The following is a 72089-nucleotide window of genomic DNA, read 5'->3' as shown; positions in this document are numbered from 1 at the left end:
GCCTCACAGCACAGCAAGTCCGGATGTTCCTCGGCGTGATCTGACCTGAACAAGGCCCCACTGGAAACTATTGACTGCGCTCCAACTCTGTCACGGGCTGAGGCCGGGTCAGGCAAAGCCCAGGGGCAGTCCAAGGTCTGTAGCTGGTGAGCGAAGAGGGTCCAAGGCGCCAAAACAGAATCACAGTCCAGGTATCGCAGGTCAGGTTCAGAAGCCGAAGTCAGGGGGTCCAGAAGTCAAAGCCAAAGTCAGGGAGTCCAGAAGCCGAAGTCAGAAGCCGGAGTGGATGCTAGAACATCAGGTAAGTGACTAGTTGCTTCCACAAAGCCTCCTCCCAAAGCCCACAGTTATATAGCCCTCTGCTGTCTGTTGCTCATTTGGGCTAATTATTGGCTCAGAGAGGCAGCCAGGATCCTGCTGAGATTCAAGCATCCTCACTCTTAGAAGGGCCAGAATCCTTTCAAAACTCAGGGCTCAGGGAGCGTCTTGCTCGTGAGCGTGCCGCCCTCCTCCGATCCCTGAGGTCCTGACGAAGGCGGTCACGCACACGAGCCACCCGAGAGGGCGAGGCAGGGGGGCTGGGATCTTCCCCAGCAGGAGGCAGGGGCACTGGTGCAGGTGGCAGGGGCACAGCTTCTTCTGCAGGCTCAGCTTCTTCTGCAGGGTCCCCAGCACCCATGACAAACTCCAAACCAAATTAATTGTGACATTGGACGGTGGGTGGGAGTTTCTGACGCGATCGTTATTCTGGTGCCTTGCTGTTGGCATTTGATTTTTTGGCAGGCTGCAGCCAGCCAGGAGTAGCAAGGGGAGAGAGCAATTCCGGTTCAGAATAAAGGGATGTGGCAGGGATGCCGTCCAAACCGAAGACTCTCCACCAAGCAGAATTGTGCCGACCGATTCTTCTGTTCGTTATTCCCACCGATCATCCCAGCGTCTCACCGCCTTTGAAATATCTTGATGGTTAACCGAGAGCCCAGATGGGCTGACCTGTTCTGTTGTTTGATGCCAGGCAGGGAGGGGGAAAGCCACAAAAATCCAGAATCTTCTCCAAGAATCAGACCGGGGGTGGCCAAAGTTGCTTACGTAAGAGCCACATAGAATAGATGTCAGATGTTTGAGAGCTGCAAGGCATGAAAAAACGTTACACATGCATCTCTATGAAAAGTCTTAATATTTTCTTTGTGCAGAAGGATAAAATAGATACGTATGCATTTTATAGCACGTGACCATGCTAGAAGGAGGCTTAAAAAAAAAAAAAAAGCTGGGAATAACAATCTCCATAAAACCAGCCTAGGTAAAGATTAGGGGATTTGTTTTATTTTTTTTGCACCAGTGGGAAAAGGAAACACACATGTACCATACAAGCTGCTGACCACCGTTTGCATCATTATGCATCTCTCTTTTCCTTGACACCAAGGTTAGTAAACAAACATGAGGGGGTGAACAAACATGTGGACAAAAGAGACCCGATAGATGTTGTTTACCTTGACTTCCGGAAAGCTTTTGATAAAGTTCCTCATCAAAGGCTCCTTAGAAAGCTTGAGAGTCATGGAGTAAAAGGACAGGTTCTCTTGTGGATCAAAAACTGGCTGAGTAATAGGAAGCAGAGAGTGAGTATAAATGGGCAGTCTTCGCAGTGGAGGACGGTAAGCAGTGGGGTGCCGCAGGGCTCGGTACTGGGTCCCATGCTCTTTAACTTGTTCATAAATGATTTAGAGTTGGGAGTGAGCAGTGAAGTGGCCAAGTTTGCGGATGACACTAAATTGTTCAGGGTGGTGAGAACCAGAGAGGATTGTGAGGAACTCCAAAGGGATCTGTTGAGGCTGGGTGAGTGGGCGTCAACGTGGCAGATGCGGTTCAATGTGGCCAAGTGCAAAGTAATGCACATTGGGGCCAAGAATCCCAGCTACAAATACAAGTTGATGGGGTGTGAACTGGCAGAGACTGACCAAGAGAGAGATCTTGGGGTTGTGGTAGATAACTCACTGAAAATGTCAAGACAGTGTGTGTTTGCAATAAAAAAGGCCAACGCCATGCTGGGAATTATTAGGAAGGGAATTGAAAACAAATCAGCCAGTATCATAATGCCCCTGTATAAATCGATGGTGCGGTCTCATTTGGAGTACTGTGTGCAGTTCTGGTCGCCGCACCTCAAAAAGGATAGTATATCATTGGAGAAAGTCCAGAAAAGGGCAACTAGAATGATTAAAGGGCTGGAACACTTTCCCTATGAAGAAAGGTTGAAACGCTTGGGACTCTTTACCTTGGAGAAACATCGACTGCGGGGTGACATGATAGAGGTTTACAAGATAATGCATGGGATGGAGAAAGTAGAGAAAGAGGTACTTTTCTCCCTTTCTCACAATACAAGAACTCGTGGGAATTCGATGAAATTGCTGAGCAGACAGGTTAAAGGATAAAAGGAAGTACTTCTTCACCCAAGGGGTGATTAACATGTGGAATTCACTGCCACAGGAGGTGGTGGCGGCCACAAGCATGGCCACCTTCAAGAGGGGTTTAGATAAAAATATGGAGCAGAGGTCCATCAGTGGCTACTAGCGACAGTGTGTGTGTATGCATACAATTTTTTGCCACTGTGTGACACAGAGTGTTGGACTGGATGGGCCATTGGCCTGATCTAACATGGCTTCTCTTATGTTCTTATGTTCTTATGTAAATACGTTCCTTCAAGCATGGTGAAATTCCATTGATAATTGATTGTTATAGGGTCCTGCCTAACACTGGTCTGTGAAGTATCAGGGAGGACCAAGCTTTGTTAGCTCTGTTATTCTTTCCCTCCCCCCTTCTTGCTTTATTGCCTGAAAAGTTGAAGTAGTGAGAACTGAAAGTAACTTGAGAAGAAGTAATCAGCACCTTCCCATACATTCCTGGTAGGGAGTGCGACACATCTGGGGAAAGCAAGGACAGAGTCCTGATAACACCATGGGAATGTAGACATTTATGATAGTTTATGTGCGAGAGCCACCCTGCACCCCGATCCTTTGGAATCCGTTTGAAGTAAGCCTTAAAAGTATTGTATCCATGTATTTGCAGCATTACTCTCAAGAACCTGTTACACAGAAAGTATCGCTCTATCAATAAACGTAGTCTTTGTATCAATTTCGACTCGTCATTGAACCCGCATGCTTGACAGTTCCTACAAGAGCTATGAAACTAAGAGGGAGCCCTGCACTGCCCTCTTTAATTCCATCCCTCCTTCCAGTAGCTCCCTCTACTCTTGCACTCTCTTTCCCTGCTCTAGGTCTCCGGGCAGCCTCTAAGCTGCAAGGTCTTGTGAGCAAAAATTCTACTTTGTTGATCAATATAAACAATTTCTATTAGTAACATATGGTAGCAAAACTATATCTACAACTTATAAAAACTTAAAGAAAAAGAAAAAAAATCTACCCCATATCTTACTTTTCCCCCACCCCTCCCCCCGTTACTTGACCCCCGCCAGTGTTATTTACTTAAAGGAAACAAATATTAAAGGTACCCTTAACTGTTAAAAGGTACCCTTAACTGTTAAAAACCCCCCAAAAGTTATATTCTTATTTTTAAAAACTTAATCATTATCAAAGATTGTCCAATGCCCTTCTATTTTCCACTCTTTTTCTACGTATCTTCTGAACTTCTTCCACTCCAACTTAAAAAGTTCCAAATCATAGTCTCTTAATTTTCTTCTTGATTTGTCGATTTCACTCCATGACATAACTTTTGTAACCCAATCCCATTTCTCTGGTATTTTTTTCTTGCTTCCACAGCTGCGCATACAATGTCCTAGCAGCTGAGAGCAAGTACCATATTAAAGTTCTGTCTTCTTTTGGAAATTTTCCCATTTGTAATCCCAGCAGAAAAGTCTCTGCAACTTTATTGAATTCATATCCCAAAATCTTAGAAATCTCTTGCTGGATCATTTGCCAAAACATTTTAGCAGCAAAAATTCTACTTTGTGAGCTCCTGGCGCGAAAGCTGTGAGCGCTTGCATAAATTAGTGTGCTCTGGGGTCATCCTTCCTGAGCTAAGACAAATATGTGTGAGCTGGAGGCTAAAAATCTGTGAGCTAGCTCACGCTAACTCAGCTTAGAGCAGGGGTGCTGAACTCATTCGTTATGAGGGTTGGATCTTTCACAAATGAGACCTTATCAGGCCGGACCATGTGTGTACCTATTTAAGATTAGGTAGCAGAGATATAAACTTTTTAAAGGACACAAACACGACTAAAATAAAGCATGCTTAAAACACGAGCACTTGTCGGTATTAAATGTGCTTTCTTTGTAAAGGAAGCTCTGGCTCTTTCCCTCCCTCCCCAGGGGACCCGGAGAGGGAGGAGCCTCAGCCAATGGAGCAAACAGAGGCTTTGCTCTGCAGCTCCTGTGCGATTGAGCAAGCCTTGCAAGGCAAGTTGAGGTACAGAAGGGAGCAAGAGAGAGGGAGAAGGAAACAGATGACAGCCAGTTGCTTGGGGGCCTGATTCAGCCCCTGGGCCGCATGTTTGACACCCCTGGCTTATAGGGAACACTGGTGATTGCATGAGGCAGTGATATTATGTTTGTTCCTGCCCCCCGCCTCTTTGTGCACACAGATTTCTGAACATGAAGTATTGTCTGCAGAGGGGTTCTGCCTTGATTTCTATCTCTGTGATTATGCTGCCGCGAGAGAGGCTGCTGAACAGAGAATTGGATGCATGCTTGTGGTTTGGATGAGCATCATTTGGCTCGCCGGGATGCGTGATTTGTTTCCTATGTGGGGGGGGGGGGGGGCTGGGCCAGGAAAGATCTTGGTACCCTCCGAAGCCACCTGGCAGGGTTCTAGCATTCCAAGCCACATTCTAAATACCATTTGAGATAGTTGAAGCTGGGCCTTAGATGTGCTGAAATTGGCAGTCAGCCTAGGGTTGCCAACTTCCAGATGGCACCTGAAACTTTCCCACTATTACAACAAGAAGAAGACTGCAGATTTATACCCTGCCCTTCACTCTGAATCAGAGACTCAGAGCGGCTCACAATCTCCTTTACCTTCCTCCCCTCACAAAAGACACCCTGTGAGGAGGGTGGGGCTGAGAGGGCTCTCCCAGAAGCTGCTCTTTCAAGGACAGAGACTCAGAGTGGCTTACAATCTCCTATGTCTTCTCCCCCACAACAGCCACCCTGTGAGGCGGGTGGGGCCGAGAGGGCTCTCACAGCAGCTGCCCTTTCAAGGACAGAGACTCAGAGTGGCTTACAATCTCCTATGTCTTCTCCCCCACAACAGCCACCCTGTGAGGTGGGTGGGGCTGAAAGGGCTCTCACAGCAGCTGCCCTTTCAAGGACAGAGACTCAGAGCGGCTTACAATCTCCTATGTCTTCTCCCCCACAACAGCCACCCTGTGAGGTGGGTGGGGCTGAAAGGGCTCTCACAGCAGCTGCCCTTTCAAGGACAGAGACTCAGAGTGGCTTACAATCTCCTTTACCTTCCTCCCCCAACAACAGACACCCTGTGAGGAGGGTGGGGCTGAGAGGGCTCTCACAGCAGCTGCCCTTTCAAGGACAGAGACTCAGAGTGGCTTACAATCTCCTTTACTTTCCTCCCCCAACAACAGACACCCTGTGAGGAGGCTGGGGCTGAGAGGGCTCTCACAGCAGCTGCCCTTTCAAGGACAACCTCTGTGATAGCTATGGCTGACCCAAAGCCATTCCAGCAGGTGCAAGTGGAGGAGTGGGGAATCAAACCTGGTTCTCCCAGATAAGAGAGCTATGGCTGACCCAAGGCCATTCCAGTAGCTGCAAGAGGAGGAGTGGGGAATCAAACCTGGTTCTCCCGAATAAGAGTCTGCACACTTAACCACTACACCAAACTGGCTCTCTAGGTGACCAAGATCAGATCTGGAGAAAATGGCTGCTTTGGAGGATAGATTCTAGGTCCCTCTCCCAAGGGATCCACACCACCAATTCTCCAGGTATTTAACAACTCAGAGCTAGCAACCCTACTGTTAAACCTGACAAGGGGAGGGACGGTGGCTCAGTGGTAGAGCATCTGCTTGGTAAGCAGAAGGTCCCAGGTTCAATCCCTGGCATCTCCAAAAAAGGGTCCAGGCAAATAGGTGTGAAACCTCAACTAACTTTTTATTGGGGAATATTAATATTTTTTAGCTCAAAATGGTGAGTCTATGAGAGGTGAGGTGAGCGGGGATCTCTGTCAATGTCTACAGAGATAGACCACTGAAAATCCTTTGGTTAATAATGGATTTTATTATAGGTATGGGGTTTCAAATAGTTACATCCCAATCAAACAATTTCAAGCATACAAGAGGAATACAGAGATTAGCTGAATAGGTATGGATGGAGGGGGAGGTTATTACAATACCTAGATCTTGCAGGGTCGGCTCAGTCAGAGGAAATGCGAGGCCTCTGGAAGGAGATTTCTCTTGAGAAGAAGGGGGGTGAGGGTAGGGAGGGATGGAGGGAGGAGAGGATGGAGGAATTCCCTTTTCTTTTCCGACTCCTCCTTTTCTCTCTCTCGACCCCAAACCTGACAAGTGGGATTGCCTGTTTTCTAGGGTAAATAACGTCATATCGAGCGATTCAATTACCCAATGAGGAGGCAGAGTGTCACACCAATGGAAAATCAGAGTGTCATATGTAGAATATCCAATCAGAGATCATTGTGTCATAGATCCATACCCCAACATAGGAATTTTAATTACACTGGCCAAATGACTTTTATGGCTCTGTTTTCCCAAACTGATTCCTTTGAAGCTCCCCTTTCCACATAGGACTTGGTCTCCAGACCCCTCACCATCTTCGTCACCCTCCTCTGGACCCATTCCAGCTTGTCTAGATCCTTCTTCAAATGTGGTGCCCAAAACGGAACACAATACTCCAGGTGAGGTCTTACCAGAGCAGAATAAAGCGATACCATGGCTTCACGTCGTCTGGATGCTAGACTTCTGTTGATACAGCCCAAGACTGCATTTGCCTGCCCATTGCTGAAGACATTTCAATCCAAGTTAGTACATTTGTGGATTGCATTTAACCTGGATGTTTTAAACAGACTGTGGTCTGCCATGCCCTGGAGGCTTTTGGAGGGTACGCGAGAAACCCTTCCCACCCCCAAGCAGATGTCGAGGCTTCATCCTGCCGTCTGAATCCCGCGCGTTCCTCTGAGGCCCGCTTGCAAATTACAGGCCTTGAATCGGACCCCACGGCCATTAGAACACATAAACCGCTGAGGCAATTTCAGGAATATTGTCACAGAGTAAATCTTTTGTGGAGTGGATGGCAACAGGGCTTGCAAATGGGAAGCAAAACAAATCATTTCGGAGCCGAGCCTGAAGAGGGTAATAAAGAGGCCACTTAGCAGGGATTCCATATTGACATGCAGCTGTGCCACTCATCCTCTGTGGCGGCGATTCAGCAAAACAATGCGAGGAGGCCGTGGCCAAGCCCATGCGCGGGAACCCGTGGGCAGAGACTGCTGAAGGAGCTGGGCATGTGTAGCCTGCAAAGGAGGCGGCTGAGAGGGGATACGGTCACCATCTGCAAATACTGGAAGGCAGGCCTTGAATTCAGCAGCAGCTCACAGGAATGCATATTTTAAGAAGGATGTAGACAAGCTGGAAGGGTCCAGAGGAGGGTGACGAAGATGGTGAGGGGTCTGGAGACCCAGTCCCGTGAGGAAAGGTTGAAGGAGCTGGGGATGTTTAGCCTGGAGAGGAGGCGGCTGAGAGGTGATATAATCACCATCTTCAGTTCCTTGAAGGACTGTCCTATAGAGGATGGGGTGGAATTGTTTTCTGTGGCCCCAGAAGGTAGAAGCAGAACCAATGGGTTGAAATTAAATCGAAAGAGTTTCCAGATCAACATTAGGAAGATCTTCCTGACCGTTAGAGCAGTTCCTCAGTGGAACAGGGTTCCTCGAGAGGTGGTGGGCTCTCCTTCTTTGGAGGTTTTTCAACAGAGGCTAGGCCATCTGACAGCATTGAAGATCCTGTGAAATTAGGGGGAGGTGTTTGTGAGTTTCCTGCATTGTGCAGGGGGTTGGACTAGATGACTCTAAATGTCCCTTACAACTTTATGATTCTATGATTCCTGAGCCTTTCTGAGGGTTCCCCCTCTTCCTCCCCACCCACCTTGTCCATTGAACAGTAGGTGCAGCTGCATAACAGTCCCTGGATGAGCTCCACCACCTATTTTTCTACAAAACGACCCCTGCTTGCACGGCTGTCCTATAGAGGAGGCTGCAGAATTATATTCTCTTGCCCCAAAGGTCAAACCAGAACTGACCATTGCTCTCTGAGAACCAGTTTGGTGTAATGGTTCTGCGGACTCTTATCTGGGAGAACCGGGTTTGATTCCCCACTCCTCCCCTTGCAGCTGCTGGAATGGCCTTGGGTCAGCCAGAGCTCTCTTATCTGGGAGAACCGGGTTTGATTCCCCACTCCTCCCCTTGCAGCTGCTGGAATGGCCTTGGGTCAGCCAGAGCTCTCTTATCTGGGAGAACTGGGTTTGATTCCCCACTCCTCCCCTTGCAGCTGCTGGAATGGCCTTGGGTCAGCCAGAGCTCTCTTATCTGGGAGAACCGGGTTTGATTCCCCACTCCTCCACTTGCAGCTGCTGGAATGGTCTTGGGTCAGCCGTAGCTCTCTTATCTGGGAGAACCGGGTTTGATTCCCCACTCCTCCACTTGCAGCTGCTGGAATGGCCTTAGGTCAGCCAGAGCTCTCTTATCTGGGAGAACCGGGTTTGATTCCCCACTCCTCCACTTGCACCTGCTGGAATGGTCTTGGGTCAGCCAGAGCTCTCTTATCTGGGAGAACCGGGTTTGATTCCCCACTCCTCCACTTGCAGCTGCTGGAATGGCCTTAGGTCAGCCAGAGCTCTCTTATCTGGGAGAACCGGGTTTGATTCCCCACTCCTCCACTTGCAGCTGCTGGAATGGCCTTAGGTCAGCCAGAGCTCTCTTATCTGGGAGAACCGGGTTTGATTCCCCACTCCTCCACTTGCAGCTGCTGGAATGGTCTTGGGTCAGCCGTAGCTCTCTTATCTGGGAGAACCGGGTTTGATTCCCCACTCCTCCACTTCAACCTGCTGGAATGGCCTTGGTTCAGCCAGAGCTCTGGCAGAGGTTGTCCTTGAAAGGACTGTGAGAGCCCACTCAGCCCTTCCCACCTCACAGGGTGTCTGTTGTGGGTGGGGGAGAAGATATAGGAGATTGGAAGCTGCTGAGTCTTCTTCTTCGTCTTCTCCAGGCTGTAGAGTCTACTTTGTGAGCTACTGGCATTAAACTTGTGAGCTATTGCATAAATTATTGTGCTTTGGGGCCAACCTTCGTGAGTTAAGACAGAAATATGTGAGCTGGAGGCTAAAAACCATGAGTTAGTTCACACTAACTCAGCTTAGAGGGAACACTGGAACTAATGGGTTGAAATTAGGATCTCCGGGCTACACTGCACAAATAGAAACAGTTTGGAGATTTGTTGTGACAGCAGGAGATCTCCAGGTGCCCCCTGGAGTCTGGCAACCTGAGCAGTGACATTCTATTCCCAGTCTCTTTAAGAATGTTCTTTTGGGACCAGATTGGTCCAGATTACACCCAGTTGTGGACACCTCCCCCTAAATGAGAAAAAGACAAAGGGTAAATAATGGCTAGGGTGATCATTTAGGTCACAGGTATCACACTCATTAGTTATGAGGAAGAAGAAGAAGATATGGGATTTATATCCTGCCCTCCACTCTGAATCTCAGAGTCTCAGAGCAGCTCACAATCTCCTTTATCTTCTTCCCCCTCAACAGACACCCAGTGAGGTGGGTGGGGCTGAGAGGGCTCTCACAGCAGCTGCCCTTTCAAGGACAACCTCTGCCAGAGCTATGGCTGACCCAAGGCCATCCCAGCAGGTGCAAGTGGAGGAGTGGGGAATCAAATCCGATTCTCCCTGTGGCGGAACCGGCCCGATTCTGCCTTCAGACCCGGTCCCGTCAGCTCCCTATCGAGTCGCCAACTCCTGGAGGGAGCTATTTCTCCTCCTGCCCCTTGGGCTCGCTGCCACCACCTGCTCAGTCCCGGGGTTCAGATTGAGAGGAACAGGACTCCCAATCCCCCTCTCCAGCTGTGAGGCCAGGCCTCAAGGTCCTCTGCCACCCTGTACTTGGGTTTCACAGAGACCTCAGCACTTCTTTGGGGCACCCCTGGAGGATTGGCACCTTATCCAACTGCATGCCTTCCTCCTTCCCCGGGGCCCCCTTCTCAAAAACAGCGTGGTCTAAAGCGGTTTGGGGATCTATGTGGTACAGAGTTTGACTGCCAGCATTTTAAACAGAAAAAACATTTATTTAAAAGGGAAAAGGATAGGGGAAGAAAAACAAAACAAAAACAGTTGCATTTAAAAAGTTAGCACAGCACAGCAAAGCACAGCAAACAGCATAACAAAATAAAGGTGGTGACCCCGTAGCAGAATCCAAACAAACAAGGAGAAACCCATTAACCAAAATATTACACAAACATTCAGGTATTTCTCCAATAATACACAAAGTCCAGCACCCTAGGTGCCCATGTCCTTTCTGGACAAAACGTTGCATGGCTGCATGCAGCAGGAATGTCCAGTCCTTAAGATGTACTCCTCCATCTCCCAGGACCACCTCTGGAGTTTGGTGCTCTCCCTCCGTTGCTGCTGTTGCTGGGAGGAGTGGTCCATCACAGGAGGAAATTCCTGGCCCCACATATGAGGTTGGAAACTGCCCAGTTCCCACGCCAGCGCTCGAGCAAGCATGTGGTGAGCAATGGAGGCTCCTGCCTGGGGGGCCCCCAGGCAGGCAGACAAAGTAAGTCATTTTCTTAGGCAGATCAAGTATAGACCAGGGACAATACGATGCGTTTAAAAACCACCTTTATTTTGTTATGCTGTTTGCTGTTCTTTGTTACGCTGTGCTAATTTTGTAAATGCAACTGTTTTGGGGTTGTTTTTCTTTTCCTATATTTTTCTCTTTTAAATAAATGTTTTTTTTTCTGTTTTAAATACTGGCAATCTCTGTACCACATAGATCCCCAAACCGCTTTAGACCACGCTGTGTTGAGAAGGGGGCCCCGGGGAAGGGGGAAGGCATGCAGCTGGATAACGTGCCAATCCTCCAGGGGTGCCCCAAAGAAGCGCTGAGGTCTCTGTGAAACCCAAGTGCAGGGTGGCAGAGGACCTGGAGGCCTAGCCTCATAGACGGAGAGGGGGATTGGGAGTCCTGTTCCTCTCAATCGGAACCCCGGGACTGAGCAGGTGGTGGCAGCGAGCCCAAGGGGCAGGAGGAGGAATAGCTCCCTCCAGGAGTTGGCGACTCCATAGGGAGCTGACGGGACCGGGCCTGAAGGCAGAATCGGGCCGGTTCTGCCACACTCCCAGATAAAAGTCCGCACACTTGACCACTACACCGAACTGGCTGTATCTGACATAAATGAGACCTCGTCAGGACGGACCATGTGAATCATAAAATGTAATGCCAGGTAGCAGAGATGTAAACGTAATAAAGGACACAGACAAACACAACCATTTTTAAAAAAACTTGAAATAAAATATGCTTAAAACAGCACTTGTTAAAGGTGTTTAAAAAAACCAAACATCTCCCATGCAATCCGGGTCCTCTCAGTTGCACAGCAGAGCTACTGAGCCAAGCCCCTTTTCCTTCTACTGGCTGAGGTTCCTCCCTCTCCTGGTTCACTGGAGAATGAATGAAAGAGCCAGAGCCTTTGAAGCAAGCTCTCCTTCCCACCCCCCTTCCTCCCCAAGGGAGGAGCCTCAGCCAATGGAGATAATAGAGGCTTTTCTCTGTAGCTCCTGTGCGATTGAGCAAGCCTTGCAAAGCAAGCTGTGATGCAGAAGGAAGCAAGAGAGAGGGAGAAGGAAGCAGATGGCAGCCAGTTGCTCAGGGGCCTGACAAGAGCCTTCAGGGGGCCTGAGTCAGCCCCTGGGCTGGATGTTTGACACCCCTGATTTAGGTTCTATGTATTATTATGCACCTCCATTTCCAGTGGCAATAAATCACACAGACGTGTTTGGTATAGGGGGGAAATATTTCCTTTTAAACCTGACCCAGCTGTTTTGTGCAGGGCCTCTGCCCTTCCTGCTGCAGCCAATTCATCTTCTATTGTGCAAAGAGGAAACAGCTGCTCCCCATTAGCGTTGTTTAAACTGCTCATTAATTCATTAACCCTCCAACTTAACCCCCCTTTGCAAGTTGGAAACAAGCTGAGAGATGCTGATGTTTCTCATGCTATGCTTTGGGGTGGGGTGGGGTGGAAGGTAGCCTCTTTGCCTGCGAGAAACCTTCCATGTTGGTTAGGAAACTGGGCATCCCTTCCTAGCCCACTATGGGAAGCCAGTTTGGTGTAGTGGTTAAGAGTGCAAACTCTTATCTGGGAGAACCGGGTTTGATTCCCCACTCTTCCACTTGCAGCTGCTGGAATGGCCTTGGGTCAGCTGTAGCCCTTGCAGAGTTTGTCCTTGAAAGGGCAGCTTCTGCGAGAACTCTCAGCCCCACCCACCTCACAGGGTGTCTGTTGTGGGGAAGGGAGGGATAGGAGATTGTAAGCCACTCAGACTTCTTCAGGTAGTGAATAGTGAGGAATAAATCCAATATCTTGCTCCTCCTTCTCCTCCTCTTCCTTCTCCTCCTTCTCCTTTTCCTCCTCCTCCTCCTTCTTTTCCTTCTTCTCCTCCTCCTTCTTCTCCTCTTTCTCCTCTCCTCCTCCTTCTTTTCCTCCTCCTCCTTCTTTTCCTTCTCCTTCTCCTCCTCTTCCTTCATCTCCTCCTCATCCTTCTCCTCCTTCTTTCCCTCCTCCTCCTTCTTTTCCTTCTCCTTCTCCTCCTCTTCCTTCATCTCCTCCTTCTCTCCTCCTCCTTCTTTTCCTTCTCCTTCTCCTCTTCCTTCATCTCCTCCTCCTTCTTTTCCTTCTCCTTCTCCTCCTCTTCCTTCATCTCCTCCTTCTCCTTCTCTCCTCCTTCTCTTCCTCCTCCTTCTTTTCCTCCTCCTCCTTCTTTTCCTTCTCCTTCTCCTCTTCCTTCATCTCCTCCTTCTCTTCCTCCTCCTTCTTTTCCTCCTCCTCCTTCTCTTCCTTCTCCTTCTCCTCTTCCTTCATCTCCTCCTTCTCCTTTTCTCCTCCTCCTCCTTCCTGTGTTAGTCTATCTGTAGCTATGGAAAAAGAGCAAGAGTCCAGGAGCACCTTAAAGACTAACCGTGTTGGTGGGAGGGTATAAGTTTTTGTGAGTCACAGAATTCTGGAAGAAGTGGGCAGTGACTCCTGAAAGCTCCTCCCCCGCTGACACAGAAAGTACAACTACATTATCCTTGACAAGCAGGTATCCAACGGATACTGGGAAACCTCTAATGACAACCCCCCCCCCCCCCCCGCCACCTCGTGAGGAGACTGTTCCAGTGTCCAAAGAAACCTCACCACCAGCAATTTCCTCCTCAAGTTCAGATGAAATTGAGGAGAGAGAAAAAAAATGTCCAGAAAATAGCTTCCATGCAAGCGGTCTAAGAATTTCCCCATGCCTTTACCATGGAGATTGAGGAAATTCCTAGATAGTCACCTGGAAGTGAGGTCACATCCTCCCCAAATGCCATCTTTCTGGAATTTGTCAAGGCAGTGCTGGCAATTGTATAACAGGCCCAAAGACTCACGGTTCTAAAGCATTTTCTCTGGAGCAAATTCTCTGGATAGGTGGCATAAAAATTTTCTGAACAGATCATGTTTGCAAGTCCTGGAGGCGCTCGCCCAGCGAGTCACATCTGCAGCTTTGAAGGGTGCACAGATGTGCTTCACCAGCCTCCCATGGCGAAAGCTTCACTGGTTTCTGGTGCCAAATGTGAGGTTTAGAATGCCCGCACCTCATGATACCATCCTTGTATAGCTGGAGGGGAATTTCATTTCATAAAGAGCAATGCAGAGGAACGTGGAAGGGAATCCAATGCTCAGCATGCATCCAGTTTGGTGTAGTGGTTAAGTGTGCAGCCTCTTATGAAATCTGTATAGGTAGTCCAGTAGGGTTGGACTGATTTCCACCAATAAAATGAATTTTAACAGGGATAAATGTAAAGTTCTGCATTTAGGTGGGGAAAATCCAATGCGTGGTTATAGGATGGGGGAGACTTGTCTTAGCAGTAGTATGTGTGAAAAGGATCTAGAAGTCTTAGTGGACCATACACTGAACATGAGCCAACAGTGTGATGCGGTGGCTAAAAAGGCAAATGCAGTTTTGGGCTGCATCAACAGAAGTATAGTGCCAAGATCACGTGATGTGATGGTATCGCTTCACTCTGCTCTGGTAAGACCTCACCTGGAGTATTGTGTTCAGTTTTGGGCACCACATTTTAAGGATATAGACAAGCTAGAAGGGGTCCAGAGGAGGGCGACAAAGATGGTGAGGGGTCTGGAGACCAAGACCTATGAGGAAAGGTTGAAGGAGCTGGGGATGTTTAGCCTGGAAAGGAGGCGGCTGAGAGGTGATAGGATCACCATCTTCAAGTACTTGAAGGGCTGTCCTCTAGAGGATGGTGTGGAGTTGTTTTCTCTGGCCCCAGAAGGTAGGACCAGAACCAATGTGTTGAAATTAAATCAAAGGAGTTTCCGGCTCATCATTAGGAAGAACTTCCTGACCATTAAAGTGGTTCCTCAGTGGAACAGGCTTCCTCCTTGGGAGGTGGTGGGCTCTTCTTCCTTGGAGGTTTCTAAATAGAGGCTAGATGGTGATCTGAGAGCAATGAAGATCCTGTGAATTTGGGGTAGGTATTTGTGGTTTTCCTGCATTGTGCAGGGGGTTGGACTAGATGACCCTTCCGATTCTATGATTCTAAAACCAGTACTGTCTACTCAGACTGGCAGCAGCTCTACAGAGTCTGAAGGCAAGATCTTCTACATCACCTCCTGCCTGGTTCTTTTTAACTGGAGTTGCCAGGTGAAGAAGGACTTCCAACCTGACTTCTAACCTGACTGCTTAGCTATTTCATGGAGTGTCCAGGAGTTATTGTATTGTCGTTTTGCAGATATGGGGCTAGGCAGGTCTTTGTATGTGGCGGCTGGCGTCTTGAGCTATAACAGCTAACTGATGGGCAGCTCTGGTTGAAAAGGCTCTCCTACCGGCTCTATCACTTCAGTAGCTTTAAAAGCCACAGGGACGTGGACAAGACCCGACTTGCTGAATACGTGGCATTTATAATACATGCCAATCAGAGCCGCTCCTCTCCAGGCTGCAGAACAAGGGTTAACCCTTAAAACACTATAATCCCCATCATGCAGTGCAAGAATGTGCATTCCATGATGCAGTGCAAAAATTGTTCAAGGTCCAGACAGCTCGCCTTCCTTCACCATTAATAAACATCAAATTGGGCTGTGATATGGGACAGGCGGCTACAGCTCACAAATGTAACCCACAAACTGAAATTGTTAATGTTTTGTGTACTTAAAGATACGGCCAGCTGAAGCTGGGGAGAGGCCACGAATGGGGAGAAGCTGCAGGAATGCTGTGGGAGAAAATGCACATTTAGCTGGCTTTTTGCTTCGCAGGATCCAGCCGTTTGAACACTTTGTCGAACAGCCAACATCCGGACTGTGGATGTACTTGGAACTGCAAAATTCCCTGGCAATGTACTGAGATATTCGGTTAATAGAGCAGAATTTGTCCAGTCACAGAAGTGCGATGTTGAGTGCAGGAAATAAATTACTCTAGAAATGTATCGCAAACAAGGGAAACTTACATTTACTCAAGTAGATGCAGTTCACGTTCAGGTGACAGTCGTAAGCAATGCTCCCTGTAAGATGTGAAGTCTTGCGAGCAAAAATTTTACTTTGTGAGCTACTGGCGTTAAAATTGAGAGCTACTGCATAAATTAGTTCGCTCTGGGGCCATTTTGCCTGAGCGAAGATGATGATGATGATGATTTATATCCCACCCTCCACTCCAAATCTCAGAGTCTCAGAGCAGCTCACAATCTCCTTGATCTTCCTCCCCCACAACAGACACCCTGTGAGGTGGGTGGGGCTGAGAGGGCTCTCCCAGCAGCTGCCCTTTCCAGGACAATGTGAGGGCTATGGCTGACCCAAGGCCATTCCAGCAGGTGCAAGTGGAGGCGTGGGGAATCAAACCCGGTTCTCCCAGATAAGTGTCCACGCACTTAACCACTACACCAGACTGGCTCTCCCAGAAGCTGCCCTTTCAAGGACAATGTGAGGGCTATGGCTGACCCAAGGCCAATTCCAGCAGCTGCAAGCGGAGGAGTGGGGAATCAAACCCGGTCCTCCCAGATAAGAGTCTGCGCACTTCACCACTACACCAAACTGGCTCTCACACAAAAATGTGTGAGCCAGAGGCTAAAAAACTGTGAGACAGCTCACACTAACTCAGCTTAGAGGGGTCCAGGTGACTAGCCGTGTTGGTCTGAAGCAACAGAACAAAGTTGGAGCCCAGTGGCATCTTTAAGACCAACCAAGTTTTATTCGGAATGAACATATGAAGCTGCCTTCTACTGAATCAGACCCTTGGTCCATCGAGGTCAGTATTGTCTTCTCAGACTGGCAGCCGCTCTCCAGGGTCTCAAGCGAAGGTTTTTCACACCTCTTTGCCTGGACCCTTTTTGGGAGATGCCAGGGATTGAACCTGGGACCTTTTGCTTCCCAAGCAGATGCTCTACCACTGAGCCACCGTCCCTCCCCTGGAGGAATGTAAGCTTTTGTATGCATGTGTACTTCATCAGATGAAGGAATGGTGTACAGTGAGCAGAGTTACATATAGCTCGTAGGCAGCATACAAAATGGTACCAAGTTAGAATGCGATAGGAAAGCAGCGAAATTAAAAAATGGAAAGGATATTTGGTCAAATTGAAAGGACATTTGGTCTGGATAGCATCTGCATGGGAAAAGGGGCAATTAACATGTCAGGATTAAAGAAGATGTTGCAGGGCAATAAAAGCAGTCTGTTAATTGGCAGAACATTGGTTGTGAGAGGGAAGCCTAACCTAAAATGTACTTTCCCTATCACGAAGGCCAGTTTGTCCAGCATAATGACAGGCTGGAAAACTGGGCTAAAACCAATACAATGATTTTTAACAGGGATAAATGTAAAGTCCTGCATTTAGGTAAGAAAAATCCCATGCAAGGTTATAGGATGGGGGAGACTTGTCTTAGCAGTAGTATGTGTGAAAAGGATCTAAGGGTCTTAGTGGATCATACGCTGAACATGAGTCAACAGTGTGATGCGGTGGCTAAAAAGGCAAATGCAATTTTGCGTAGTATCAATAGAAGTATAGTGTCCAGATCATGTGATGTGATAGTATCACTTTACTCTGCTCTGGTAAGACCTCACCTGGAGTATTGTGTTCAGTTTTGGACACCACATTTGAAGAAGGATATAGACAAGCTGAAACGGGTCCAGAGGAGGGTGACGAAGATGGTGAGGGGTCTGGAGACCAAGTCCTATGAGGAAAGGTTGAAGGAGCTGGGAATGTTTAGTCTGGAGAGGAGGCGGCTGAGAGGTGATAGGATCACCATCTTCAAGTACTTGATGGGCTGTCATATAGAGGATGGGGTGGAATTGTTTTCTCTGGCCTCAGATGGTAGGAGCAGAACCAATGGGTTGAAATTAAATCAAAAGAGTTTCCGGCTCAACATTAGGAAGAACTTCCTGACAGTTAGAGAAGTTCCTCAGTGGAACAGGCATCCTCGGGAGGTGGTGGGCTCTCCTTCCTTGGAGGTTTTTAAACAGAGGCTAGATGGCCATCTGACAGCAATGAGGATCCTGTGAATTTAGGGGGAAATACTTGTGAGTTTTCTGCATTGTGCAGCGGGTTGGACTAGATGACCCTGGAGGTCCCTTCCAACTCTATGATTCTAGGATTCTAGGTGTGTGGGAAGTATGAGGGCATTGCCTCTGCGGAAGAGACCTGCAGAGATCTGTGTCTCCAAGGAGGGCCATGTGCAGAGAGGAGAAGTCAGAGGGCAGTTCCCAGGTTAAGAACAAAGGGAGGCATCTTATTCAAGAAGAAAACACCCCCCACACCGCTATGTCCAGACATGCCAAGCCGCTCCCTCCAACAAGGAGTTTAACACAGCAATCTCTCATGTAACACCTGAAATAGATCCAAAGGGTTCCGATTACAGCATTCAGAAAACTGCCAGGCTTAGCCTTAAGAAATGAAATGGTGGGTGGCAAATTTCAGTTCTCCCCTAGGAAAAAAAGAAAAACCACCCCATTCCAGGGGAAGCGAGAAGGGTTTCGCCCGCTGAGGATCCACCCTCTGCCAATCTCAACCCAGCATCTTCCCCAATCTGGGTGGTGTTTTGTGAACACGGTAAATTCATAATTGTTTTCTTTTGTTCCGAGGAAGTGGCGTGTGAGGCTGACAGGGTAATTTACACTAAAAGGTTTCTCTTGAGCAACATGCAAATAGCTGAAAAGACACAATAAAATCAAATCAGGTGTCTCAAAATAGGAAACTATTTCACCTTGGATGCTTTCTGTCTTTCTCCTTCAAAGGTGGGAATTGTCTTCTGGAGCCCAGAGTTTTCTCATGGCACTTTGTCACATTTGGTAATCAATCTCCATCATGACATAGATCGAGGTGCTTTTGTTGTTCATTCGCACAATCGAGTTCGACTCTTTGCGACCCCATGGACCAAGTCACGCCAGGCCCTCCTGTCTTCCACCATCCTCCGAAGTCTGCTCAGATTCGTGTTTGTTATGTCATCAGTAACGCTGTCCAGCCATCTCCTCTTTTGCCACCCCCTTCTTCTTTTGCCTTCTGTCTTTCCCAGCATCAGGATTTCTCCAGGGAGTGCTCCCTTCTCATTTGGTGGCCAGAGTATGTGAGCTTCAGCTTCAGCATCTGACCTTCCAGGGAACAGTCTGGGTTGATTTCCCTTAGGACTGACTGATTGGATCTTCTTGTAGTCCAAGGGACTCTCAAGATTCTAGTCCAGTGAGTACTCCCTTCTCATTTGGTGGCTAAAGGATTTGAGCTTCAGCTTCAGCATCTGACCTTCCAGGGAATAGTCTGGGTTGATTTCCCTTAGGACTGAGTGATTGGATCTTCTTGTAGTCCAAGGGACTCTCAAGATTCTACTCCAGTGAGTACTCCCTTCTCATTTGGTGGCTAAAGGATTTGAGCTTCAGCTTCAGCATCTGACCTTCCAGGGAACAGTCTGGGTTGATTTCCCTTAGGACTGAGTGATTGGATCTTCTTGTAGTCCAAGGGACTCTCAAGATTCTACTCCAGTGAGTACTCCCTTCTCATTTGGTGGCTAAAGGATTTGAGCTTCAGCTTCAGCATCTGACCTTCCAGGGAACAGTCTGGGTTGATTTCCCTTAGGACTGAGTGATTGGATCTTCTTGTAGTCCAAGGGACTCTCAAGATTCTACTCCAGTGAGTACTCCCTTCTCATTTGGTGGCTAAAGGATTTGAGCTTCAGCTTCAGCATCTGACCTTCCAGGGAATAGTCTGGGTTGATTTCCTTTAGGACTGACTGATTGGATCTTCTTGCAGTCCAAGGTACTTTCAAGAGTCTTCTCCTATGAGGGCTCCCTTCTCATTTGGTGGCCAAAGGATTTGAGCTTCAGCTTCAGCATCTGACCTTCCAAGGAACAGTCTGGGTTGATTTCCCTTAGGACTGACTGACTGGATCTTCTTGCAGTCCAAGGGACTCTCGAGATTCTTCTCCAGCACCACTTCTCAAAAGCCTCTATTCTTCTGTGCTCGGCCTTCCTTATGGTCCAGCTCTCACAGTCATACATGACTACTGGGAATACCATCGCTTTGACTATACGGACAAGGCGCATCCCCTTCCAAATTAAGGCTGGATGTTTTGCACACAAGAGGTTTTGGGGATACGGTAAGATAAACACACACCGTTCCCCTGGAAGGTGAAAAGTTCCCAGTGCAGGGGTCACTTGTGTAGGTTCCTGTTGAAGGGCTACAGCTCTGAATCATAGAATCATAGAATTGGAAGGGACCTCCAGGGTCATCTAGTCCAACCTCTGAACAGTGTAAGAAAACCACAAATACCTGCCCCAAATTCACAGGCTCTTCATCGCTGTCCGATGGCCATCTAGCCTCTGAAGACTTACAGTGCTTTGGTAAGGCTTGCTTTATTTATGTACGTAAGCTGAAGCTGTCTCATGGCCACCTCCGGCGATGGGCTTTCAAGGCAAGGGAGAAGCCGAGGAGGCTGGCCGTTGCCTTCCTCTGCAGAGCTGTTCTTGGTGGTCTCCCATCCAAGTCCCCACCCTGCTTAGCTTCCTAGATCCGATGAGATTGGGCTGCCTTCCCTTCCCCTTGCACCATCATCATCATCACCACCGCCATCTCTGGTGGCCCTTTTTCTGGTCTTCTGGTGACCCTGTAGAGTTTTCAAGGCAAACCGCCTCTGGACTATGCGTCCCAGGTAGTTCTCACGGAAAAGAACAGATTTTGTTTTAAGGTAAAGGGAGAGAAGTGAGACCTTTTCTAGTGCAAACTCAGAGACAGGAATTAAGAATTCAGGTGCCCATTATAACCACTACTGCTTGAAGAAAAAGAGGAAGAGGAGGAGGAGGAAAAGGAGGAGGAGATTGGATTTATATCCCAGCCTTCACTATCTGAAGGAGTCTCAGAGTGGCTTACAATCTCCTACATCTTCTCCCCCCACAACAGACACCCTGTGAGGTGGGTGGGGCTGAGAGAGCTCTCCCAGAAGCTGCCCTTTCAAGGACAGAGACTCAGAGCGGCTTACAATCTCTTATATCTTCTCCCCCTCACAACAGCCACCCCGTGAGGTGGGTGGGGCTGAGAGAGCTCTCCCAGAAGCTGCCCTTTCAAGGACAGAGACTCAGAGCGGCTTACAATCTCCTATATTTTCTCCCCCCACAACAGCCATCCTGTGAGATGGATGAGGCTGAGAGAGCTCTGCCAGAAGCTGTGCTTTCAAGGACAGAGACTCAGAGGGGCTTACAGTCTCCTATATCTTCTCCCCCTCACAACAGCCACCCCGTGAGGTGGGTGGGGCTGAGAGAGCTCTCCCAGAAGCTGCCTTTTCAAGGACAGAGACTCAGAGGGGCTTACAATCTCTTATATCTTCTCCCCCTCACAACAGCCACCCCGTGAGGTGGGTGGGGCTGAGAGAGCTCTCCCAGAAGCTGCCCTTTCAAGAACAGAGACTCAGAGGGGCTTACAATCTCTTATATCTTCTTCCCCCCACAACAGCCACCCTGTGAGGTGGGTGGGGCTGAGAGAGCTCTCCCAGAAGCTGCCCTTTCAAGGACAACTCCCCAGCCTGATGTAATCAGCTCCCTCTAGAGTTTTGAGCCCTGCCGGATCTGTTGCTATTCTGGAGGGCCGGTAAGACGAAGCTGTTCCGCCAGGCCTATGGCTGAGGCAAGCGGACATCCTTATCCTATTATGTCATCAAACTGCTCTCCCAACACTTTTGCTTAACTTGGGCCAATTACAGTTGACATAAATGATGTGTCCGCCCCATGCCATGCCGCTCAAATCCAGCTTCTGAATTAATGGCTTTACTAGCTTAAATTTCAATCTGTTTTAATTGTTTGATGGCTGTATTATTTATTTCTTGATTGTTTTTACTGTTGATCGGATTGTTCTATTGTGTTGGAACCCACCCTGAGCCCATAATGGGAAAGGGCGGGCTATAAGTTAACAGAAACAAACAAACAAATAAATCTGAGGGAGTCTCAGAGTGGCTTCCAATCTTCTTTCCCCTCCCTGCAACCAAGGCTGTCCCTGCTATTAGGCAATCTAGACAGTTGCCTAGGGCGCTGACCTTCTGGAGGCACCAAATTGGACACCTCCATGTGTCTCAGTGACATTATCAGTGCGGAGGGGAGGCGCCAGAAGTTAGCCTTGCTTAGAACATAAGAGAAGCCCTGTTGGATCAGGACAGTGGTCCATCCAGTCCAACACTCTGTGTCCCATAAGAACATAAGAGAAGCCCTGTTGGATCAGGCCAGTGGTCCATCCAGTCCAACACTCTGTGTCCCATAAGAACATAAGAGAAGCCCTGTTGGATCAGGCCAGTGGTCCATCCAGTCCAACACTCTGTGTCCCATAAGAACATAAGAGAAGCCATGTTGGATCAGGCCAATGGCCCATCCAGTCCAACACTCTGTGTCACATAAGAACATAAGAGAAGCCCTGTTGGATCAGGCCAGTGGTCCATCCAGTCCAACACTCTGGGTCACATAAGAACATAAGAGAAGCCCTGTTGGATCAGGCCAGTGGCCCCTCCAGTCCAACACTCTGGGTCACATAAGAACATAAGAGAAGCCCTGTTGGATCAGGCCAGTGGCCCCTCCAGTCCAACACTCTGGGTCACATAAGAACATAAGAGAAGCCCTGTTGGATCAGGCCAATGGCCCCTCCAGTCCAACACTCTGTGTCCCATAAGAACATAAGAGAAGCCCTGTTGGATCAGGCCAGTGGCCCCTCCAGTCCAACACTCTGGGTCACATAAGAACATAAGAGAAGCCCTGTTGGATCAGGCCAATGGCGCCTCCAGTCCAACACTCTGTGTCACATAAAAACATAAGAGAAGCCATGTTGGATCAGGCCAATGGCTCATCCACTCCAACACTTTGTGTCACATAAGAGAAGCCCTGTTGGATCAGGCCAATGGCCCATCCAGTCCAACACTCTGGGTCACATAACAACATAAGAGAAGCCATGTTGGATCAGGCCAATGGCCCATCCAGTCCAACACTCTGGGTCACATAAGAACATAAAAGAAGCCCTGTTGGATCAGGCCAATGGCCCATCCCGTCCAACACTCTGGGTCACATAAGAACATAAGGGAAGCCATGTTGGATCATGCCAATGGCCCATTCAGTCCAACACTCTGTGTCACAGAAGAACATAAGAGAAGCCCTGTTGGATCAGGCCAGAGGCCCATCCAGTCCAACACTCTGTGCCACACAGTGGCCAAAAATTATATATATATATATACACACACTGTGGCTAATAGCCACCGATGGACCTCTGCTTCATATTTTTATCTAACCCCCTCTTGAAGCTGGCTATGCTTGTAGTTGCCACCACCTCCTGTGGCAGTGAATTCCACATGTTAATCACCCTTTGGGTGAAGAAGTATGAACATATATGAAGCTGCCTTATACTGAATCAGACCCTCGGTCCATCAAAGTCAGTATTGTCTTCTCAGACTGGCAGTGGCTCTCCAGGGTCTCAAGCTGAGGTTTTTCACACCTATTTTACCTGGACCCTTTTTTGGAGATGCCAGGAATTGAACCTGGGACTTTCTGCTTATCAAGCAGATACTCTACCACTGAGCCACCGTCCCTCCCTTTTATCCTTTGTACTTATAAAAGTACTTCCTTTTATCCCTTGTAACCCAACTGCTCAGCAATTTCATCGAATGCCCATGAGTTCTTGTATTGTGAGAAAGGGAAAAAAGGACTTCTTTCTCTACTTTCTCCATCCCATGCATAATCTTGTCAACCTCGATCATGTCACCCCGCGGTCGACATTTCTCCAAGCTAAAGAGCCCCAAGCGTTTCAACCTTTCTTCATAGGGTGCCAGACAGTCTAGCGCTGGCCCTGCCCTGCCCACAGACACCCTGTGAGGTTGGTGGGGCTGAGAGAGCTCTGACAAAAACTGCCCTTTCAAGGACAACTCCTGCGAGAGCTATGGCTGAACCAAGGCCATTCCAGCAGCTGCGAGTGGAGAATCAAACCCGGTTCTCCCAGATAAGAGTCCGTACACTTCACCACGACACCAAACTGGCTCTCCTAATAACAGTGAAGGGATCAATTTCTTGGTGTCTCGATTTTGCTTCTGCTTTTGCCCTCCCCTCCCCACAATCTCTCCCCGGCGTTCTGAATCACATCCCAAGGTCCCCCATCCATTTTTTTTTTTTTACACTTTTACAAATTGAATGTTAGGGATGAAACATTTTATTTAAATCAACAAACCATTAAGGCTAATCATGCCCTAGGAAAAAAGGGAACGTTTAATTAGAGTTCCCTCCTCTTTATGGATGTTGCCTGGAGCACTTTCCTTTAATAGGGGAAGCCGCTCATAACTTTCATGAATATAAACATGCCAGATGCCTACAGAAGAGCTCCCCTTTGCAATAAAAATACGAGGCCGACCGAGACAGCCGCCTCTTCTGCACCCGAAGGATCTTGCCCCCTGGCCCCAGAGTCCTCACATCCACCCAGCAGGAGCTAGAACCTGGGTGGGCAAAGTCTGGCTAAGTTATAGCCAACGTACAACAACGAATAGAGGAAGACAAGGAAGTCGTGACAGTATTCACATTTCTGGGATCCAAGATCGCTGCAGATGGTGACTGTTGCCATGAAATTAAAAGACGTTTGCTCCTGGGGAGGACAGCTATGGTTGAGAGATCGCACCCAAAGAGTGCTTGTGAATGGTTTCTCATCCTCTTGGAGAGGAGGGACAAGTGGAGTCCTTCAAGGATCTGTCCTGGGCCCTGTTTAGTTCAACATCTTTATCAAAGATTTGGATGAAGGAATAGAGGGAACGCTTATTAAATTTGCCGATGATACTAAATTGGGAGGGGTTGCAAATACAGTAGGAGACAGAAACAGGATACAAGTAGATCTTGACCGGCTGGACAACTGGGCTCAAGCCAATAAAATGAATTTTAACAGGGGTAAATGTAAAGTTCTGCGTTTAGGTAGGAAAAAATCCAATGCATGGTTATAGGATGGGGGAGACTTGTCTTAGCAGTAGTCTGTGCGAAAAGGATCTAGGGGTCTTAGTGGATCATACGCTGAACATGAGTCAACAGTGTGATGTGGTGGCTAAAAAGGCAAATGCAATTTTGGGATGTATCAACAGAAGTATATTGTCCCGATCATGTGATGTGATGGTGTCGCTTTACTCTGCTCTGGTAAGACCTCACCTGGAGTACTGTGTTCAGTTTTGGGCACCACATTTTAAGAAGGATATAGACAAGCTGGAACGGGTCCAGAGGAGGGTGACAAAGATGCTGAGGGGTCTGGAGCCCAAGTCCTATGAAGAAAGGTTGAATGAGCTGGGCATGTTTAGACTGGAGAGGAGGTGGCTGAGAGGTGATATGATCACCATCTTCAAGTACTTGAAGGACTGTGCTATAGAGGATGGTGTGGAATTGTTCTCTGTGGCCCCAGAAGGTTTGATCAGAACCAGTGGGTTGAAATTAAATCAAAAGAGTTTCCAGCTCAACATTAGGAAGAACTTCCTGACCATTAGAGCGGCTCCTCAGTGGAACAGGCTTCCTCAGGAGGTGGTGGGCTCTCCTTCCGTGGAGGTTTTTAAACAGAGGCTAGATGGCCATCTGAGAGCAATGGGGATCCTGTGAATTTAGGGGAAGGTGTTTCCGAGTTTCCTGCATTGTGCAGGGGGTTGGACTAGATGACCCTAGAGGTCCCTTCCAACTCGATGATTCTATGATTCTCGTACTGTGAGAAAGGGAGAAAAGTGCCCCTTTCTCTGCCTTCTCTATCCTGTGCATAATCTTGTAAACCTCTATCATGTCACCCTGCAGTCAACGTTTCTCCAAGCTAAAGAGCCTTCCCTTTGGTGTGCCTGGAGAGACTGGCGCCTCCCTCTCCAGTCCAGTGGGGTGCAGTGGGGTGCCTGGCATAGGGTTTCCGATTCAAGAAATATCTGGGGGCTTTGGGGGTGGAGCCAGGAGACTTTGGGAGTGGAGCCTGTTGGGTTTTTTTTGGCAATTTCACCTCCTGGAGCCATGAGTTCATAAATTGATATTTAGCCAGTGAGTGGAAGGACCTATCAGAATCTCTGCACGTATTGCCCGCCAGAAGCTAGCTGTCAATATGCATAGTGACCTGAAAAGGGAAGCCCCGATTGGGTAATCAATACATCTGGGGACGGTCTGAGAGAATGCATTTTCAGTGTATGACCCTTTGTTTCAAGCCCTTAGATCTCCACCCGTTGCTGTTTAGACTTGAGAGAGTCAACGTGTAAGTTAGATTAGACAGATAGAATGTTAGATCCTTTCTTGTTCTGTAGAACTCCAAGTTACCCCTTCTCTCATTAGAGAAGTAAAGATTACTTTGTTAAAGCTAAATCGTATGCCTGGCTATTTTTGTAGTTTGCTCTATGTCACTCTGCTACTCTGCTGTCTAACAGAACCAGAAGCAAGGGTGTGGCAAGCATAACTGAACTCCAAAGGGAGTTCTGGCCATCATATTTAAAGGGACCGCACACCTTTAAAAGGCCTTCCCCGCGTTGGAAATAATAGGGGCACCTTATTTGGGACTCATAGAATTGGACTCCCTGGTCTAATCTTTTTGAAACTTGGAGGGTATTTTGGGAAGAGGCACCAGATGCTATGCTAAAAATGTGGTGCCTCTATCTCAAAAAACCGCCCCCCCCCCGAGCTCCAGATACCCACAGATAAATTCTCCATTATACCTTTTGGGAATCGGTCTGCATAGGGAATCATGGAGTGCCCAGCAGACATTAACCTCTCCCCCTTGCTTTCTGATGACCCTGAAGTGGGGGGAGGGCCTCAAATCCAGGGGATCCCCTGCCCCCACCTGGGGATTGGCAACCCTAGCCTGGCAGTGGATCTCCAGTCTGTTTTCGCTCCCCCTGGTCACTCGTTGCCCACATTCTAATAGCTCCCCTGGTTTCCACCTGAGAGAATCACAAAGGCACAGAATTCAAACCCCAACCATTCATTGTTGTGCTTTCAGGTTTTTCTCTTTCGTTTTTTTTTCTTTTTTGTGGTCTTCTTTGCAGAAGAGTAAAACAAAAGATTTCTGAGCCTCCACCACCCCCTCCACTTTTTCCATATGTCCTTTTGCAGAAAACCCCAATCAGTTCCCTTCATAGATGTCAGCTGCCCCCCCCCCCTCCTGCATCCTGATAGAGCGGCAGCCACCTTGAAAGCCAGTCGACTGGCTGCATGACTCTAAATTGCTGCTCCCCACAACCTAGAATCAGAGAATCATAGAGTTGGAAAGGACATTCAGGGTCATCTAGTCCAACCCCCTGCACAATGCAGGGAACCCACAAACACCTCCCCCTAAATTCACAGGATCTTCATTGCTGTCAGGTGGCCATCGAGCCTCTGCTTAAAAACCTCCAAGGAAGGAGAGCCAAACACCTCCTGAGTTGGAAGGGACACCCAGGGTCATCTAGTCCAACCCCCTACACAATGCAAGAAACTCACAAACACCTCTCCCTAAATTCACAGGATCTGCATTGCTGTCAGGTGGCCATCTAGCCTCTGTTTAAAAACCTCCAAGGAAGGAGAGCCAAACACCTCCTGAGTTGGAAGAGACACCCAGGGTCATCTAATCCAACCCGCTGCACAATGCAGGAAACTCACAAACACCACCCTGTAAATTCACAGGATCTTCATTGCTGTCAGATGGCCATCTAGCCTCTGTTGAAAAACCTCCAAGGAAGGAGAGCCCACCACTTCCCAAGGAAGCCTGTTCCACTGAGGAATCGCTCTGACGGTCAGGAAGTTCTTCCTAATGTTGAGCCAGACACTCTTTTGATTTAATTTCAACCCATTGGTTCTGGTCCTACCTTCTGGGACCAGAGAAAACAATTCCACCCCATCCTCCATAGGATAGTCCTTCAAGTACTTGAAGATGGTGATTCTATCACCTCTCAGCCGCCTCCTCTCCAGGCTAAACATCACCAGCTCCTTCCACCTTTCCTCATAGGACTTAAGAGAAGCCCTGTTGGATCAGGCCAATGGCCCCTCCAGTCCAACACTCTGTCACATAAGAGAAGCCCTGTTGGATCAGGCCAATGGCCCATCTAGTCCAACACTCTGTGTCACACAGCGGCCAATATATGTGTGTGTATACACACACACACACACATACATATATATAAACACATACACACACACACACACATATATATATATACTGTGGCTAATAGCCACTGATGGACCTCTGCTCCATATTTTTATCCAACCCCCTCTTGAAGCTGGCTATGCTTGTAGCTGCCACCACCTCCTGTGGCAGTGAATTCCACATGTTAATCACTCTTTGGATGAAGAAGTACTTCCTTTTATCCGTTTTAACCTGACTGCTCAGCAATTTCATGGAATGCCCACGAGTTCTAATAATAAGACAAAACGATTTACAGTTTAAAACGATTTAAAACAACATATTGGCGCTTTACAACATATTAAAAGTTTAGGCGGCTCAGATCGTACTAGGCCAGGGGTGGCCAGCAGTAGCTCTCCAGATGTTGTTTTGCCTACAACTCCCATCAGCCCCAGCCATTGGCCATGCCGGCTGGGGCTGATGGGAGTTGTAGGCAAAAAAACATCTGGAGAACTACCCTTGACCACCCCTGTACTAGGCCTTCCATTTATCTCTTGGTGGTCCTTCTGGTGGAGTCGCCCAGCAGCATAAGAGTGGCAGCCTTCTCCCGTAGTTGTTATAGGCTTGTTTAAAACATTCGATTTTACAAGCCCTGCAGAACTGGGAGAGATCTCGCAGGGCTCTTATGGCCTCCAGGAGACCATTCAACAGCATCGGTGCTGCCTAGGGTTGCCAAGTCCAATTCAAGAACTATCTGGGGACTTTGGGGGTGGAGCCAGGAGACATTAGGGGTGGAGCCAAGATCAAGGCTGTGACAAGCATCATTGAACTCCAAAGGGAGTTCTGGCCATTACATTTAAAGGGACGGCACACCTTTTCAATTCCTTCCTTCCATAGAAAATAATGAAGGATAGGGGCACCTTCTTTTGGGGCTCATAGAATTGGACCCCCTGGTCCAATCGTTTTGAAACTTGGGAGGTACTTTGGGAAGAGGCACTAGATACTATACTGAAAATTTGGTGCCTCTACCTCAAAAAACAGCTCTCCCCAGAGCCCCCGAAACCTCCAGATCAATTCCCCATTATACCCTATGACGATAATGTTTGTGTATGTGAGTATTAGGGTTGCCAAGGCCAATTCAAGAAATATCTGGAGGCATTGCGGGTGGAGCCAGGAGCAAGGTTGTGACAAGTACAATTGAACTCCAAAAAGGAGCTCTGGCCATCACATTTAGAGGGACCGCAAGCCTTTTGAATGCCTCCTCTCCATTGGAAATAATGAAGGATAGGGGCACCTTCATTTGGCGCTCATAGAATTGGAGCCCCTGGTCCAAACTTTTTCAAACTTGGAGAGCATTTTGGGAAGAGGCACTGGATGCTATGCTGCAAATTTGGTGCATCTACCTCAAAAAACAGCTCCCCCCCCCAGAGCCCCAGATACCCACAGATCAATTCTCCATTATACTCCATAGGAATCTGTCTCCATAGGGAATAACAGAGTGCCCAGCAGACATTTCCCTCTCCCCACCCCGCTTTCTGATGAAGCAGGGGGAGGGCCTCCAAACCAGAGGATCCCCTGCCCCCACCTGGGGATTGGCAACCCTAGTGAGTATAACTTTCTGTTTCCTAATTCCGTCTTGTTAATACAAGGGAAGGAAAAGGAAAGGTCCCCTGTGCAAGCACCAGTCGTTTCCAACTCTGGGGTGACGTTGTTTTCACAACGTTTTCACGGCAGACTTTTTACAGGGTGGTTTGCCATTGCCTTCCCCAGTTATCTGCACTTCTCCCCCCGCCCGCCCCCCCCCAGCAAGCTGGGGACTCATTTTACTGACCTTGGAAGGATGGAAGGCTGAGTCAACCTCAGGCCGGCTACCTGAACCCAGCTTCCACTGGGGATCAAACTCAGGTCGTGAGCAGAGCTTAGGACTGCAGTACTGCAGCTTTAACACTCTGCGCCACGGAGCTCTGTTAATACAAACATACATACAGTTCTACAAGGCATACAAACATCACAGTTCTACATATTACAATCGTCTTCACATCTATGTTAACCAAGAAAGTCAAATACAGAGTCCAAAGTCCACACGGGATTTCTAGACAGCATACCCGTTCCAAAAACTTCTTCCTCAGTGGCCCCTAAGGGATATAGGCATCTTCAACCAGAAAAGTTCAGTTCATCTCAATAATTTTTCTTATGTATATTATAGTATTTTTTTAAGCAAAGCGAAGGCACCATCCCAAAGAAATTTCTGTAGACGCCAAAGCATTCAGTTACATTGTGGTGTAGCCTTGCTGGCAACCATACAACAGGGCAAAGAGAGCCAGTTTGGTGTAGCGGTGAAGTATGTGGACTCTTATCTCGGAGAACCGGGTTTGATTCCTCCACTAGCAGCTGCAGGAATGGCCTTGGGTCAGCCACAAGTTCTCTCAAGGGTGTTCTGCTCAAAAGCAGTTCTGGGAGAGTCCTCTCAGCCCCACCCACCTCATTGGGTGTCTGTTGTGGGGGAAGGAGATAAAGGAGATTGTGAGCCACTCTGAGATTCGGAGTGGAGGGCGGGATATAAATCCAATATCTTCTTCATACATAACATCTGTAGGGCTGCCAACCTCTGCGGGGGGTGGTGGGGGGGACGGTTCTGAAGATCTCTTGGAACTATACTGATCTCTGGATGACAGAGATCAGTTCCCCTAGAGAAAATGGCTGATTTGGAGGGAGGAGTCTGTGGTATTAAACCCAGCTGAGGTCCCTCCCTTCCCCAGACTCCGCCCTCTTCAAGCTCCACCCCCAGAGTCCAAGAATTTTACAAGCCAGTGCTGGGAACCTTATTGGAATGCTCACAACACCTGATAACCAGCAAGCTGTGGAGGAGACAGGGAGTGACGGTTTGCAGGGGAGGCAACTAGCAGTCCTGGCATGATGATGTCACTTCCAGCATGGCTCAGGAGTGACTTCCTTCTTAGCGCCTCACCCTCTCCTTGTTAATGCTGCCAACCTTCAGGTGGCGGCTAGAGATTGCTTGGGATGACAACCGATCTCCAGGATGGATCAAAAGAAATACTTCTTTACATAGCAAGCGATTAAAATGTGGAATTTGCTGCCAGTGGTGGCCACAGACCTTTAAAAGAGGATTAACTAGACTTGTGGAGGAGAGGTCTAACTGGCCGTCAGCCGTGGTAACTAAAGTCAGAGACAGTATACCTCTAAATCTCAGTGCCAACATGGAAAGGACTCGGCCTCTATGTCCTATTTTTGGACCTCTGTGTGCGACAGAATACTGGACTAAATGGACCACTGGTCTGATCCAGCAGGGCTCTTCTGGTGTTCTTACAAAGGCCTCGGCCTCTCTGCCCTGTTGTTGGCCCTCCAGAGGAACTGGCTGGCCACTGTGTGAGACAGGAGGCTGGACTAGATGGACCCTCATTGGTCTGATCCAGCAGGGATCTTCTGAAGTTGTGCTCAGGGGAAGGCCTCGGCCTCCATGCCCTGTTGTTGGCCCTCCCCGGTCTGATCCAGCAGGGCTGGTCTGATGTTCTCGGGGCTTTATTTGAGTAGGAACGCACAGGAACACAGTTCCAGCTGGTTTGGTCAGGGGGTGTGGCCTAATATGCAAATGAGTTCCTGCCGGGCTTTCTCTACCAAAAAAGTCCCTGGTGTTCTCATGACCCGATGGTGAAGATATCCTGCTGCCTAGCCTTCCTTCCTGTGCTGCAAAAGTCACCTCCTCCTCCCCCACCTGGAGAGGCTGACTTTTCTTTCGGCGAAAGTTTTGTGAGAAAAGGCAGGTGGAGGAGTCTTGCCGGCTTCGGGTCAAGTTGATTAATAGCAAAGAGATTGCAGAGCTGTGATCAAGATTGATGGGAACCGAACAGGCTGGCTTCTTGTGTAATTAAAACCAGCAGCGGAGAAACGGCAAATAAAAACACTGGCTCCCTGCCAAAGCCGTGAGATACTCCTGGCCTTTCTGGGCTGGTGGGGACCCTGTTCCCACTCAGCCCCTTTCTCTATTAAAACAATTTTATTTGGTAACATATGGTAACCAATTATATTTCTTGCATCATTAATAACTTCTTTTATCTATCCCATATATTACTTTCTACCCACCCCTCCCCCCGTTACTTGACCCCCGCCGGTGTTATTTACTTAAAGTACTAATGTTTAAAGGTACCCTTAACTAATAAAAACAAAAATCGATATTCTTCTTTTTTCTAAGACTTAATCATTATCAAAAATTGTCCAGTGTCCTTTTATTTTCCACTCTTTTTCTACATATCTTCTGAACCTTTTCCACGCCATCTTAAAAACTTCTAAATCATAGTCTCTTAAAAATTCTTGTTAATTTGTCCATTTCACTCCATGTCACAACCTTTACAATCGAATCCCATTTTCTCTGGTATTCTCTCTTGCCTCCACAACTGCGCACACAATGTCCCAGCAGCTGAAAGCAAGTACCAAATTATAGTTCTATCTTCTTTTAGAAATTTTTCCATTTGTAATCCCAACAGAAAAGTCTCTGCAACTGTCCCAAAGAATAATACTACTTCCTTTTTTTGGATGTCTTTCATAATATTCTACAATATTTACAACAGTTCTGATATTGTCTCTTACTTGCCTTTTGGGAAGAAACCCCGCTTGATCTTCCTTTATAAAATTTATCAAATATTGTTTGAACCGTTCTGCCAAGATTCTTGTATATATTTTATAGTCATTATTTAATAATGAAATTGGTTTATAATTTGTTACGTTCGTAACATCTCTATTTTCCTTTGGAATCAACGAAATAACAGCTTCCTTCCATGTATTTGGTATTTTCCCTTTTTGTTCTTATCATATTCATCAATTTCTGAAGTTTCGGGATTAACTCCTCTTTTAAAAAATTTAGCTGTATATCCATCTGGCCCAGGTGCTTTTCCATTTTCCATTGCATTAATTGCTGCTTCAATTTCTATTTTTTCACTCAGCCCCTTTCTTCTCCGCTCCCCCCTCCGATACAAAAAGTCCAGGGTTTTTCCATTTTCCAAACCAGGTCATGATTTCTTTTCAGAACCAGTTCTTGTGAAGAAGAAGACTGCAGATTTATACCCTGCCCTTCTCTCTGAATCAGAGACTCAGAGCGGCTAACAATCTCCTATATCTTCTCCCCCCACAACAGACACCCTGTGAGGTGGGTGGGGCTGAGAGAGCTCTCACAGCAGCTGCCCTTTCAAGGACAGAGACTCAGAGCGGCTAACAATCTCCTATATCTTCTCCCCCCATAACAGACACCCTGTGAGGTGGGTGGGGCTGAGAGGGCTCTCACAGCAGCTGCCCTTTCAAGGACAGAGACTCAGAGCGGCTTACAATCTCCTATATCTTCTCCCCCCACAACAGACACCCTGTGAGGTGGGTGGGGCTGAGAGGGCTCTCACAGCAGCTGCCCTTTCAAGGACAGAGACTCAGAGCGGCTAACAATCTCCTATATCTTCTCCCCCCACAACAGACACCCTGTGAGGTGGGTGGGGCTGAGAGGGCTCTCACAGCAGCTGCCCTTTCAAGGACAGAGACTCAGAGCGGCTAACAATCTCCTATATCTTCTCCACACACAACAGACACCCTGTGAGGTGGGTGGGGCTGAGAGGGCTCTCACAGCAGCTGCCCTTTCAAGGACAGAGACTCAGAGCGGCTTACAATCTCCTATATCTTCCTCCCCCACAACAGACACCCTGTGAGGTGGGTGGGGCTGAGAGGGCTCTCACAGCAGCTGCCCTTTCAAGGACAGAGACTCAGAGCGGCTTACAATCTCCTATATCTTCTCCCCCCACAACAGACACCCTGTGAGGTGGGTGGGGCTGAGAGGGCTCTCACAGCAGCTGCCCTTTCAAGGACAGAGACTCAGAGCGGCTAACAATCTCCTATATCTTCTCCCCCCACAACAGACACCCTGTGAGGTGGGTGGGGCTGAGAGGGCTCTCACAGCAGCTGCCCTTTCAAGGACAGAGACTCAGAGCGGCTAACAATCTCCTATATCTTCTCCCCCCACAACAGACACCCTGTGAGGTGGGTGGGGCTGAGAGGGCTCTCACAGCAGCTGCCCTTTCAAGGACAGAGACTCAGAGCGGCTTACAATCTCCTATATCTTCCTCCCCCACAACAGACACCCTGTGAGGTGGGTGGGGCTCAGGGAGCTCTCCCAGAAGCTCTAGGAGATGTAACCAATTGAGGTAGGCTTCCCCAGGCCCTATAGGCCTCACTAGGCAGGTCTCTCCTTGCCCTCTAGGCCTAGGGTTGCCAAGTCCAATTCAAGAAATATCTGGGGACTTTGGGGGCAGAGCCAGGAGAATTCAGGTTTTCACGGCTGGTAACATCATTAGGGTTTGTAGAATCTTTCGGGATAATAAAGTGCCGTGTTCCAGTAGAACATGGCACTTGATCCCAAAAGATTCTAAAAACCCTAATGGAGCCAGGAGACTTTGGGGGCAGAGCCAGGAGACATTGGGGGGTGGGGGGTGGAGCCAGGATCAAGGGTGTGACAAGCATAATTGAACTCCAAGGGAGTTCTGGCCATCACATTTAAAGGGACTGCACACCTATTCAAATGCCGTTCTTCCATAGGAAACAATGAAGGATAGGGGCACCATATTTTGGGGCTCATAGAATTGGACCCCCCTGGTCCAATCGTTTTGAAACTTGGGGGTTATTTTGGGGAGAGGCACTAGATGCTGTACTGAACATTTGGTGCCTCTACCTAAAAAAACAGCCCCCCCAGAGCCCAAGATACCCGCAGATCAATTCTCCATTATTTCCTATGGGAATCGTTCTCCATAGGGAATAATAGAGTGCCCAGCAGACATTTCCCTCCCTCCCCCAAACCAGGGAATCCCCTGCCCCCTCCCTCTCTCACACACACAAATACTTACTGGGTCTTGCTCCTGCAGAACTCTACTTGCTGTGAAACCGAAAGCAAAAGAAAGGGAACGGCTGTTCTCTAAGGAAACTTACTGATCCTTTCCCATGAAGCCCGTCCTGTTTCCTGCTCAGCCTTAAAGGCACACATTTTAAAAACTGTTTGCAGAATGACTGTGGGGGCGGGGCTTCCCCCACTGGCCAGCTGGCTGGGGGCAGGGAGCAGCCTGTCAAAACGGGGAATCGCCCGCTGGGACCTGGGGATTGGGAAGCCTATCTAGCCCCCAGATCATGATACCTTATGGAAAACTGTAGTAGTAGTAGTAGTAGTAGTAGAAGAAGAAGAAGAAGAAGAAGAAGAAGAAGAAGAAGAAGAAGACAACGACATTGGATTTATATCCTGCCCTCCACTCTGAATCTCAGAGACTCAGAGCGGCTTACAGTCTCCTATATCTTCTCCCCCCACAACAGGCGCCCTGTGAGGTGGTTGGGGCTGAGGGAGCTCTGACAGAAGTTGCCCTTTCAAGGACAACTCTGCAGGAGCTATGGCTGACTCGAGGCCATTCCAGCAGCTGCAAGTGGAGGAGTGGGGAATCAAACCCAGTTCTCCCAGATAAGAGTCCACCCGTAGGGTTGCCAAGTCCAATTCAAGAAATATCTGGGGACTTTGGGGGTGGAGCCAGGAGACTTTGGGAGTGGAGCCAGGAGACACTGGGGGCGGAGCCAGAAACAAGGGTGTGACAAGCATAATTGAACTCCAAGGGAGTTCTGGCCATCACATTTAAAGGAACAGCACACCTTTTAGAATGCCTTCCTTCCATAGAAAATAATGAAGGATAGGGGCACCTTCTTTTGGGGCTCCTAGAATTGGACCCCCTGGTCCAATCTTTTTGAAACATGGGAGGTATTTTGGGGAGAGGCACTAGATGCTATACTGAAAATTTGGCGCCTCTACCTCAAAAAACAGCCTTCCTAGAACCCCTGACACCCGCGGATCAATTCCCCATCATTCCCTATGGGAATCGTTCCTGGAGGTGCATAATGGTTATGGGGGTGGAGCTTCCCCCGCCGACCAGCTGGCTGGGGGAGGGGGGAAGCCTGTAAAACCAGGGGATCCCCCTCTGGGACCTGGGGATTGGGAAGCCTAGTCCACCCACTTAACCACTACACCAAACTGGCTCTCCTAATAGATACCATTTGCGTCTGATAAATGCCATTTCTGCTGGGTTACAAAGGAAAAAAAGGAAAACAGCCCCCCCCCCCCGATGCAAAACATTACTTTAAAAAATGGGTGCTCGTGATGATCTATGAAGGTTTTGTGTTACATAAACCCATGAATCAGACAGAACAACAAGATTTGTGTGACTCAAAATTGTGCATTATGCTTGGCTTTGCAGATTCCTTGAGAAAGAGCGAGGGGGTGTCTCGACCTTTTCCAGAGTCGCATTGGCAACTGTTGAGTCAGTTTGGGGTATTTTCTGGGCCAAAACCCCACTTGGACAGCCACCCAGGTTGCATTCATTTACCTTGCAGGAAAACCCTGCGCAAAACTACATTGATATATCCTGGGATGATGGTGGAGCAAAACTGGGGTGAACTCAGTGTCACGTGGAAACGACCCTTCCCCCCGACATAAAAACAGTGGTGAACTCAAGTTTAGTGTGGAAAAAAAAATGAGATAAAACCAGGGGTGAACCAGGAGTTATAGTGTGGAATGTCAGCGTGGGGACAAGGTTGAACCAAGATTAAAGGCTATTGTGGAAAGGGCCAAAATCTTGCCGTGTTCTAGGGTTGCCAACTCCAATTCAAGAAATATCTGGGGACTTTGGGGGTGGAGTCAGGAGACTTTTGGGGTGGAACCGGGAGACATTAGGGGCAGAGCCAAGAGCAAGGATGTGACAAGCATCATTGAATTCCAAGAGAGTTCTGGCCATCACATTTAAAGGGACTGCACATCTTTTTAAATGCCTTCCTTCCATAGGAAATAATGAAGGATAGGGGCACCTTCTTTTGGGGCTCATAGAATTGGACCCCCTGGTCCAATCTTTTTGAAACTTGGAAGGTATTTTGGGGAGAGGCACGAGATGATATACTGAAAATTTGGTGCCTCTATCTCAAAAAAATAGCCCCCCAGAGCCCCCAATACCCGTGGATCAATTCCCCATCATTCCCTATGGGAATCGTTCATGGAGGTGCATGATGGCTGTGGGGGCGGGGCTTCTCCTGCCGGCCAACTGGCTGAGGGAGGGGGGAAGCCTGTAAAACCGGGGGATCCCTCTCTGGGACCTGGGGATTGGGAAGCCTACCGTGTTCCCTCTATGCTGAGTTAGTGTGAGCTGGCTCACAGATTTTGAGCCTCCAGCTCACACATTTTCGCCTTAGCTCAGGAAAAAGGGCCCCAGAGCAAACAAACGTATGGAGGAGCTCACAATGTCAGTAGCTCGCAAGAGTCCACAAATGAGAGAGAACATTGCTGCGGCGCATGCCCTGGTAAAATCTCGATTTGATTACTACAATGCACTATATGCGGGGCTGGCCTTGAAGTGTCCAGAAGCTACGACTGGTAGAGAACATTGCATCTGGGAAGTTGACTGGAGTTGATCATATCTCTCCAGTCTTGGTGCGGCTACACCACCTCCCAGTTTCCCCCTTGTCCCCATTCGTGGTCCTAGGATTTACCTTTAAAAGGCTTTTAGGGCTTGGGGCCAGTGGAAGTTAAGAGCTGCCTACTCCCGCTTGAACCTGCCTGACCATTATGGTTGTCCACAGAGGCCCCACTTTGGTTTCCCTCACCACCTAAGGCAGGTTTGCCAACCAGTAGATGACAACTAGCATTAAGAACATAAGAACATAAGAGAAGCCATGTTAGATCAGGCCAATGGCCCCTCCAGTCCAACACTCTGTGTCACATAAGAACATAAGAGAAGCCCTGTTGGATCAGGCCAATGGCTTATCCAGTCCAACACTCTGTGTCACTTAAAAACGTAAGAGAAGCCATGTTGGATCAGGCCAATAGCCCATCCAGTCCAATACTCTGCGTCACAGAAGAACATAAGAGAAGCCCTGTTGGATCAGGCCAATGGTCCATCCAGTCCAACACTCTGTGTCACATAAGAACATAAGATAAGCACTGTTGGATCAGGCCAGTGGCCCATCCAGTCCAACCCTCTGCGTCATATCAGAGAAGCCCTGTTGGATCAGGCCAATGGCCCCTCCAGTCCAACACTCTGTGTCACAGAAGCACATAAGAGAAGCCATGTTGGATCAGGCCAGTGGCCCATCCAGTCCAACACTCTGTGTAACACAGCGGCAAAATTTTATATATATATATATACACACACACAAACTGTGGCTAATAGCCACTGATGGACCTCTGCTCCATATTTTTATCTAAACCCCTTTTGAAGGTGGCTATGCTTGTGGCCGCCACCACCTCCTGTGGCAGTGAATTCCACATGTTAATCACCCTTTGGGTGAAGAAGGACTTCCCTTTATCCATTTTAACCTGTCTGCTCAGCAATTTCATCGAATGCCCACGAGTTCTTATATTGTGAGAAAGGGAGAAAAGTACCTCTTTCTCTACTTTCTCCATCCCATGCATTATCTCGTAAACCTCTATCATGTCACCCCGCAGTTGATGTTTCTCCAAGCTAAAGAGCCCCAAGCGTTTCAACTTTTCTTCATAGGGAAAGTGTTCCAGCCCTTTAATCATCCTAGTTGCCCTTTTCTGGACTTTCTCCAATGCTATATCCTTTGTGAGGTGCGGCAACCAGAACTGCACACAGTACTCCAAATGAGACCGCACCATCGATTTATACAGGGGCAATATGATACTGGCTGATTTGTTTTCAATTCCCTTCCTAATAATTCCCAGCATGGCATTGGCCTTTTTTATTGCAAACACCCACTGTCTTGACATTTTCCCTTCCTAATAATTCCCAGCATTAGGGATGCCAGCTTCCAGGTGGGGGCTGTGTCACCCAAAGAAGCCATTTCCTATTCAGCCATAGCCCTATTCAGCCATAGCTCTCGCAGTGCTGTGCTTGAAAGGGCAGCTTCTGGTAGAGCTCTCTCAGCCCCACCTACTTTACAGGGCGTCTGTTGTGGGGAAGAGGATAAAGAAGGTTGTAAGCCACTAGAAAGAAGGGCAGGGTATAAATCCAATATCATCATCATCATCACCACCACCAAAACCACCACTAAAATGATTCAAGGGCTGGAACACTTTCTCTATGAAGAAAGGTTAAAACGCTTGGGGCTCTTTAACTTGGAGAAATGTTGACTGAGGGGTGACATGATAGAGGTTGACAAGATTATGCAGGGGACAGAGAAGGTAGAGAATGAAGTCCTTTTCTCCCTTTCTCACAATACGAGAACTCGTGGGCACTTCATGATGATTGCTGAGCAGTTGGGTTAGAACTGATAAAAGGAGATACTTCTTCACCCAAAGGGTGATTAACATGTGGAATTCACTGCCACAGGAGGTGGTGGCAGCTACAAGCATAGCCGGCTTCAAGACAGGATTGGATAAGCATATGGAGCAGAGGTCCATCAGTGGCTCTTAGCCACAGCTTATTGTTGGAGCTCTCTGTCTGGGGCAGTGATGCTCTGTATTCCTGTGCTGGGGGGGGGGCAACTGTGGGAGGGCTTCAAATGTCCAGGCCCCGCTGCTGGACCTCCTGATGGCACCTGGTTTTTTGGCCACTGTGTGATACAGAGTGTTGGACTGGATGGGCCATTGGCCTGATCCAACATGGCTTCTTCTTCTTCTTCTTCTTCTTCTTCTTCTTCTTCTTCTTCTTCTTCTTCTTCTTCTTCTTCTTCTTCTTCTTCTTCTTCTTCCCACGACCCAAGGCAATGGCAAACCACCCCGTAAAAAGTCTGCCGTGAAAACGTTGTGAAAGCAACATCACCCCAGAGTCGGAAACGACGGGTGCTTGCACAGGGGACTACCTTTACCTTTTTACCACCGAATCTCCAGGAATTTCACAACTCAGAGTTCGCAACCTTAGACGTTCAGCATCTTTTAGTCAGGCCCTGGGCACCTAACGCAAGTTATGTTTTTGCATCTGGCAGGAAATAAGGAAAGAGTTAATGGAAGCAAAGACTCACGGGTCACTCTTGGGCACAATTCACCAAAGGTCCCCCCCCCTCTTTTCTTGACAAGGCTCCTCACCAGAGACTATTAAAGAAAACAAATGTCTACAGTGTCCTGGGGTGGATCAAAAATGGTTCACGGCCTCAGAAACAAAGAGCGTCAGTGAGCGGGGGTCCTTGGGGAGGGAAGGGGGTTAAGAGAGGCCGGCCTGGAGAGCCGGCCGGCACTGGGCCTTATTAATCTACTTATGGATCGTTGGGGAAGGAGCGGAGGACTCGAGAGGTGATGAAATCTCCTCAAGTGACAGAAAAGTATTTCCTTTGGAAAAAAAAGAGAGAGGAAAACAAAAGCTATGCAGGATCATGAGAAAAGCCAGAAGGATTTCATCAAAACAGTGGGAGAGAGAGAAGGAAAAGATACTGCAGGGAATGAAAATCAGGAGATCATGGAATTGGATCTCTCTCTTCCCTCTCCCCCCTGCCCCCGTCCCATTCTAAGGGTCAGAAGAGGAAGATGTTTTGGGCTGGGTGGAAAGATCAAAGGATGAGGGCGGGGGGGGGGTGTTCTGAGAGGGGAGAGAATAGTGCAAAAACGCATTGACCTTGGAGCTGACCTTAATCATAGAATCACAGAGTTGGAAGGGACCTCTAGGTTCATCTAGTCCAACCCCCTGCACAATGCAAAAAACTCACAAACACCTCCCCCTAAATTCACAGGATCTTCATTGCTGTCAGCCTCTGTTTAAAAACCTCAAAGGAAGGAGAGCCCACCACCTCCCGAGGAGGAAGCCTATTCCACTGAGGAATTGCTCTAACAGTCAGGAAGTTCTTCCTCATGTTGAGCTGGAAACTCTTTTGATTTAATTCCAACCTGTTGGTTCTGTTCCTACCTTCTGGGGCCACAGAAAACAATTCCACAACATCTTCTCTATGACAGCCCTTCAAGTCCTTAAAGATGGTGATCCTATCACCTCTCAGTCGCCTCCTCTCCAGGCTAAACATCCCCAGCTCCTTCAACTTTTCCTCATAGGATTCGATCTCCAGACCCATCACCATCTTCATCGCCCTCCTCTGGACCCGTACAAATTTTTTAAAACCCTCAAAGAGGAGTTAATCCCAAGACTTCAGAAATTGATGACTATGATAAGAACAAAAGGGAAAATACCAAATATGTGGAAGGAAGCTGTTATTTCATTGATTCCAAAGGAAGATAGAGATGTTACAAACGTAAAAAATTATAGACCAATTTCATTATTAAATAATGACTATATCAGAACTGTTGTAAATATTGTAGAATATTATGAAAGGCATCCTGAAAAGGAAGTAGCATCATTCTTTGCGGACGCAGAGAAAGCATTTGACAATTTAAATTGGGATTTTATGTTTGCAGTAATGGAGAAAATGGAGCTGGGAGAAAGCTTTATAAGAATGATAAAAGCAATATATACGGAACAACGTGCAAGGCTATGTATAAATGCTGATCTTACAGAAGACATGATAATTAGTAAAGGTACAAGACAAGGTTGTCCACTTTCCCCACTGTTGTTTATAATGACTCTTGAAATATTACTGATGCAAATTCAAGAAGATAAAGAAATAGAAGGATTAAAGGTAAAAGGATTTACTTACAAATACAGAGCATATGCAGATGATATAATGTTTATAAATGAAAACCCCATACAAGTCACACCTTTGTTGTTAGCCAAATACAAGAATATGGGGAGTTGGCGGGACTTTGTATTAATAAAGAAAAATCAAAACTTCTATGTAAAAATATGCAAATAAATAAGCAACAAGGATTGCAGAGACTAACGGGCTGTGATGTTACCTCCAAGGTAAAATATTTGGGTGTGGAGATAACAATGAAGAATATTGATTTGTTCAAAAATAATTATGAGAAGCTATGGCGTAAAATGGATGAAGATATGTTAAAGTGGAATAAACTTAATTTGTCACTGTTGGGTTGAATAGCCGCAATTAAAATGAATATTCTACCAAGAATAATGTATTTGTTTCAAACTATTCCGATTGTGAAAGACAATAAACAATTTAATAGAGGGCAAAGAAAAATTTCAGAGTTTGTGTGGGCGGGGAAGAAACCAAGAATTAAAATGAAAATTTTAACAGATGCAAAAGAGAGAGGCGGATTTCAATTACCAGACTTAAAATTATATCATGAAGCAGCTTGCTTAGTATGGATAAAAGAATGGATAATGTTGTTAAACAAAAAACTCTTAGCGTTGGAAGGTCATGGAAATAAATTTGGCTGGCACGCTTATATGTATTATGGGGAAAAAAAGATAGATGGCTTTTTCTCTCACCATTATATAAGAAACAGTTTGCTAAAAAAAGGAGATCAGGTTAGTCTGACATGACTTGTTCTTGAGAAAACCGTGCTGGCTCTTAGTAATCACATCCATTCTTTCTAAATGTTCCAGAACCGACTGTTTGATGATTCGTTCTAAAACTTTCATTTATTTATTCATTCATTCATTCATTCATTCATTCATTCATTCATTCATTCGATTTATATCCCGCCCTCCCCACCAAGGCGGGATATAAATTGAATACTTTTCCAGGTATAGACATCAAGCTGATGGGTCGGTAGTTACCTGGATCATCTTTTTTCCCTTTCTTGAAGATGAGGACAACATTCGCCTGCCTCCAATCTTCTGTTCTCCAAACTTCCTTCCTTCCTTCCTTCCTTCCTTCCTTCCTTCCTTCCTTCCTTCCTTCCTTCCTTCCTTCCTTCCTTCCTTCCTTCCTTCCTTCCTTCCTTCCTTCCTTCCTTCCTCCCTCACCTCACCTCACCTCTCCTGTTCTCCAAACTTCCTTCCTTCCTTCCTTCCTTCCTTCCTTCCTTCCTTCCTTCCTTCCTTCCTTCCTTCCTTCCTTCCTTCCTTCCTTCCTTCCTTCCTTCCTTCCTTCCTTCCTTCCTTCCTCCCTCACCTCTCCTGTTCTCCAAACTTCCTTCCTTCCTTCCTTCCTTCCTTCCTTCCTTCCTTCCTTCCTTCCTTCCTTCCTTCCTTCCTTCCTTCCTTCCTTCCTTCCTTCCTCCCTTCCTCCCTCCCTGTATATATGGAGGCTTTAGCTTCACCCCCTGGAGGTTGGCAGCCCTAAAGCCCTAGTCAGCACTGGAATGTTGGAAGTTGGCCCTTCTCCATCTCCAGATGTACTGCTCGCCTCTGGCTTCAAATCATCTGGCTCTTTCTGTCACACTTGGTGGAACTCATAAAGAGCTGTTCACACAAAACCATTGAACTGGGGGTCACCCACAAAGCTACAAGCTCCATTTGTCATTGAGGAAAAACAAAAAAGCCCGGGAGCAGGGCAAGCGTTTCAGAGCTGGCAGGGTTTTGTTTCCAGGGCTGGATTGATGGCTCGCCTCTCTTGCTGCACTCTGTATTTTCCAGCCGGGTGCCGAGGTGAACAAGTGCCAATTTCTCAGGCATCATAATATCCGAATTTGGTGGCCAGAACTCAGCTGCTATGTGGGCCTGACTACGGTTGCCAACTTCCAATTCAAGAAATAGCTGGGGACTTTGGGGGTGGAGCCAGGAGACTTTGGGGGTGGAGCCAGGAGACATTGGGGATGGAGCCAGGAGCAAGGGTGTGACAAGCAGAATTGAACTCCACGGGAGTTCTGGCCATCACATTTAAAGGGACAGCACACCTTTTAAAATGCCTTCCTCCCATAGGAAATAATGAAGGATAGGGGCACCTAGTTTGGGGGCTCATAAAATTGGACCCCCTGGTCCAATCGTTTTGAAACTTGGGGGGGGGGTACTTTGGGGAGAGGCACTAGATACTATACTGAAATTTTGGTGCCTCTACCTAAAAAAACAGCTCCCCCAGAGCCCCCGGAACCTCCAGATCAATTCCCCATTATACCCTATGAGAATCGATCTCCACATGGGGAATAATGAAGTGCTCAACAGACGTTCTCCCCCCTATCCCCCCGTTTCTGGCAACTCTGAAGCGAGGGATTGGCCTCTCTACTCACAAGTTGCTGCCAACTTCTTCAAAGTAACACAGACCCCCCCCCCATCCCAAGAGGAAGCCTTTACAATCGGAGACTGGAGCCTTCGGAGACGGAAAGGCACATGGTCCTCTGGGGGCGGGGCTTCCCCCTGCCGGCCAGCTGACTGGGGGCGGGAAGGAGCCAGGGAAAGCGGAAGAACCCCCGCTGGGACCTGGGGATTGGCAAGGCTAGGCCTGACCCTGACACAGTTGGGAAAGTTCTGCCCATACGTTCGTATGAAGACCTACTTATGAGGACATACATGGACACAATGTTGGGAGGTACTTTTAGGACCCTACTCCCTTTCTTCTTCCTCCAAATGAGACCCGTTTGGTTAGTGGGGTTCCTCTCTTGTTTCAGACTTTGTTGCTTTAGGCACCCCCCCTCCCTTTTCCAGCTTAAGTGCCAAGGGGACCTGAAACTTGGGGAGTTACACAATGCCTGGGCACAACCATGGCATTGGAAAATCCCGAAGCCAAAGAAGAAGGGTGTGCTGGCAGCAGAAACTGGCCATGTGCTGCCCTCCCCAGCTCAGGTCTCTCAATAACAATGAGACTTCTCAATAAGACTTCAATTCATTAAGAGCCAGTTTGGGGTGGAGAGGCAGTTTGGTGTAGTGGTTAAGTGTGTGGACTCTTATCTGGGAGAACCGGGTTTGATTCCCCACTCCTCCACTTGCACCTGCTGGAATGGCCTTGGGTCAGCCATAGCTCTAACAGAGGTTGTCCTTGAAATGGCAGTGGCTGTGAGAGCCCTCTCTAGCCCCATCCACCTCACAGGGTGTCTCTTGTGGGGGAGGGAGATAAAGGAAATTGTGAGCCACTCTGAGACTCTTTGGAGTGGAGGGCGGGATATAAATCCAACATCTTCATCTACCTTACAGGGTGTCTGTTGTGTGGGAGGAAGATAAAGGAGATTGTGAGCCGCTCTGAGACTCTTCGGAGTGGAGGGAGGGATATAAATCCAATATCTTCATCTACCTCACAGGGTGTCTGTTGTGGGGGAGGAAGGGAAAGGAGATTGTGAGCCGCTCTGAGACTCTTTGGAGTGGAGGGCGGGATATAAATCCAATATCTTCATCTACCTCTCAGGGTGTCTGTTGTGGGGGAGGAAGGGAAAGGAGATTGTGAGCCACTCTGAGACTCTTTGGAGTGGAGGGCGGGATATAAATCCAATATCTTCATCTACCTCTCAGGGTGTCTGTTGTGGGAGAGGAAGGTAAAGGAGATTGTGAGCCGCTCTGAGACACTTCGGAGTGGAGGGCGGGATATAAATCCAATATCTTCATCTACCTCACAGGGTGTCTGTTGTGGGAAAGGAAGATAAAGGAGATTGTGAGCCGCTCTGAGACTCTTCGGAGTGGATGGCGGGATATAAATCCAATATCTTCATCTACCTCACAGGGTGTCTGTTGTGGGGGAGGAAGCGAAAGGAGATTGTGAGCCGCTCTGGGACTCTTCGGAGTGGAGGGCGGGATATAAATCCAACATATTCATCTACCTCACATGGTGTCGTGGGGGAGGAAGGGAAAGGAGATGGTGAGCCGCTCTGAGACTCTTCGGAGTGGAGGGCGAGATATAAATCCAAAATCTTCATCTTCTTCTTCAACAGCAACAACTTCTCAACACTGGGATGTCCTGGCGGGCCCCAGAAGTACCTGCCCAGCTCAAGGAAGCTGCTGTTTCATTAACCGGCACCTGATTCCTCTTCCCTCCTCTTTGACTCAATCCAGAAGGGCCCTCGAGTCATTAATTTGCACTCCATCCTATTTCAGGTGCTATCTCGACTCTGCTGAGCTCTTGCACTTCAAGTTCACTTCAGCCTAATTAAGGTATGTTAATCATGTCGCCTCACCTAGGCTTTATGTGCCTGTGCGTTTTTGGCTCGCAACGGCCTGATCAAGGTATTCCTCTGTTGAAAGCGCTGCACTGGTTACTCATTGCATACCGGGTTTGTTTCAAGGTGCTGCTCCTTACCTTTAAACCCTATATAGCCGGGGATCTGCATAGCTTAGGGACCGCCTTTCCCCGCATGTTCCCCGGAGAGCACTTTGGTCAGGGTCACAAAATCTACTCTCAACCCCTGGTCTTATAGAGGCCAGGCTCATGACAACTAGATCCAGGGCCTTTTCTGTTGCAGCCCCAAGCTGGTGTAAAGAGTTCCCCGAGAAGGTCAGGGCCCTGTGAGAGCTCACACAGTGAGAGCCAGTGTGGTGTAGTGGTTAAGTGCGCGGACTCTTATCTGGGAGAGCCGGGTTGGATTCCCCACTCCTCCACTTGCACCTGCTGGAATGGCCTTGGGTCAGCCATAGCCCTCATATTGTCCTTGAAAGGGCAGCTTCTGGGAGAGCCACTTTGGTGCAGTGGTTAAGTGTGTGGACTCTTATCTGGGAGAACCAGGTTTGATTCCCCACTCCTCCACTTGCACCTGCTGGAATGGCCTTGGGTCAGCCAGAGCCCTCACATTGTCCTTGAAAGGGCAGCTTCTGAGAGAGCCAGTCTGGTGTACTGGTTAAGTGTGCAGACTCTTATCTGGGAGAACCAGGTTTGATTCCCCACTCCTCCCCTTGCAGCTGCTGGAATGGCCTTGGGTCAGCCATAGCCCTCACATTGTCCTTGAAAGGGCAGCTTCTGTGAGAGCCAGTTTGGTGTAGTGGTTAAGTCCACAGACTCTTATCTGGGAGAACCGGGTTTGATTCCCCACTCCTCCACTTGCAGCTGCTGGAATGGCCTTGGGTCAGCCATAGCCCTCACATTGTCCTTGAAAGGGCAGCTTCTGTGAGAGCCAGTTTGGTGTAGTGGTTAAGTGCGTGGATTATCTGGGAGAACCGGGTTTGATTCCCCACTCCTCCACTTGCACCTGCTGGAATGGCCTTGGGTCAGCCATAGCCCTCACATTGTCCTTGAAAGGGCAGTTCTGTGAGAGCCAGTTTGGTGTAGTGGTGAAGTGCGTGGATTATCTGGGAGAACCGGGTTTGATTCCCCACTCCTCCACTTGCACCTGCTGGAATGGCCTTGGGTCAGCCATAGCCCTCACATTGTCCTTGAAAGGGCAGTTCTGTGAGAGCCAGTTTGGTGTAGTGGTGAAGTGCACAGACTCTTATCCGGGAGAACCGGGTTTGATTCCCCACTCCTCCCCTTGCAGCTGCTAGTATGGCTTTGGGTCAGCCTTAGCTTTCATTGAAGCTGTCCTTGAAAGGGCAGCTGCTGTGAAAGCCCTCTCAGTCCCACCTACCTCACAGGGTGTTTGTTGTGTGTGTGTGTGTGTGTGGGGGGGAAGGTAGAGGAGATTGTGACCGCTCTGAGATTCAGAGTATAGGGCGGGATATAATTCCAAATCTTCTTCGCAGTCCCCCAGGGCCTGTAAAAGGGAGCTCTTCCACCAGGCATTTGCAAATTAAGATCACAGGCTGCAGCAAACCCCCGAAACAACAGGGCCACGTTGAGCAGGAACCCTCGATCGGTCTTCCTATAGAACATCCAGCTGAGATAACACCTAGAAAATGTCAAGGTCATTATCGCACCTGAAACGGTTTTATGCTTTTATGTTTTCTGTACCTTTTGTATTTTAAGCGTTGGTTTTATGTTCTGTGGATGTACATGGATGTGTAAGCTGCCCTGAGCCTGCTTTGCGGGGAGGGCGTAGGGTTGCCAAGTCCAATTCAAGAAATATCTGGGGACTTTGGGGGTGGAGCCAGGAGACACTGGGGGCGGAGCCAGGAGCAAGGCTGTGAAAAGCATAATTGAACTCCAAGGGAGTTCTGGCCATCACATTTAAAGGGACAGCACAGCTTTTAGAATGCCTTCCTTCCATAGAAAATAATGAAGGATAGGAGCACCTTCTTTTGGGGCTCATAGAATTGGACCCCCTGGTCCAATCTTTTTGAAACTTGGGAGGTATTTTGCGGAGAGGCACTAGATGCTACACTGAAAATTTGGCACCTCTACCTCAAAAAACAGCCCCCCAGAGCCCCTGACACCCGCGGATCAATTCCCCATCATTCCCTATGGGAATCGTTCCTGGAGGTGCATAATGGCTATGGGGGTGGAGCTTCCCCCACCAGCCAGGTGGCTGGGGGAGAGGGGAAGCCTGTAAAACCAGGGGATCCCCCGCTGGGACCTGGGGATTGGGAAGCCTAGGAGGGCGGGATATAAATTGAATAAATAAATAAATCCCCCCTTCCAACTCCTAGGGTTGGGGAATTCCTGGATATTTGGGGGCAAAGCTTGGGGAAAGGGGGTTTATGAAGGGGAGGGATTTCAGCAGGGTAGAAGGCCACAGTGTCCACCCTCCAAAGCAGCCATTTTCTTCAGGGGAACTGATCTCTCTGGAGCCAGTTTGGTGTAGTGGTTAAACATGTGGACTGTTATTTGGGAGAACCGGGTTTGATTCCCCACTCCTCCCCTTGCAGCTGCTGGAATGGCCTTGGGTCAGCAATAGCACTGGCAGAGTCCTCGAAAGTGCAGCTTCTGGGAAAGCTCTCTCAGCCCCATCTACCTCACAGGGTGCCTGTTGTGGGGGAAGGAGGTAAAGGAGATTGTAATCTGCTCTGAGTCTCTGATTGAGAGAGAAGGGCGGGGGTATAAATTGCAGTTTTCTTTTTCTTCTAATACTAGAAGATCTCCAGGCCCTGCTTGGATGTTGGCAAACCCGCTTAGGGTTGCCAGCCTCCAAATGGTTAACAACAACAACAAGGAAAACATGATGCAAAGGTTGCGTAGCCTCAAAGTACCACCTTGTAATATGTATAGTCTGTTGAACTATCCACAATCGTTTTAGAGTCGATTTTAAGGATTCAGACCCACCGGAAAAATACAACAGATGCTACGATCAGCAAAAGACAGAAAAGACCCCCCACACTTCGGCAGGAGCATACCGCATACCCTGCAGTTGTGGACAGGTTTGCATTGCGACTGCACAATGTAGCATCCAGACACGAATTTAAAAAAAACATGAAAGAGACTGCAGACTTGGCCAACCTGAAGAATCAGCAGTGGCTGAAAACAGCCTAACTCAAGCAGGACATGGGATCTTCTTCCAAGACACTCTAATGTTGGACAACACATCCAATTGCCATGTCAGATTACACAGGGAAGCCATTGAAATCCATCAACATACACACAATTTCAACAGGAAAGAAGAGAGTTTAAACGGAATAGGCCGTGGCTTCCAGTCCTGAAAAACACAACGTGCTCTACATCAGGACTGGCCAAACTGTGGCTCGGGAGCCACGTGTGGCTCTTTCACACATATTGTGTGGCTCTCGAAGCCCCCACCACCCCATTGGTTGCCTTGGAGAAGGCATTTCTCTCTTTATGTCACTTCTCCAAGCCAAGCCAACCAGCAGCTTGGAGAATGAATTTCAAATTTAAAGTTGCTTTTATTTCACCTCCTCTCCCCCTTCTATTTTCCTTCCTTCCTTCCTTCCTTCCTTCCTTCCTTCCTTCCTTCCTTCCTTCCTTCCTTCCTTCCTTCCTTCCTTCCTTCCTTCCTTCCTTCCTTCCTTCCTTCCTCCCTTCCTCCCTTCCTCCCTTCTTTCCTTCCTTCCTATGTTCATGTCTTGCGGCTCTCAAACATCTGACATTTATTCTATGTGGCTCTTACATTAAAACAAGTTTGGCCACCCCAGCTCTACATCTCACAACAGCACTACAGATAAGATTAGAATTTCAGCAGCCAATCCATATGCAAAAGAACCTCCTCAGGAAAGTTCCTCCATTAGCACTTCTCAGCCTGGGAAACTCCTAAAAGATAATGACTCAGCCCTACCCCACCTTCCTGAGTGGACATAAATTACCTGACTACCATCTTCTTCTCACTTTGACACAGAGACTGGCATCTAGCCTTCTGTGGATGCCAGTCACAGCTGCTGGTTAAATATCAGGTTCTACAACGCTAGGACCATGGCCATACAGCCCAGAAAATGTACAACTAATGAAGCTATAAGCCATGAAAGCCTTCGACAACATATTTTAAGATGGTTGGGCTTTTGTGCCATGCGTTGTAGACTTTAGCTGAAAGTTTGTCATGATACTTCCATTCTAAATTACCATGCTGTTATATTGTTAATGGAATAGATATATTATAAGCAAGATGCTTCAGAAGAAATTCCTTGAATTTGAAAGTTTATTAACACTGTACATAGCTTACACGGTGGTACTGTAAATTTAAAGGTAAAGGTAGACCCCTGTGCAAGCACCAGTTTTTTCCGTCTCTAGGGTGACGTCGCATCACGATGTTTTCATGGGAGACCTTTTTTTACGGGGTGGTTTACCATTACCTTCCCCAGTCATCTACACTTTCCCCTCAGCAAGCTGGGTACTCATTTTACTGACCTTGGAAGGATGGAAGGCTGAATCAACCTTGAGCTGGCTACCTGAACCCAGCTTCCACCAGGATCGATCTCAGGTTGTGAGCAGAGAGCTCAAACTGCAATACTGCTGCTTTACCGCTCTGTGCCACGGGGCAGAATTTAGGGGCAGGTATTTGTGAGTTTCTTACATTGCGCAGGGGGTTGGACTAGATGACCCTGTAGGGACCTTCCAGCTCTATGATTTTATGATCTATGATTCTACTTTGTGCTTGGAGATCTTACCTGCCTTCCATCTTCTTCTCACTTTGGCACAGAGAGAACTGTGTTAGACCTCTGAGGATCTTCTGGGATTCCAGGTGACAGAGATCAGTTCGGAAGAAAATGGCTGATTTGGACTGGGAGACATTAAGTCCCTCCCCTCCACAAATCCCTCCTTCTATAAAATCTCGAGGGATTTCCCAACCTGGAGCTGACAAACCTCTTCCCCATCGCCCCCCCTGTTTAGAAACATCCCATAAACCCGAAAGGCTTCTTTCCTTTAGGGTGACCTCGATTCGGAAGACTTTCCAGCCTTGCGCCTCTCCGGTTTCTTGGCCCCGGCTGCCCTCTGCTTCCAGGAGCAGAAGGAATTCTGAAATTGGTTTCAGGCTTAGGTTGGCCTTTGCAGATTGGCGGAGTCAAGTTTCAGAAGCGAGCCATTGGAGCCGTCCCAAAGGGAGCGCGCTCAGCCTGGAACTGAAGAAACGCTTTGACGGCTTGCATTTCAGCGGGGGAGGGGGCTTCTGGCGACGGGGTTTATATTAAGAACACATTTTCTTCCTGGGATGCTCCGGGTCACAGCAGGTGGCAGAGGAGGGGGAGCCAGGACCTCTGGAGTCACTGCAAGACAGGGGAGGAGGGAGAGTGGGCCAGAGAAAGCAGGGAAGCAGCAATGGACTGGATGCAAACTGGGGCTACAGGGGCGGGGGTAGGAGACCACGGTTGCATCATGCCTTCCCTCCCTCTCAGCCTAAGCTACTACAGGGCTGTTGTGAGAGTGACTGAACTTGAACAATTTGCCTCAGCCTCTCTGCCCTGTTGTTGGCCCTCCAGAGGAACTGGCTGGCCTCTGTGTGAGACAGGAGGCTGGACTAGATGGACCCTCACTGGTCTGATCCAGCAGGGCTCTTCTGATGTTCTTTTTAGGGGAAGGCCTCAGCCTCTCTGCCCTGTTGTTGGCCCTCCAGAGGAACTGGCTGGCCTCTGTGTGAGACAGGAAGCTGGACTAGGTGGGCCCTCACTGGTCTGACCCAGCAGGGCTCTTCTGACGTTCTTCTCAGGGGAAGGCCTCGGCCTCTCTGCCCTGTTGTTGGCCCTCCAGAGGAACTGGTTGGCCACAGTGTGAGACAGGAGGCTGGACTAGATGGACCCTCACTGGCCTGACCCAGCAGGGCTCTTCTGATGTTCTTCTCAGGGGAAGGCATTGGCCTCTCTGCCCTGTTGTTGGCCCTCCAGAGGAACTGATTGGCTGCTGTGTGAGACAGGAGGCTGGACTAGATGGACCCTCCTTGGTCTGACCCAGCAGGGCTCTTCTGATGTTCTTCTCAGGGGAAGGCCTCAGCTTCTCTGCCCTGTTGTTGGCCCTCCAGAGGAACTGATTGGCTGCTGTGTGAGACAGGAGGCTGGACTAGATGGACCCTCCCTGGTCTGATCCAGCAGGGCTCTTCTGATGTTCTTATGTTCTTTATGCTACTCCATGCAGGTATGGGTTTGGGGGGGGGGTGGCTTGGGCAAACTGCTGGAGCACAGGATGCAAGCCCCTACTGTTAGGCCTCATGGGTTTCTCAAGAACAAGTCATGTCAGACTAACATGATCTCTTTTTATGAGAAAGTGACTACCTTGCTGGATCAGGGGAATGCTGTAGACATCATTTATCTTGATTTCAGTAAGGCTTTTGATAAGGTTCCACATACTATCCTTGTTGACAAGTTGGTAAAATGTGGTTTAGATCCTGTTACCATTAGGTGGATCTGTAACTGGTTGACAGATCGCACCCAAAGAGTGCTTGTGAATGGTTCCTCATCCTCTTGGAGAGGAGTGACAAGTGGAGTGCCTCAAGGATCTGTTCTGGGACCTGTTTTGTTCAACATCTTTAACAATGATTTGGATGAAGGAATAGAGGGAATGCTTATTAAATTTGCAGATGATACTAAATTGGGAGGGGTTGCAAATATAGTAGAAGACAGAAAGAGGATACAGAATGACCTTGACAGGCTGGAAAACTGGGCTAAAACCAATGAAATGAATTTTAACAGGGATAAATGTAAAGTTCTGCATTTAGGTAGGAAAAATCCAATACATGCTTATAGGATGGGGGAGACTTGTCTTAGCAGTAGTATGTGCAAAAAGGATCTAGGGGTCTTAGTGGATCATACGCTGAACATGAGTCAACAGTGTGATGTGGTGGCTAAAAAGGCAAATGCAATTCAACAGAAGTATAGTGTCCAGATCACGTGATGTGATAGTATTGCTTTACTCTGCTCAGGTAAGACCTCACCTGGAGTACTGTGTTCAGTTTTGGGCACCACATTTTAAGAAGGATATAGACAAGCTGGAACGGGTCCAGAGGAGGGCGACAAAGATGATGAGGGGTCTGGAGATCAAGTCCTATGAGGAAAGGTTGAAGGAGCTGGGCATGTTTAGCCTGGAGAGGAGGCAGTTGAGAGGTGATAGGATCACCATCTTCAAGTCCATGAAGGGCTGTCACATAGAGGATGGTGTGGAATTGTTTTCTGTGGCCCCAGAAGCTTGGACCAGAACCAATGGATTGAAATTTAATCAAAAGAGTTTCCGACTTAACATTAGGAAGAACTTCCTGACCATTAGAGCAGTTCCTCAGTGGAACAGGCTTCTTCCTTGGGAGGTGGTGAGCTCTCCTTCCTTGGAGGTTTTTAAACAGAGGCTAGATGGCCATCTGAGAGCAATGAAGATCCTGTGAATTTGGGGTAGGTATTTGTGGGTTTCCTGCATTGTGCAGGGGGTTGGACTAGAAGACCCTGGAGGTCCCTTCCAACTCTATGATTCTATAATTCTATGATTCTATTCTATGATTCTAAAGTCAGGTTTGTCTACTCAGACTGGCAGTGGCTCTCCAGGGTTTCCAGCAGAGGTCTATTACCTCACCTCCTGCCGGGTCCTTTTATCTGAAGAGACCGGGGATTGAACCTGGGACCTTCTGCATACCAAACAGAGGTTCTACCACTGAGCCACTGAGGTATTTCACACTTCTTGCTGCCAGATCGTTTAACTGGAGAGACCGGAGATTGAACCTAGGACTTTCCTAAACATTAGGAAGAACTTCCTGACAGTTAGAGCGATTCCTCAGTGGAACAGGCTTCCTCCTCGGGAGGTGGTGGGCTCTCCTTCCTTGGCGGTTTTTCAACAGAGGCTATATGGCCATCTGACTGCAATGCTGATTCTATTAATTAGGCAGATCATGAGAAAGAAGGCAAGAAGGATTGTATCAGTGCTTGGTTCTTGGGGCCCTTCTTTACACATCCAGGGAATACTGTTCACTATTTTGGGGTCGAGCAGCAGTCCTTCTCTAGGCCTGTTTTGTCAGATATCCTGGAGAGTCCCCCCCTCCCCTTTTCTTTTTTGTCTTTTTGCCATCTTCTGGGCTTGGAGCAGGGGCCACAGAGAGTGCTTGAGGAGAGGCACTTAGTGAATTTACCATCCTCGTGGCGCAGAGTGATAAAGCTGCAGTACTGCAGTCGGAGCCCTCTGCTCACGATCTGAGTTCGATCCCAGCGGAAGCTGGTTCAGGTAGCCGGCTCCAGGTTGACTCAGCCTTCCATCTTTCCGAGGTTGGTAAAATGAGTCCCCAGCTTGCTGGGGGGAAAGTGGAGATGACTGGAGAAGGCAATGGCAAACCACACCATAAAAAAAAAGTCTGCCGTGAAAACGTTGTGAAAGCAACGTCACCCCAGAGTCGAAAACAACTGGTGCTTGCACAGGGGGCTACCTTTACCTTTACTTGTGAATTTTCCTGCATTGTGTAGGAGGTTGGACTAGATGACCCTGGAGGTCCCTTCCAACGCAACGATTCTCTAATTCTTGCTCACATCTTGACTGTGGATTGCTGGGAGAAACTGACAAAGTCTGGGTGATCTGAGACAATCTATTATTTTCTCTGAGCGCGGCGCCCGGAACAGGGGAAGAGCGGAGAGTCTTTCAGTGACTTTGGCATAATTATCACATCAAGAGCTGTAACCTGGAAGGCAGAATAACACCTTGTGCCGCCGCTTGCAATGGCTTTTCTGCAAAAGTGCCAGGATTGCTGGGTGAGTGGAAATGAGAGAAGGCAGCCGGAGAGCTGTCAAATTCACCACCACCCCGTTTCTGCTGCGGGGAACGGCGGGGCTTGCAAGCAGCGCAGAGCCGCACAGCACATGGTGTGGGGCCCGCCCATCTGAGAACTTCTTTGCCAGTTCCATCACGGGAGCTGACAAGGACTTGCCACGGCCTTGCGGAACACGGAGAAAACAGTTCATTTTCTGCAGGCGAACCCTTCCAACCTGTAATGAAAAGATTCCAAATGTGTAATTATTTGGAGAGTGGGATTTATAGTCAAGAGGCCGTGGTGCATGTTGATGACCTCATTGGCATGCTCCTGGGTGGCTCAGGCTAGCACGGAGGAGGTGGATAGGAGCTCTCTGCTTCTCCAGCCATGTGTTCCATAGGATCTAGGGTTGCCAACCTCGGTTTGGGAAATTCCTGGGGATTTGGCGGCTTGTGGAGGGTGAGATCCAGGGAGGGACTTCAGTGGGGCATTATGGTGTTGAGTCCACCTTCCGAAGCTGACATTTTCTTCAGGGGAACCGGTGAGCTCTAGGGTTGCCAGCCTCCAGGTGGAGCCTGGAGATCTCCTGCTTTGACAACTGATCTTCAGCCGGCAGAGAGCAGCTCCCCTGGCTGATTTGAAGGATGGAGTCTAGGGCATTGGACCCTGATTGGGCCCCTCCCCTCTCCAAACCCCACCCTCTCCCAACTCCACCCCCAAAGTCTCCAGGTATTTTCCAAGCCAGACCTGGCAGCCTTAGTGGTCTCTGTCGTCTGGAGATATCCAGGCTTCCCCTGGAGGTTGGGTGCCAACTCCAGGTGTGGAAATTCTTGGAAATTTGAGGATAGAGCCTGTGGAGAGACCTTAGTGGGACATAAAGCCACAGAGTCTGCCCTTCATAGCAGACATGTTCTCCGGGGCTGTGATTATGCACACTTTTATTTTCAAAAGTTTTATTGGTTTCAGAAGAAATAAGGGTAGGGGATATGGGGAAATAGAAAGCACAATACATTCTGGCCTTATTCTGCACAAAAATACTTTCAGAGAGTACAAGTTTAATTCCACAATACTTTCTTTACATAAATTGTCCCATATTATTTTGTCTAAACTAAACATCATCCATTTTAAAATGTTACCATATAAATCTTTTGATAAAATTATGTAATAGTTTTGACAATTCCAGTAAAGGCGATTTTATAATATAAAACGCAGGGGGAAAAAAGAAATAAGTTCACACCAAAGTATCTTAAGAGTCTTGAATGTCTAACCAGGCATTAAATTTCATCCAACATTTTCTTGCTTCTTTAGATTTCCCAGCTAATAATGCACTTTCAATCCACTTCCAATGCAGTTTCCAACTGGATTTTGCAAGTTCACACAGTAAAATCCAGTCGTAAAGGGCATCGAAAGCGGATCGGAAGTGCGTTATTTAGTGTGTGGGACTGCAGCCTGAGGGAATCCATCTGTTGTCTGGAGATCATTTGTAATTCTGGGTGTTCTCCAGGCCCCACCTGGAGGCTGGCAACCCCCATGGGGTCAAGGCTAAGACCCACCCCCAAAACGTACCCCATCCGACCCTCTACACACCCTGGCTGTCACTTGTAGGAGAAAAACCATCCTTATATTTTCTTGCTCCCAGATTGTTGAAGTGCTTGGAGTGTGCTCAAAAGCACACCAGCAGCCAGTGAAGCTCTTTTAAAATGACCGGCAACTCACACCTGAAGGCAGCGAAGTGGGCACATTTTCGAGCACCTGAATCTTCTGGCCAGCTTCCAAGAGATTCCCATGAAAAGCACATCAGAAGGTCCACAGCTGGTGCACCAGTCGAAGCTCCTTAAGGTGCTAAATGCTACAGAAAAGATCTGTCACACACAGCCCTTTTGGAAGTCCGGAACTAGCAGCAGTAGAAGAAGACTGCAGATTTATACCCCACCCTTCTCTCTGAATCAGAGACTCAGAGCAACTTACAATCTCCTATATCTTCCTCCCCCATCAACAGACCCCCCCCTGTGAGGTGGGTGGGGCTGAGAGGGCTCTCACACCAGCTGCCCTTTCAAGGATAACTCCTGCCAGAGCTATGGCTGACCCAAGGGCATTCCAGCAGGTGCAAGTGGAGGAGTGGGGAATCAAACCTGGTTCTCCCAGATAACAGTCCACACACTTAAGCACGACACCAAACTGGCTCTCCCAGAAGCTGCCCTTTCAAGGACAATGTGAGGGCTCTGGCTGACCCAAGGCCATTCCAGCAGCTGCAAGTGGAGGAGTGGGGAATCAAACCTGGTTCTCACAGATAAGAGTCCGCACACTTCACCACTGCACCAAACTGGCTCTCACAGAAGCTGACCTTTCAAGAACAGCCCTGCGAGAGCTATGGGTGACCCAAGGCCATTCAAGCAGGTGCAAGTGGAGGAGTGGGGAATCATGTGACACAGAGTGTTGGACTGTATGGGCCACTGGCCTGATCCAGCGGGGCTTCTCTTATGTTCTTCTGTGACACAGAGTGTTGGACTGGAGGGGCCACTGGCCTGATCCAACAGGGCTTCTCTTATGTTCTTATGTGACACAGAGTGTTGGACTGGAGGGGCCACTGGCCTGATCCAACATGGCTTCTCTTATGTTCTTATGTGACACAGAGTGTTGGACTGGAGGGGCCACTGGCCTGATCCAGCAGGGCTTCTCTTATGTTCTTATGTGACACAGAGTGTTGGACTGGAGGGGCCACTGGCCTGATCCAGCAGGGCTTCTCTTATGTGACACAGAGTGTTGGACTGGAGGGGCCACTGGCCTGATCCAACATGGCTTCTCTTATGTTCTTATGTGACACAGAGTGTTGGACTGGAGGGGCCACTGGCCTGATCCAGCAGGGCTTCTCTTATGTTCTTATGTGACACAGAGTGTTGGACTGGATGGGCCACTGGCCTGATCCAACATGGCTTCTCTTATGTTCTTATGTGACACAGAGTGTTGGACTGGATGTTTGTGATGGGCCTGTTCATACCCATTCTCCATCACGAACAGGCCCATCAGTAGCCCAGGTGGGCTTTGAATTACTCCAGAAATAGGATTTTTTGCAGCTTGAAGAAGCCTGTGCGAAACAAGGGTTCCAGTACGACCTTGTTCTTTTCAACCTTTTGGATTGCTGGCTGCAGATATTGAGAGACATTGATCATCTGCACAACTATTTCACCAGGATTCCTTGGAATGAGCTGAGCAACGATTGTTATAAAGACTGGATTGATTCTCGGTGAACACGTTCCCTATTCTGCTAAGGACTAATGGGATGGTCTACCATGAACTAATACATGCCTTTGTAATTGTTGAATTGTGTGGTGAGTTTGTTGGTTGTACGGAGGCTGGTTTTCACGGAAAGCCTTGCGCTTGGGATTTCTGTGCCCCCAACTGGGGACTGGCAACCCTAACAAAAATCTCTCACAGATGCAGGGCTTGTTTTGTAGAAAAAGCCCAGCAGGAACTCATTTGGATATTAGGCCACACACCCCTGATGTCACCATTGTTTTGCACAGGGCTTTTTTTGTAGAAAAGGCCCAGCAGGGACTCATTTCCATATTAGGTCATGCCCCCTGGCACCAGGCCAGTCGGAACTTCCTTCCTGTTTGCTCTGCTCTTCCTCTTCTTCTTCTTCCCTGCATGCATCAGGAGTAGGGTTGCCAAGTCCAATTCAAGAAATATCTGGGGACTTTGGGGGCGGAGCCAGAAACAAGGGTGTGACAAGCATAATTGAACTCCAAGGGAGTTCTGTTCATCACATTTAAAGGGGCAGCAAACCTTTTTAAAATGTCTTCCTTCCATAGGAAATAATGAAGGATAGGGGCACCTTCTTTTTTGGGCTCATAGAATTGGACTCCCTGGTCCAATCATTATGAAACTTGGGGGGCACTTTGGGGAGAGGCACTAGATGCTATACTGAAAATTTGGTGCCTCTACCTCAAAAAACAGCTTCCCCAGAGCCCCCGAAACCTCCAGATCAATTTTCCATAATACCCTATGAGAATCGATCTCCACACAGGGAATAATGAAGTGCTCAGCAGACGTTTCCCTCCCCCCACCCCGTGGGATTGACCTCTCTACTCACGAGTTGCTGCCAATTTCTTCCAAGTAACACAGACACCCCATCCCAAGAAGAAGCCTTTCAATCGGAGACTGAAGCCTCCGGAGGTGGAAAGTCACATGATGGCTTTGGGGGGGGCGGGAAGGAGCCTGGGAAAGCGGAAGAACCCCCACTGGAACCTGGGGATTGGCAAGCCTAAATGCATTTCCACGCTCTTCTTCAAAAGTGCGCAGACCCACGTGTCACAGAGAACCTATGGTTGACGCCTGACTCCATCGCAGGCGATGAAATTCTGCTCACGTTTCCCTTCAGAAGCCAACAAGCAACGGAGGGACTCGTGTGGAACTTTATTATTGAGTCTTAGTACTCTATTTGGAAAATTAAGAGACTGTGAGGGGTCCTCCCTGAAATACTGTATTTGAGACTCTTGTTTGGCTTTAATTTCTGATTGTATGAATGTATGCCTACTTTTGTAGGCTGTTCATTATATGACACAATACAATACACTTCATTTTGTATAAACTACTCAAGAGTGTGTGTCTTGCACAATATTTTTGTATTCCCTTATGGCTGTGCACCAAGCCGATTGGCTCGTATTTTTATGATTTTTTTTTTAAAAAAATATATGACTAAGAAGACTAATGAATAGGTATCTGCCAGAGCGTTCGCGCTGTGCTTTCAAAAATCAGAGGGCATGTGGACAGGGTGCCAGCAGACGGGGAGAGGTCACCCTGGACTCTGCAGCGAGGCATTCAATTAGCTTTGATGTCCATCTCGCCTTTCAGGGATTGAGCTGGGAGGAAGCGACGCTCTCCACGGGGCTGAGGAATTGGCCGAGTTCTCTTTGCAGAAGGCAACTCTTGTTCATCCCCTGCGAGAAACCTACAGGTCATATTTTCCAAGCCTTCGCCATCCCTTGAGGTCCCTCTGTTGTCCATCCAGGCATCTGATGGTTTGGCTGTTTCAACCCTCCATACGGCCATGGCCAAGCTGTTTTCTGGAGAGCTATTTTGGTGTAGTGGTTAAGTGTGTGGACTCTTATCTGGGAGAGCCGGATTTGATTCCCTACTCCCGAATGTTGGACTGGATGGGCTATTGGCCTAATCCAAAATGGCTTCTCTTATGTTCTTATGTGACACAGAGGGTTGAACTGGATGGGCCATTGGCCCGATCCAACAGGGCTTCTCTTATGTTCTTATGTGACACAGAGGGTTGAACTGGATGGGCCATTGGCCTGATCCAACAGGGCTTCTCTTATGTCCTTATGTGACACAGAGTGTTGGACTGGATGGTCCATTGGCCTGATCCAACGTGGCTTCTCTTATGTTCTTATGTGACACAGAGGGTTGAACTGGATGGGCCATTGGCCTGATCCAACAGGGCTTCTCTTATGTTCTTATGTGACACAGAGTGTTGGACTGGATGGGCCATTGGCCTGATCCAACAGGGCTTCTCAGAGACTCAGAGCAGCTTACAATCTCCTATATCAGGGGTGGTCAACGGTAGTTCTCCAGATGTTTTTTGCCTACAACTCCCATCAGCCCCAGCCATTGGCCATGCTGACTGGGGCTGTTGGGAGTTGTAGGCAAAAAACATCTGGAGAGCTACCATTGGCCACCCCTGTCCTATATCTTTTCCCCCCTGAACAGACCCCCTGTGAGGTGGGTGGGGCTGAGAGGGCTCTCCCAGAAGCTGCCCTTTCAAGGACAACCTCTGCCAGAGGTATGGCTGACCCAAGGCCATGCTAGCAGGTGCAAGTGGAGGAGTGGGGAATCAAACCCTGTTCTCCCAGATAAGAGTATTTGCACTTAACCGCTATGGCTGACCCAAGGCCATTCCAGCAAGTGCGAGGAGTGGGGAATCAAACTCGATTCTCCCAGATAAGAGTCCTCACACTTAACCATTATGGCTGACCCAAGGCCATTCTAGCAGCTGCAAGCAGAGGAGTGGGGAATCAAACCTAGTTCTCCCAGATAAGTGTCCGGCGCTTAACCACTGCACCAAACTGGCTCTCACAGCACCTGCCCTTTCAAGGACAATGTGAGGGCTATGGCTGACCCAAGGCCATTTCAGCAGCTGCAAGTGGAAGAGGGGAATCAAACCCGGTTCTCCCAGATAAGAGCCTGCACACTTAACCACTGCACCAAACTGGCTCCGTTCCTGTTGTTTGAGATGCCTAAACTAGGGGCTTCAGGTTTTTGTGCATATGTATGTGTCAGAGATTCTTGCAAAATGAATGAAGGTAGTTTTATTGAACAGGTAGCAAGAAATAATCTTGTAGCAACAGGAAGTAAATAAAGAGGGCTTGTTTTCTGTGGAGAGCTTGCTTTTATTGCCTTTCGTTAAATGGTTTCTCAGTATTGTTTAGGGAAGGGGTTGCAATGTGTTAATGCCCACGGGCTCCTTTCGAGAAAAGGGCTCCTTGTTCCAATAAATGAAGGCAACCGCTCAGGTATTCTCTGCAAGGGAATTGTTTGGAAAATAAGTTTTATGCATATTATGCAGCGTGCACAGGGGTCCTTTTGATGAAAAAGCTTGAAAGAGGAATATTAAAACGTACCCTTTGATTTCAAAGGGAGATGTGGACTGTGGTATGTTTGAAAAAGCTTAGTTCAATGATGGAGATTTTATAGGTGTTGAATGCATAGTTATGATGTTAGGGGAGAGGCTGTGGCTCAGAGGTAGAGCATCTGCTTGGCATGCAGAAGGTCCCAGGTTCAATCGCTGCTGTCTCCAGTTGAAAAGGACCAGGCAGGAGGGGATGGAAAAGACCTCAGCCCAGGACCATATTATGATACTGGCTGATTTGTTTTCAATTCCCTTCTAATAATTCCCAGCATGGCGTTGGCCTTTTTTGTTGCAATCGCACACTGTCTTGACATTTTCAGTGAGTTCTCTACTGCGACCCCAAGATCTCTCTTGGTCAGTCTCTGCCAGTTCACACCCCATCAACTTGTATTTGTAGCTGGGATTCTTGGCCCCAATGTGCATTACTTTGCACTTGGCCACACTGAACCTCATCTGCCATGTTGACGCCCACTCACCCAGCCTCAACTTGCTTAATGTAAGAACCACATAGAATAAATATCAGATTTTTGAGAGGCCACAAAACATGAGCATCAGACATTTGAGAGCTGGAAGGAAGGAAGGAAGGAAGGAAGGAAGGAAGGAAGGAAGGAAGGAAGGAAGGAAGGAAGGAAAGGAAGGGAAGGGAGGGAGGGAGGGAAGGAAGGGAGGAAGGAAGGAAGGAAGGAAGGAAGGAAGGAAGGAAGGAAGGAAGGGAGAAGGGAGGGAGGGAGGAAGGAAGGAAGAAGGAAGGAAGGAAGGAAGGAAGGAAGGAAGGAAGGAAGGAAGGCAAATAGATGGGGGAGTGCGGAAGAGGGGTGAAAAGAAAGCAACTTTAACTTTAACCACATTCTCCAAACCCTGACTGGCTTGGCTTGGGAAGTTATTTAAAGAGACAAATGCCTTCTCCAAACCATTCTATATGGGGGTGGGGGCTTCGAGAGGCACACAATCTATGCAAAAGAGCCACAAGTGGTTCCTGAGCCGCAGTTTGGCCACCCCGGTATAGATGGAACACTTTGACTGGGGCCGTGATGCTCTGCGGTAACCACCCACTGAGAGACTGGAGCCAATTCCCCCCTTTAAAGGCTGACTGTGTCAAAACTGCCCCCCCTCTCAAAGTGCACTGCTGGACCAGGTACTCCCAGGCAGTCTAGGAACTCCAGCTGGAAGGGATACTTATGGCAGTCCCTGGCCACTGTCTGACACAGAGAGTTGGACTGGATGGGCCATTGACCTGATCCAATATGGCTTCTCTTATGTGACGCAGAATGTTGGACTGGATGGGCCACTGGGCCTGATCCTACAGGGCTTCTCTTATGTTCTTATGTTCATAGGTTGGTAATGACTCCATGCTTGCACACCTTTACTTACTGACGTTTACACGTTCTAATTTCTTGTGTTGTGATCAGCTCACAGGGAGGGCAGAATAGAAATTTGAAAAAAATAAATAAATAATAAAATAAATAATAAATGAAGCCTGCCTCAACCTCCCGGCTGCTGGTATTCAAGGAGTTCTCCCATCTGAGTACTTGCTGGGGTCGCTCTTCTTAGCTTCTGAGATCTGACAAGATCGTAGCACCCAGGTCAGGGCTTTTGTCCCCCTTCTCTTAAGCCTCCCGTCTTTCCTGTTGCCAGCTTTCGTGCTTCTTGACCGACGTTCTCCACTTCAGGAGGCAATTAACGTCTGAAGAGCGAGAGATATCGATGCGGTGGAGGATAAATAAGTAAACACCAGCCACCTCTCGGGCTCTTCCTGCGGCAAGGGTCACGTACCCAACTTCTTCCAGCTCCGCTGCAAAAAATATTCCTTCCCCTAAAGAAAAAAGATATAAAACTTGATTTGACTCTCCGGGCAGTTCAGAAGGAAGTTTTCGAATCCTTTAAAAAATATCATCCTTTCATCTGCCGAAGAAGATACTAACTCTGCCGCCGCTGAAATAAAACCCCGTTCTGACGATGCTTCCAGAAATAACGGTGCGTCGGGCTGGGGATTTTGAATATTACTTCTGCGTGCCTATTCTGAGTTTCAGTTTTCTCATTATTTTAGGATAATGTAAAATGGAGCCAAGTCGATGAATGGCTGCAATTGTCATGGAAATGAGCGCGGAGACGTCCCCTCCTCCTGCCGCACTTTCCTTTCTCATCCTTGTTGGCAATTTTTGCACGCAGCAGGGCTGCTTGCGGGTTTTTGGGTACCCCTGCAGAGACAGTGGCCAGGGCCCCCCCCAGCTCTCCAAAGCCAAATTGCCCACCAACAGCCTCTCATGTTGCCAATCTCCAGGTGGGGGCAGGGGATCCCCTGGTTTGGAGACCCTCGCCTTGCTTTTGGGTCATCAGGAAGTGTGTGGGGGGGAGGGAACTGTCTGCTGGGCATTCCATTAGAAGTCCTTCTCTCCCTTTCTCACGATACAAGAACTGGTGGGCATTTAATGAAATTGCTGAGCAGTTGGGTTAGAACGGATACAAGGAAGTACTTCTTCACCCAAAGGGTGATTAACACGTGGAATCCACTGCCACAGGAGGTGGTGGCGGCCACAAGCATAGCCAGCTTCAAGACGGGATTGGATAAAAATATGGAGCAGAGGTCCATCAGTGGCTATTAGCTACAGTGTGTGTGTATGTGTGTGTATATATATATATATATATATATATATATATATATATATATATATATATATATATATATATATATATATATATATATATATATATATATAAAATTTTTTTTGCCACTGTGTGACAGGGTGTTGGACTGGATGGGCCATTGGCCTGATCCAACAGGGCTTCTCTTATGTGACACAGAGTGTTGGACTGGATGGGCCATTGGCCTGATCCAACAGGGCTTCTCTCATGTTCTTATGTGACACAGAGTGTTGGACTGGATGGGCCATTGGCCTGATCCAACAGGGCTTCTCTTATGTTCTTATGTGACACAGAGTGTTGGACTGGAGGGGCCACTGTCCTGATCCAACAGGGCTTCTCTTATGTGACACAGAGTGTGGGACTGGAGGGGCCATTGGCCTGATCCAACAGGGCTTCTCTTATGTTCTTATGTGACACAGAGTGTTGGACTGGATGGGCCATTGGCCTGATCAAATAGGGCTTCTCTTATGTTCTTATGTGACACAGAGTGTTGGACTGGATGGGCCATTGGCCTGATCCAACATGGCTTCTCTTATGTTCTTATGTGACACAGAGTGTTGGACTGGATGGGCCACTGGCCTGATCCAACAGGGCTTCTCTTATGTTCTTATGTGACACAGAGCGTTGGACTGGATGGGCCACTGGCCTGATCCAACATGGCTTCTCTCATGTTCTTATGTGACACAGAGTGTTGGACTGGATGGGCCATTGGCCTGATCCAACAGGGCTTCTCTTATGTTCTTATTATTCCCTGTGGCGACCAATTCTCATAGGGTATAATGGAGAATTGATCTGTGGGTATCTGGGGCTCTGGAGGGGGGATGTTTTTTGAGGTAGAGGCAACAAATTTGCAGCAAGGCATCCAATGCCTTGCCTCAAAACACCCTCCAAATTTCAAAGGGATTGGACCAGGGGGTCCAATTCTAGGGGTCCCAAAAGAATGTGCCCCTATCTTTCATTATTTCCAATGGAAGGAAGACATTGAAAAGGTGTGCGGTCCCTTTAAATGTGATGGCCAGAACTCCCTTGTCACATCTCTGCTCCTGGCTCTACCTTCCAATGTCTCCTGACTGACCTGACATGGCCTGGCCCAATGAAGTCTCATTTATGTCAGATCCGGCCCTCATAAGAAAGGAGTTTTTGAAAACAGCCCTGCAGGATTCGGCAGGGGAAACAGCTGGATTAATTGTCCTGCTTGTAAGTACACCAAGCTGCAGACACCCATCCTGGCTATTAGGATGCAGCCATGATTCAAAAGGTCCCGCGGCTGAGTCGTTTTAAACAGCAAAGAGATTCCATCACAGGGAAACCTTTTGCTTTTGAAAGAACATAAGAACAAAAGAGGAGCCATGTTGGATCAGGCCAATGGCCCATCCAGTCCAACACTGTGTCATAAAGGGGCCAAAAAACCCAGGTGCCTTCAAGAGGTCCACCAGTGGGGCCAGGACACTAGAAGCCCTCCCACTGTGCCCCCCCCCCCCCCAAGCACCAAGAATACGGAGCATCTCTGCCCTAGACAGAGAGTTCCAACAATACGCTGTGGCTAACAGCCGCTGATGGACCTCTGCTCCAGATGCTTATCCAATCCCCTCTTGAAGCTGGCTCTTGAAGCTGGCCATTGACTCGCTGCACACTTGATGCAGTTCCGTGAGACAATGCAGATGTGCAAAGAATCACTCCCTGTCAACACCTCTGCATACTTTTTTTGGGGTATGATGTTGGTGGGAAAGAGACGCAGGCTTGCAAACTTTTGAAAGTTGCTCCATTCTCTGCAGCTTCTCTGGAACTCCGCCTCCTGTTCCTTTGGTGTATTGATGCGGCTCTCTCATTTCTGTATCCATCCTCATGATATCCCTGAGGCAAACACTGCACGATGGAGGGGTAGCTGGTGCCTTCGTTGCCCTGATGGATTGGAAAGGTTGCCGAGTCCGGGTTGGAAAATTGCTGGTGATTTGGGGTTAGGTGTCTGGGGAGGCAAAGTTACCACCTGGAGATTTTTGGGGTGGCGACTGATGAGGGACCTCAGCAGGACACAGTGCCATAGAGTCTGCCCTCCGATTTGGTGTAGTGGTAAAGTGTGTGGATTCTTATCTGGGAGAACCGTGTCTGATTCCCCACTCCTCCACTTGCAGCTGCTGGAGTGGCCTTGGGTCAGCCATAGCTCTTGCAGAGCTGCCCTTGAAAGGGCAGCTGCTGTGAGAGCTCTCTCAGCCCCACCCACCTTCCCCTGTTGTTGGGGGAGAAAATAAAGGAGATTGTAAGCCACTCTGAGACTCTGATTCAGAGAGAAGGGCAGGGTATAAATCCGGTATCTGTTGGATCAGGCCAATGGCCCATCCAGTCCAACACTCTGTGTCACAGAAGAACATAAGAGAAGCCAGGTTGGATCAGGCCAATGGCCCATCCAGTCCAACACTCTGTGTCACAGAAGAACATAAAAGAAGCCATGTTGGATCAGGCCAATGGCCCATCCAGTCCAACACTCTGTGTCACAGAAGAACATAAGAGAAGCCAGGTTGGATCAGGCCAATGGCCCATCCAGTCCAACACTCTGTGTCACATAAGAACATAAGAGAAGCCATGTTGGATCAGGCCAATGGCCCATCCAGTCCAACACTCTGTGTCACAGAAACACATAAGAGAAGCCATGTTGGATCAGGCCAATGGCCCATCCAGTCCAACACTCTGTGTCACACAGTGGCCCAAAAATTTACATATATATATACACACACACACACACTGTGGATAAAGCCACTGATGGACCTCTGCTCCATATTTTTATCTAACCCCCTCTTGAAGCTGGCTATGCTTGTAGCCGCCACCACCTCCTGTAGCAGTGAATTCCACATGTTAATCACCCTTTGGGTGAAGAAGTACCTCCTTTTATCCGTTCTAACCCGACTGCTCAGCAATTTCATTGCATGCCCACGAGTTCTTGTATTGTGAGAAAGGGAGAAAAGGACTTCTTTCTCTACCTTCGCCATTCTTTCAGGGGTCGTTTTGTAGAAAAATAGGTGGTGGAGCTCATTAGCATAACTCATTAGCATATGCCACCTCCGCCCCCCCCCAGCCAAACGCAACCAGATGCAAGAAAGGAGACCCCCCTGGGCGAGCGAGACATGCTTGGGCTGACTAGAGATCCAGCCAGTCCAAACAGGCTTCGCTCCCCTGGGGCTCCCCTGGGCCATCCCACCTCCCCACTCACTGCCCAAAATCACAGAAGAAGTGGAGGACGGGTAGTGTGGGCTTCTCCGCGGGTTAATGAGGGCTGCTGGGGGTGTGGCAAAGCCCCTGGTGGATGGCTGGCTGCCCACTCTCCTAATCCAGGGATTGTTATGCAGCTGCACCTCCTATTCAATGGACAAGGTAGGTGGGGAGGAGGAGGGGGAACCCTCAGAAAGGTTCAGGAGTTGCGCTCTTGTGAGCTCCTGCTGAATTCAAGGCCTGAATATCTTCATCTTCTTCAAAGCTGGTATTTTTTCCAAGGGAACTGAATTTGGTTGTCTGGAGAACATTTGTGATAGTAGGAGCTCTCCAGGTCCCACCTGGAGGTTGGCAACCCTAAGGTGGACATTCTCTTGAGTAGCTGCACATCCTTCTCTTGCCACAAAGAATAAGAAGAGTCAGATTTACATCCTGCCCTTCGCTCAAAGTCTCAGAGGGGCTTACAATCTCCTTTGCCTTCCTCTCCCCACAACAGAGCCAGTTTGGTGTAGTGGTTAAGTGCGCGGAGTCTTATCTAGGGAGAACCAGGTTTGATTCCCCACTCCTCCACTTGCAGCTGCTGGAATGGCCTTGGGTCAGCTATAGCTCTCACAGAGTTGTCCTTGAAAGGGCAGCTGCTGTGAGAGCTCTCTCAGCCCCACCCACCTCACAGGGTGTCTGTTTTGAGGGGAGAAAATAAAGGAGATTGTAAGCCGCTCTGAGTCTCTGATTCAGAGAGAAGGGCGGGGTATAAATCTGTAATTCTTCTTCTTCAACAGACACCCGCAAGGCAGGGGCTGAGAAGAAAAAGATATTGAATTTATATCCCACCCTCCACTCCGAAGAGTCTCAGAGCGGCTCCTTTACCTTCCCCCACAACAGACACCCCGTGAGGTGGGTGGGGCTGAGAGAGCTCTCACAGCAGCTGCCCTTTTAAGGACAACCTCTGCCAGAGCTATGGCTGACCCCAGGCCAATCCAGCAGGTGCAAGTGGACGAGCGGGGAATCAAACCCGGTTGTCCCAGATAAGAGTCCGCACACTTAACCACTACACCAAACTGGCTCTGAGAGGGCTCTGAGAGAATTGGGACTGACCCAAGGACACCAAGCTGGCTGCATGTGGAGGAGGAGGGGGCGGGGGCTAACTCAATTCTTCAGATTAGAGTCCATAGCTCTTAACCACGACACCAAACCGGCTCTCTTGGGCACACAGTTTGAAGGGAGGTTTTCCAAAACTGGCAGAAAAGTGGCTCCATCTTGCAGAGCACTTTTGCTTGGATCAGGCAGTTCTTGGAAAGCCTTTCGAGCTGCCGACAGAACCATTTAGAACAGGGGTGTCAAACTCATTTGTTATGAGGGCCGGATGTGATGTAAATGAGACCCCGTCGGGCCGGGCCATGTCAGGTTGGGCCATGTGTGTACTTGTTTAAGGTTAGGTAGCAAATGATAATATGCGATTACAATATATTACATTGCAGTAATATTGTTTTAAGCGAGTGAAAAAAAAAAGATTAGGTAGCAGAGATATACATTTTATAAAGAACACAGACAAACACATATTAAAAAACTTAAAACATGCTTAAAACATTAGCACTCCTTGGTCTTAAAGATGCTTTCTTTGTATTTCACCCATGGCAACCAGGGAACTGGGCAAAGGAAGCTCTCGCTCTTTCCTTCCTTCCCCAGGGGATCAGGAGGGGGAGGAGCCTCAGCCAATAGAAGGAAGAGAGGCTTGACTCAGTAGCTCTGCTGTGCAACTGAGAGAGCCTTTTCATTTTCATTTCATTTCATTTTATTTGGTTTATATCCCACCCTTCCTGCCAAGGCGGCTCAGGGCGGCTCACAACACAGAAGTTCTAACATAGGATTAAGTTTTAAAATACATCAATTTACAACATTTAAACAATAAACCAGTAAAAACAGTAAAACAAAGCCATTTACCAAGGTACCATTCTACAGCCTTCTATTCAAAATTTTCAAATACCGATCAGTTGTCTGCCAACCGGAAGAGGAAAGCAAGCTGTAATGCAGAAGGAAGCAAGAGAGAGGGAGAAGGAAGCAGATGACAGCCGGTTGCTTGTGGACCTGATAGGAGCCCTCCAAGGGCCTGATTAGGCCCCCGAACTGCATGTTTGACACCCCTGGTTAGGAAGGCTGAAGTTCAACTGGTCAAGCTAAAGAGAAACCTCTGGAGTCTGATTTTCAAAAAGGGAACAAGGAAAACAGCCTTCTAACCAGGCGGCTTGCAGGCCTGAAAATGACATCTTTTTGAAAGACCACCTATCTATCTAGAGATCTTTAAACTTTGCAGAACTCCAAGTAGGAGAATTCTGTAGAGGTCCCTGTTGACTGCTGGCTCCCGTTTACTGGAGCGGACTCCAGGAAGAAAAGAAGAGATAAATAATGTTGAGATGGAACAATTGCTGATTATTCGTGACATGCTCGCGGGAGGGGGCGGGTTCCCACAGCCCCGAGGGCCTCCCAGCCTCCCTCTTTATTAATCAGAGATAAGTCCAAATTATCGGGCTTTCGGCTACGGTGTCACAATCGATTCTTAATTGTTCCATTTGAAGATTATTTATCTCTCTCCCTCCAGATCACTCCCCACCACCACCCATCCCTTTTCTGCTCTCATCCATAAAATTGGAAATGAGTCTAATTTATCTTTAAGGCGGGGCGGGGGGGAGGAACTGTGCTTTGCAGGAGACGCCATCATTCAGGGTTATGAGCTGCCAGGAAGACGGGGTCTGTCGCCTCAAGGTCTTTGACCCTTTTCATTTCGTGGAAACACATTAAAGGTAAATTTAGGAGCTGGGAGGGAGAGAGATGAACTGCTTTTTCTGTTCTCATGCAGAATGAAGGTGCTGGGGAAGAACATAAGAGAAGCCCTGTTGGATCAGGCCAGTGGCCCCTCCAGTCCAACACTCTGTGTTACATAAGAAGATAAGAGAAGCCCTGTTGGATCAGGCCAGTGGCCCCTCCAGTCCAACACTCTGTGTCACATAAGAACAGAAGAGAAGTCCCGTTGGATCAGGCCAATGGCCCCTCCAGTCCAGGCTTCAGCCTGTCTGCCTGTTGGCCCTCCAGAGGAACTGACTGGCTGCTGAGTGAGACAGGATGCTGGAGCAGATGGACCCTCACTGGTCTGAGCCTTCTGAGCAGGGCTCTTCTGATGTTCTTCTGAGGGGAAGGCCTCGGCCTCTCTGCCTTGTTGTTGGCCCTCCAAAGGAACTGGCTGGCTACTGTGTGAGACAGGAGGCTGGACTAGAGGGACCCTCACTGGTCTGAGCCAGCAGGGCTCTTCTGATGTTCTTCTCAGGGGAAGGCCTCGGCCTCTCTGCCTTGTTGTTGGCCCTCCAAAGGAACTGGCTGGCTACTGTGTGAGACAGGAAGCTGGAGTAGATGGACCCTCACTGGTTTATATATATATATATAACGTGTGTGTGTGTGTGGGTGCGCGCGTGCATGTGTTTGTGTGTATATTGGCCACTGTGTGACACAGAGTGTTGGACTGGATGGGCCATTGGCCTGATCCAAGATGGCTTCTCTTATTTTCTTGCTGGCCCTCCAGAGGAATTGGTTGGCCACTGTGTGAGGCAGGATGCTGGAACAGATGGACCATTGGTCTGATCCAACAGGGCACTTCTGATGTTCTTATGAAAGTCTTGGCCTCTATGCCCCGTTCTTGGCTCTCCAGAGGAACTGGTTAGCTACTGTGTGAGGCAGGATGCTGGACTAGATGGACCTTCACTGGTCTGATCCAGCAGAGCTCTTCTGATGTTCTTATGAAGGCCTCTGCCTCTGAGCCCTGTTGTTGGCTCTCCAAAGGTTGGTGAGACAGGATTCTGGACTAGATGAACCAATCTATCTAGATATCTTCATTTTAGAATTCTTTACACAAAAATAATATATCCAACAGAAAACACAGTATGTTAAGCTTGCTATCAGTACTGCATTTTCATTCACAGTTTTCTGAGACCAACAGATTGTATATAGGTAACACTGTGTTATCTCAAAGACTTTGTTGTTGTTCAGTTGCACAGTGGAGTCCAACTCTTTGCAATCCCATGGACCATGCCACGCCAGGCACTCCTGTCTTCCACCATCCTCCGAAGTCTGCTCAAATTTGTGTTAGTTACATCAGTAACGCTGTCCAGCCATCTCATCTTTTGCCATCCCCTTCTTCTTTTGCCTTCTGTCTTTCCCAGCATCAGGGTCTTCTCCAGGGAGTGCTCCCTTCTCATTGGGTGGCCAAAGTATTTGAGCTTCAGCTTCAGCATCTGACCTTCCAGGGAACAGTCAGAGTTGATTTCCCTTAGGACTGACTGATTTGATCTTCTTGCAGTCCAAGGGACTCTCAAGAGTGTTCTCCAGCACCACATCTCAAAAGCATCTATTCTTCTGCGCTCGGCCTTCCTTATGGCCCAACTCTCAGAGACATACATTGCTACTGGAAATACCATCACTTTGACTATACGGAGTTTTGTTGGCAGGGTGATGTCTCTATGTTTTATTATACTGCCCAGGTTTGCCATAGCTGTCCTCCCAAGGAGGAAATGTCTTTTAATTTCATGGCTACAGTCACCATCTGCAGTGATCTTGGATCCCAGAAATGTGAAGTCTGTCACTACTTCCATGTCTTCCTCTTCTATCTGCCAAGGTGTGATGGGGCCAGATGCCATGGTCTTCGTTTTCTTGTTGTTGAGTTTCAAACCTACTTTTGTGTTCTCCTCTTTCACCCTCAACAAGAGGTTCTTTAGGTCCTCCTCACTTTCTGCTATTAGAGTGGTGTCATCTGCATATCGGAGGTTGTTGATGACTGGATCTTCTTGCAGTCCAAGAGACTCTCAAGAGTTTTCTCCAGCACCACATCTCACAAGCATCTATTCTTCTGCACTTGGCCTTACTTATGGTCCAGCTCTCACAGCCATACATTACTACTGGGAATACCATAGCTTTGACTATACGGAGTTTTGTTGGCAGGGTGATGTCTCTACGTTTTATTATACTGCCCAGGTTTGCCATAGCTGTCCTCCCAAGGAGCAAACGTCTTTTCATTTCATGGCTACAGTCACCATCTGCAGTGATCTTGGATCCCAGAAATGTGAAGTCTGTCACGACTTCCACGTCTTCCCCTTCTATTTGCCAAGGTGTGATGGGGCCGGATGCCATGATCTTCGTT

The sequence above is a fragment of the Heteronotia binoei genome, chromosome 4 (assembly GCF_032191835.1).
Source record: "Heteronotia binoei isolate CCM8104 ecotype False Entrance Well chromosome 4, APGP_CSIRO_Hbin_v1, whole genome shotgun sequence".
Taxonomy (NCBI): Eukaryota; Metazoa; Chordata; class Lepidosauria; order Squamata; family Gekkonidae; genus Heteronotia; species Heteronotia binoei.
Note: the sequence above shows the minus strand (reverse complement) of the source record.